This window comes from Rhinopithecus roxellana, chromosome 15, assembly GCF_007565055.1.
Source record: "Rhinopithecus roxellana isolate Shanxi Qingling chromosome 15, ASM756505v1, whole genome shotgun sequence".
NCBI classification, from domain to species: Eukaryota; Metazoa; Chordata; class Mammalia; order Primates; family Cercopithecidae; genus Rhinopithecus; species Rhinopithecus roxellana.
Window position 1 is genome coordinate 89,065,746 of NC_044563.1, and position 71,723 is coordinate 89,137,468.

General features: G+C 45.0%; 1 protein-coding gene and 1 pseudogene across 6 annotated transcripts; both read right to left on the bottom strand.

The window, feature by feature from the left end:
* Window positions 1-21,698: 21,698 nt before the first annotated feature.
* TMEM41B (transmembrane protein 41B) lies at window positions 21,699-54,430 on the bottom strand. 6 transcript variants are annotated; one of them, XM_030918612.1, is made up of 8 exons: window positions 53,797-54,240; window positions 41,550-41,667; window positions 35,301-35,429; window positions 30,486-30,579; window positions 29,761-29,865; window positions 28,540-28,678; window positions 24,372-24,594; window positions 21,699-22,101 (listed from the first exon to the last, which is right to left on the bottom strand). In XM_030918612.1, exons 1-7 carry the CDS (start codon window positions 53,915-53,917, stop codon window positions 24,425-24,427), a joined length of 876 nt encoding a protein of 291 aa, XP_030774472.1. In that variant the 5' UTR covers window positions 53,918-54,240; the 3' UTR covers window positions 21,699-22,101; window positions 24,372-24,424. The 6 variants fall into 6 exon arrangements, with proteins under 6 accessions (XP_030774472.1, XP_010383135.1, XP_030774476.1 ...); XM_010384833.2 differs by having other exon boundaries at window positions 21,699-23,234; XM_030918616.1 differs by having other exon boundaries at window positions 30,486-30,586.
* Window positions 51,020-51,562, bottom strand: LOC104679307 (annotated as a pseudogene).
* Window positions 54,431-71,723: the final 17,293 nt, after the last annotated feature.

The following is a 71,723-nucleotide window of genomic DNA, read 5'->3' on the forward strand; positions in this document are numbered from 1 at the left end:
GGGATAACAGGCGTGAGTCACCACACCTGGCCATTTAATTATAATCTTTTTTTTAATTAAGATGGGGTTTCACCATGTTGCCCAGGCTGGTCTGGAACCCCTAGGCTCGAGGGATCCTCCCACCTCAGCATCCTAAAGTGCTGGGATTACAGGTGTGGGCCACCGCGCCCTGCCTCAATGAGTGTTTTGAAAACGTCAGTTTATGGCCGGGTGCGGTGGCTCAAGCCTGTAATCCCAGCACTTTGGGAGGCTGAGACGGGCGGATCATGAGGTCGGGAGATCGAGACCATCGTGGCTAACACGATGAAACCCCGTCTCTACTAAAAAATATACAAAAAACTAGCCGGGCGAGGTGGCAGGCGCCTGTAGTCCCAGCTACTCGGGAGGCTGAGGCAGGAGAATGGTGTAAACCCGGGAGGCGGAGCTGGCAGTGAGCTGAGATCAGGCCACTGCACTCCAGCCTGGGCGACAGAGCGAGACTCCGTCTCAAAAAAAAAAAAAAAAAAAAAAATCATTAAAAAAAAAAAAAGAAAACGTCAGTTTGAAGAGACAGGAGATTACTTGCCTTTTTATTACTCCCTCCAGCCTTGCTTCTGCCTTGGAGGAAGGCACGAATAGCAGAGCTATATCTTGCAAGTCTATACCTTGCAAAAGCAACATCAAACTAGAGAGAAGGGAGGATATGATCACGACAGATCAGTCTAAGAGTGGAGGGAATGAATCCTTAGGAAAGGTCCACACAGATCCACTCACAGACCCAAACCCTGTTTTGAAAACCAGAATGAGGTATTGACATATATCTTGGATCAAATATATATAATTACAAATATACATAATTTGCTGTCTGTAACAGCAAAAACTGTTAGAATTGCTGTTTGTAACAGCAAAAACTGAAAACAGAGCTGGGCGCAGTGGCTCACACCTGTAATTCCAGCACTTGGGAGGTTGAGGCCCGCAGATCATCAGGTCAGGAGTTTGAGACCAGCCTGGCCAACAGGGTGAAACCCTGCCTCTACTAAAAATACAAAAATTAGCTGGGCATTGTAGCTTGCACCTGTAATACCAGCTACTCAGGAGGCTGAGGCAGGAAAATCGCTCACCCCCCGGGTGGCAGAGGTTGCAGTGGGCCGAGATCATGCTACTGCACTCCAGCCTGGGAGATAGAGCAAGACTCCGTCTTAGGGGAAAAACAAAACAAAACAAAACAAAAAAACTGAAAACAATATAAATACCTAGCTATAGGAGACAGATTAAAGAAACTATAGTTTCTGCCAACACTGGAATACTATGCAGCTATAAAACAAAACAAGAGAAAGAAAAAAAAATAAGGAAAAACTGTGTAATATGTTATCAAATGTATAAAAAAGAGAAAATAAAAGAATTATGTATTTTTATGTATATGCATAGCCTATTTAATACAAAAATTAGCCAGGCGTGGTGGCCGGCACCTGTAATTCCAGCTACTTAGGAGGCTGAGGCAGGAGAATCACTTGAACCCGGGAGGCAGAGGTTGCACAGAGCTGAGATTACGCCATTGCACTCCAACCTGGGTGAGAGCAAAACTCTGTCTCAAAATAAAAAAATCTGAAAAAAAAAAATTGATTGCTTCTAGGGAAGGAAACTGAATGGCTGGGATCAGGAATAGAATGGAAATGTTTCACTGTACATTGTTTCATACTTTTTGAGTTTTGAACCATAAGAATGTATTACCTATTTGTATTAATCAGGGCTCTCCGGAGAAACAGAACCAACAGGATATATACAGATATAGAGAAAGAGATTTCTTTTGAGAGATTGGCTCATATGATGACGAAGACTGAGAAAGAAGTTCCACAATCTGCCATCTATAAACTGGAGGCTCAGGAAAGCCAGTGGTGTAATTCAATCTGAGTCTGGAGGCCCAAGAATCAGATGTCCAAGGGCAGGAGACGAAGAATGTCCCAGCTCAAGAAGAGAGAGCAGGCCAGGCATGGTGGCTCATGCCTGTAATCCCAGCACTTTGGGAGGCCAAAGGGGGTGTATCACTTGAAGTCAGGAGTTCTAGACCAGCATGGCCAACATGGTGAAACCCCATCTCTACTAAAAATACAATAATAGCCAGGAGTGACAGCATGCACTTGTAATTCCAGCTACTCAGGAGGCTGAGGCATGAGAATTGCTTGAACCTGGGAAGTGGAGGTTGCAGCGAGCCTAGATTATACCACTGCACTCCAGCCTGGATGACTGAGTGAGACTCTGTCTCAAAAAAAAAAGAGAGAGAGAGAGAGAAAGAACAAATTCTCCCTTCCTCTGCCTTTTTGATGAATTCAGGACCTCAGTGGACTAGATGATGCCCACCCACATTGGTGAGGGCGATCTCAGTCTACCGATTCAGATGCTAACCTCTTCTGGAAATGCTTTATAGACACACCCAGAAATAATGTTTTACTAGCTACCTAGGCATCCGTTAGCCCAGTCACGTTGACACATAAAATTAACCATCACACTATTAAAAAATATGTAATAGACCGGGTGCGGTGGCTCATGCCTATAATTCTGGCACTTTGGGTGGCCGAGGTGGGCGGATCTACTGAGGTCAGGAGTTTGAGACCAACCTGACCACCAAGGTGAAACGCTGTCTCTACTAAAAATACAAAAATTAGCAGGGTATGATGGTGCGTGCCTGTAGTCCCAGTTACTCGAGAGGCTGAGGCACGAGAATTGCTTGAACCCAGGAGGCAGAGGTTGCGGTGAGCTGAGATCAAGCCATTGCACTCCAGCCTAGGCCACAGAGCAAGACTCCACCTGGAAAAAAAACAAAAACATAATATTAAAACAACTAAGAAATACCTTTTACTGTGAAGTGAGCAAAGCCTTGTGAATCCTTCCGGAGACAGCCTATACCTATGCTAGTATGGGTCAGCTCGGCTCTACCCAGGCATAACCTGTCTACTCTCCAGCTCAGTATAGCATTCAAGAACACATCAGCTGATGAATTCACAGGTGCTCAAACACTTTCTCTCCAACACTCAATGAGGAGTTCACCATGTACAATCGAAACAAATTCCACGTATCGTATAGAAAAATGTAAGCTTCACAAATATGGGCTTTCTTAAGACTAGAAACACCAATACATCTAAGGAAGTAGTGACGCACTCAGCTACCTCTGACGCATCTTTACAAAATAAGTCACATATGCCTCACTTCCCCATACCCTGTGTCCCACTAGCCTCCAACACCTTGCCTGTAACCAGCATCAGGATCCTTGTGTCTCTCAAACACAAGCTTCCTAAATCAGTTGAAAATTAGACATTACCCTTCATCTATCCTAACCCACAGCAACAAAGAAGCCACAAAGAATAGTCAGCCTCAGGCTTACTCTGATACCCCATGGTGAGGAAGTATGAAGTTGAAGCAACAGGAGGAGCAAATTACTGATAACATCCCCAAGTGATGCAAGATGCAACTTTCCCAGATGTGTGAGTTTGTGTATTTCTGTTTGAGCTTTTTTTTTTTCTTTTTCTTTTTCTTGAAATGTAGTCTCTCTTTGTCGTCCAGGCTGAATTGCAGTGGTGCTATCTCGGCTCACTGCAACCTCTGCCTCCTGGGTTCAAGCGGTTCTCCTGCCTCAGCCTCCAGAGTAGCTGGGATTATACAGGTGTGCGCCACCACACCCGGGTAATTTTTGTATTTAATTAGGGACAAGGGTCTCAGTATGTTGTCCAAGCTGGTCTGGAACTCCTTAGCTCAGGCATTCCACCTACTCGTCCTCCCAAACTGCTGGGATTACAGGCATGAGCCACCATGCCCAGCCTGTTTGAGCTTATTCTATGTGAGTAAGCATTTGTGCATAGTGGTGATCATGTATGTATATTATGTGCTTATATATATTAGATGTATGTGTGTTTTCATGTGTAAATAATTGTATGTGTGTACTTTATATGAGTGTGTGGGCCATGTGCGGTGGCTCATGCCTGTAATTCCAGCACTTGGGGAGGCCGAGGCAGGTGGATCACCAGAGATTAGGAGTTCGAGACCAGCCTAGGCAACATGGTGAAACCCCGTCTCTACCAAAAATACCAAAATTAGCCGGGTGTTGTGGCATGTGCCTGTAGTCCCTGCTACTTGGGAGACTGAGGCAGGAGAATCCCTCGAACCCAGGAGGCGGAGGTTGCAGTATGCCAAGATCATGCCACTGCACTGCAGCCTGGGAGACAAGAGCAAAACTCCATCAAAAAAAAAAAGAAGAAGAAGAAGGAAGGAAGGAAGGAAGGAAGGAAGGAAGGAAGGAAGGAAGGAAGGAAGGAAGGGAGGGAGGGAGGGAGGGAGGGAGGGAGGGAGGGAGGGAGGGAGGGAGGGAGGGAGGGAGGGAGAGTGGGAGGGAGGGAGGGAGGGAAGAAAGGAAGGAAATGAAGGAAAGAAGGAAGGAAGGAAGGAAGGGAGGGAGGGAGGGAGGGAGGGAGGGAAAGAAAGAAAGAAGAGTGTGTGTGGAGGCTGAGACAGGGTAGGGTGGCTGGACCAAGGAAGCAGAAGAGTCGCTTTGGCTCTCCTACAAGCCCAGGAGTGACTCCAGTGCTCCCCTCAGCCTTTTCCCCCTTCTCCCTGGGTCCCCCTAGGTTGAGAGTATTTTTAGAGTATGGGTGGATGACTTTATCTGCTGCACCCACCCTTCTCCCTTACACTGTGAACACAGTGGCCTCCTTATTCCCATCAGTTTGAGTGCCAAGAGCTTCCTAGGAAAGGCTGGATGATATAATGAAGGGAAGTGAATGGCACTTGGACCAGATCCCAAAAGGAAGATATATTTAGCTATGGCTGAGCTCTTAAAAGCTTTGGGGAATAAAATAATTATTCTATTTTTTGATTGCATGGTGATTACACAATTATGTTTGCCAAAACCTATAGAACTGTATATTATAGGAAGCAAAACATCTTCCAGATGCCTCCTTAACGCAGTAGGCAGCGCATCAGTCTCATAATCTGAAGGCCCTGACTTCGAGCCTCAGAGGAGGCAAGGTCACCTTATTAAGCTGGTGAAAGATGAAGAGTTTGTCTGTATTCTATATATTTTTGAGACTGAATCATTTATTTATTTATTTACTTATTTATTTATTTATTGAGACAGAGTTTCGCTCTTATCACCCAGGCTGGAGTGCAATGGTGCGATCTCGGCTCACTGCAATCTCCACCTCCCAGGTTCAAGTAATTCTCGTGCCTTAGCCTCCTGAGTAGCTGGGATTACAGGCGCCCACCACCACGCCCAGCTAATTTTTTTTTTTTTTTTGAGATGGAGTCTCACTCTGTCGCCCAGGCTGGAGTGCAGTGGCATGATCTCAGTTCACTGCAACCTCCGTCTCCCGGGTTCAAGAGATTCCCCTGCCTCAGCCTCCTGAGTAACTGGGATTACAGGTACTTGTCACTATGCCTGGCTAATTTTTGTATTTTTAGTAGAGACAGGGGTTTCACCATGTTGGTCAGGCTGGTCTCGAACTCCTGACCTTGTGATCCTCCCACCTCAGCCTCCCAAAGTGCTGGGATTACAAGAGTGAGCCGCTGCGCCCGGCCTTTTTTTTTTTTCTTTTTTTTTTTTTTTTTTTGAGAGGGAATCTCGCTCTGTAGCCCAGGCTGGAGTGCAGTGGTGGGATCTTCGCTCACTACAACCTTTGCCTCCTGGGTTTGAGCAATTCTCCTGCCTCAGCCTCCTGAGTAGCTGGGATTACATGTGTGCGCCACCACACCCAGCTAATTTTTGTGTTTTTAGTAGAGACGGGGTTTCACCATGTTGGCCAGGCTGGTCTCGAACTCCTGACCTCAGGTGATCCACCCACCTCGGCCTCCCAAGGTGCTGGGATTACAGGCATGAGGCACCTCACCTGGCCTAATTTTTAAATTTTTAGTGGAGATGGGGTTTTGCTATGTTGATCAGGCTGGTCTCTAACTTTGGGCCTCTAGCAATCTGCTTGCCTTAACCTCCCAAAGCGCTGGAATTACAGGTGTGAGCCACCACCCCTGGTCCTAGATCGTGTCATTAATACAGATATGTGGACCACAAAAGGTAATATAATTCCCATCAAATGTAAAATACATAGATTTTTTTTTTTTGGTAAGCCTATACAAACTTCTCCTAGAAAAAACACCACTCCCATGTAGTAGGTTTTGACAAATGTTGGAACTGACCAAAAGCCCCCACCAAAACAATCTACTTGGGCTGCCAGGGGCAAGACAATAAAGTGAGAAGCAACTCAAGTGACCACCTTTGAGGCTGGGACCCTGGGGTGATATAGCTGGGCCACTCCTTGGCCTGCTGCCTCAACTCCTGCCTGCCACCCTCAAGGTTTGCTAAACTCAAGTTGTGAGTTATCAGCATATGTAACCTGGCTCCAGGGGCCCTGCAGCTGACAGGCAGGGCTGCTGTTCATATTTGTGTACATCGTACCATGAGACACCATCATTGTACTCATTATTAATTTATATAGTTATGATGACAGTTTTCCAAGAGATGGCAGTAAAGTATCTTAAGAAAAAGGCATCTGGCCAGGCACAGTGGTGCATGCCTGTAGTCCTAGCACTTTGGAAGGCCTAGCTGCGAGGATTGCTTCAGCCCAGAAGTTCAAGACCAGCCTTGGCAACATAGTGAGATCCAGCACCCCCACTCCCATCTCTACAAAGAAAAAAGAAAGAGGCATCTTCTTTTTCTTTTTTTGAGATGGAGTCTTGTTCTGTTGCCCAGGCCAGAGTACAGTGGTGCGATCTCATCTCACGGCACCCTCGGCCTCTCAGGCTAAGTGATTCTCCCACCTCAGCCTCCCAAGTAGCTGGGATTACAGGAGCGCTCCACCATGCCCTGGTATTATTATTATTATTTGTATTTGTATTTTTAGTAGAGATGGGGTTTCACCATGGGTGATTTTGCCCAGGGTGGTTTTGAACTCCTGAGCTCAGGCAATTCGCCCGCCTTGGCCTCCCAAAGTGCTGAGATTACAGGCATGAGCCACTTTGCCCAGCAACATCCTTTTCTACTTCATCCAAAATCACCATATGAGCTAACGGTAGGGCTATGTTGCCCAGCGTGGTGCTAGCAAATAGCAGAACACGAGACTCTCAGAACCAGAAAGTCAACATTCATTGTGCTCTGTCACATCACATGGCTTCCTCCCATGCCTCTACTTCATTCTTTTCTTGTCTTCCATCCTCACTTACCAAATCCAACATTTCTCTACTAAATAGAAAAGCAGCTGGGCACCATCGCTTATGCCTGTAATCCCAGCACTTTGGGAGGCCAAGGCGGGTGGATCACCTGAGGTCAGAAGTTCCAGACCAGCCCGACTTACATAGCGAAACCCCGTCTGTACTAAAAACACAAAATTAGCCGGGCGTGGTGGTACATGCCTATAATCCCAGCTACTCAGGAGGCTGAGGCAGGAGAATTGCTTAAACCTGGGAGGCAGAGGTTACAGGGAGCTGAGATTGTGCCATTGCACTTCAGCCTGGGCGACAAGAGAGAAACTTTGTGAAAGAAAGAAAAGGATGGAAGGAAGGAAGGGAGGGAGGGAGGGAAGGAAGGGAGGGAGAAAAGAAAAGCTTCAGGCCCAACCTCTCCCTGAAGTTGCAGGGCACATCTCTGACCATCCCACCTCCCTACCTCACCCTCCCTCCCTCAGAACCCTCCTACCACACCTAGATTTTTCTAGAAGTTTATCTATTTCATGTAGGTTTCCCATATATTTAACACATATAATTTGGTAACATTAAAAAAAATTTCTCTTTTTCAGTGTGGTGGCTCATGACTATAATCCCAGCTCTTTGGGAGGCCGAGGTAAGAGGATCACTTGAGCCGAGAGTTGAAGGAAGTCTTGTTCACCTTGCCTGCTGCCTAGACAAGACAGGGGCATTGCAATGGAGAAAGGGTAATTCACCCAGAGTCAGCTGTGCTGGAGACCACTGTTTTTTGTTTGTTTTGTTTTTGTTTTGAGATGGAGTCTCGCTCTGTTGCCCAGGCTGGAGTGCAGTGGCATGATCTCGGCTGACTGCAACCTCTGCCTCCCAGGTTCAAGCGATTCTCCTGCCTCAACCTCCTGAATAGCTGGGATTACAGATGCACACCACTACGCCCAGTTAATTTTTGTATTTTTATTAGAGACAGGGTTTCACCGTGTTTGTCAGGCTGATCTCAAACTCCTGACCTCATGATCCGCCTGCCTCGGCTTCCCAAAGTGTTGGGATTACAGGCGTGAGCCACCATGCCCAGCCCTGATGTTTCATTATTACTCCAATCAGTCTCCTGAGCATTGAGGGATCACAGTTGCTACAGATAATTTGGGGCCAGGCGCGGTGGCTCACGACTGTAATCCCAGCACTTTGGGAGGCCGAGACGGGCGGATCATGAGGTCAGGAGATCGAGACCATCCTGGCTAACACGGTGAAACCCCTGTCTCTACTAAAAACGCAAAAAATTAGCCGGGCCTGGTGGCGGGTGCCTGTAGTCCCGGCTACTCAGGAGGCTGAGGCAGGAGAATGGTGTGAACCCGGGAAGTGGCGCTTGCAGTGAGCCACAATCGCACCACTGTATTCCAGACTGGGCAATAGAGTGAGACTCGGTCTCAAAAAAACAGAAGAAGAAGAAAAAGATAATTTGAGGCCAGGTGCAGTGGCTCACACCTGTAATCCCAGCATTTTGGGAGGTCGAAGCAGGCAGATTACTTGAGGTCCAGAGTTTAAGACCAGTCTGGCCAACAAGATGAAAGCCCATCTCTACTAAAAATACAAAAATTAGCCGGGCATTTTGGCGGGCACCAGTAATCCCAGCTACTCAGGAGGCTGAGGCAGGAGAAACGCTTGAACCTGGGAGGCGGAGGTTGCAGTGAGTCCAGATCGCGCCACTGCACTCAACCCTGGGTTACAGAGCAAACGTCCATCTCAAAAAAAAAAAAAAAAAAGATAATTTGGCAGGTAGGGGCTTGGGAAATGGGAATTGCTGATTGGTCAGGTTGGAGATGGAATCACAGGAGGTTGAAATGAAGTTTTCTTGCTGTTTTCTGTTCCTGGGTGGGATGGCAGAATTGGTTGAGCCAGATTACCGGTCTGGGTGGTGTTAGCTGATCTATCTGGTGCAGGGTCTGCAAAATATCTCAAGCACTGATCTTAAGTTTTACAGTAATGATGTTATCTCCAGGAGCAATTTGGGGAGGTTCAGACTCTTGGAGCCAGAGGCTGCATGACCCCTAAACTGTAATTTCTTTTTCCTTTTTTTTTTTTTTTGAGATGAAGTCTTGCTTTGTTGCCCAGGCTGGAGTACAGTGGTACCATCTCAGCTCACTGCAACCTCCGCCCCCCAGGTTCAAGCAATTCTCCTGCCTCAGCCTCCCAAGTAGCTAGGATTACAGGTGCCCAGGACTATGCTCGACTAATTTCTGTACTTTTAGTAGAGATGGAGTTTCACCCTGCTGGCCAGGCTGGTCGCGAACTCCTGGCCTCAGGTGATCCACCCACCTCATTCTCCCAAAGTGCTAGGATTACAGGTGTGAGCCACCTTGCCCTGCCCTAAACTGTAATTTCTAATCTTGTAGCTAATTTGTTAGTCCTTCAAAGGCTGTCTGGTCCCCAGTCAAGAAGGGTTTTTTTTTGAGAAAGGGCTATTGTCAATTTTGTTTCAGAGTCAAACCATGAACTGAATTGCTTCCCAAAATTAGTTTGACCTATGCCCAGGAATGAACAAGGACAGCTTAAAGTTTTGAAGCAAGATGGAGTTGGTTAAGTCTGATTTCTTTCACTGTCATAATTTCCTCAGTTATCATTTTGCAAAGGCGGTTTCAGCCTAGGTAACATAGGGAGACTCTGGCTGGCTCTACAAAAAAAGAAAAAATTTAAATTAGCTTGGCATGGTGGCTCACACCTGTAATCTCAGCTACTTGGGAGGCTGAGGTGGGAGGATCACATGAGGCCAGGAGTTGGAGGTTGCATTGAGCTATGATCGCACCATTGCACTCCAGCCTGGGTAACAGAGTGAGACCCTATCTTAAAAAAAAATATCCTCTCATGCATGTAGCCATTTCTTTTCCTCAGTCTTCATTTTATTTATTGGCACTTTTTCTTTTTGCCTTAATCAGTTTTGCCAAATGTGTAAAACTTAATATTTTCAAAGTACTAACTTTTGTTATTTTTCTCTATTGTTTCTGTCAGTGAAAAGAGTCAAATTCTGTAAAATGTTTGAAAATATTTATTTATTTATTGAGATGGAGTCTCACTCTGTCACCCAGGCTGGAGCACAGTGGCGTAATCTCGGCTCACTGCAACCTCCGCCTCCAGGGTTCAAGTGATTCTCCTACCTCAGCCTCCTCCTGAGTAGCTGGGACTACAGGCGTGCGCCACCATGCCCAGATAATTTTAGTATTTTTAGTAGAGACGGGGTTCCACTATGCTGGGCAGGCTGGTCTCGAAATCCTGACCTTTTGATCCGCCTGCCTCAGACTTCCAAAGTGCTAGGAATACAGGCATGAGCCATCAAGCTCGGCCCTTTTTTTTTTTTTTCGGACAGAGTCTTGCTCTGTCACCCAGAATAGAGTGCAATGGCACAATCTCCGCTTACTGCAACCTCTGCCTATCAGGTTCAAGGGATTATCCTGCCTCAGCCTCCCAAGTAGTTGGGATTACAGGAGCCTGCCACCATGCCCAGCTAATTTTTGTATTTTTAGTAGAAGCAGGGTTTCACCAGGTTGCCCAAGCTGGTCTTGAACTCCTGACCTTAGGTGATCCACCCGCCTCAGACTCCCAAAGTGCTGGGATTACAGGCGTGAGCCAACGCGCCTGGCTCATACTTGATATTTTTATTTAGTTATGATTTCCTGTTCTTACATATTAATATCTTTATAATCTTGAATATATTTATGCTTATTAAGAAATCAATCTGACCCAATTGTTCTACTTATAGTGTTATACGTTGTTCAATGTGTTCTTTCTTTAATAGTGTTTGTTCTTGGGTGTCTAGTTATATCTCATGTTCTGATATTAGTTTAGTATGTTACTACGTATTGAGGAAGGGCTGAAGGTCAAGCTCCAGTGTCTTTCTCAGTGGATTAAAGAGAGAGATGACTGGGCACAGTGGCTCATGCCTGTAATCCCAGCACTCTGGGAGGCCAAGGTGGGTGGATCACCTGAGATCAGGAGTGGGAAACCAGCCTGGCCAAAATGGCGAAACCCCATCTCTACTAAAAACACAAAAATTAGCTGGGCGTGGTGGCATACGCCTGTAATCCCAGCTACTTGGGAGGCTGAGGCAGGAGAATCAATTGAACCCAAGAGGCAGAGGTTGCAGTGAGCTGAGATCATGCCACTGCACTCCAGCCTGGGTGACAGAGCAAGACTTCATCTCAAAAAAATAAAAATAGAGAGAGAGAGATTAGGCTGGGCACTGTGGCTCTTGTCAGTAATCCCAGCACTTTGGGAGGCCAAGGCGGGTGGATCACTTGAGGTCCAGGAGTTTGAGACCAGCCTGGCCAACATGGTGAAATCCTGTTAAAAATAGAGCCAGCCAGGTGTGGTGGCTCACACCTGTAATCCCAGCACTTTGGGAAACCAAGGTGGGTGGATCACCTGAGGTCAGGAGTATGAGACCAGCCTGGCCAACGTGGTGAAACCTCATGTCTACTAAAAATACAAAAATTAGCTGGGCGTGGTGGCGTGTGCCTGTAATCCCAGCTACTCGGGAGGCTGATGCATGAGAATCGCTTGAACCCGGGAGGCAGATGTTGCAGTGAGCCGAGATAGCACCATTGCACTCCAGCCTAGGCAACAAGAGGAAAACTCCGTCTAAAAAAAAGCCAGGTGTGGTGGCATGCACCTGTAATCCCAGCTCCTGAGGGGGCTGAGGTAGGAGAATCGCTTGAACCCAGGAGGTGGAGGTTGCAGTGAGCCGAGATCACGCCACTGCGCTCCAGCCTGGGTGATAGCGTGATACTCAGTCTTAAAAAAAACAAAAACAGGCCAGCCCAGCCACAGTGGCTCATGCCTGTAATCCCAGCACTTTGGGAGGCCGAGGCAGGCAGATCACCTGAGGTCAGGAGTTCAAGACCAGCCTGGCCAACATGGAGAACCCGCATCTCTACTAAAAATACAAAATTAGCTGGGCGTGGTGGCTCACGCCTATAATCCTAGCACTTTGGGAGGCTGAGGCAGGCACATCACAAGGTTAGTAGATCGAGACCATCCTGGCTAACATGGTGAAACCCTGTCTCTACTAAAAATAAAAAAAATCAGCCGGGTGTGGAGGCACGCACCTGTAGTCCCTGCTACTCGGGAGAGTGAGACAGGAGAATCTCTTGAACCCAGAAGGCGGAGGTTGCAGTGAGCTGTGATCACGCTACTGCATTCCAGCTTGGGCAACAGAGTGACTCTGTCTCAAAATAAATAAATAAATAAATAAAACAAAATTAGTTGGGCACAGTGGCTCACACCTGTAATTCCAGCACTTAAGGAGGCCGAGGGGAGCAGATCACGAAGTTGAGAGATCGAGACCATCCTGGCCAACATGGTGAAACCCTCTCTCTACTAAAAATACAAAAATTAGCTGGGCATGGTGGCATGCACCTGTAGTCCCAGCTACTCAGGAGGCTGAGGCAGAAGAATCACTTGAACCCGGGAGGTGGAGGTTGCAGTGAGCCGAGATCGTGCCACTGCACTCCAGCCTGGCAAAAGAGTGAGACTTCACCTCAAAAAAAAAAAAAAAAAAAAAAAAGACATAATCATCTTCCATTAGGACCCACCCTATATTTAAGCCGGCGTATTGGCTCATGCCTGTAATCCCAACACTTCGGGAGGCTGAGGCAGGCGGATCACGAGGTCAGGGGTTCAAGACCAGCCTGGCCAACATAGTGAAACCCCGTATCTACTAAACATACAAAAAATTAGCAGGGGGGAATGGCGCATGTCTGTAATTCCAGCTACTTGGGAGGCTGAGGCAGGAGAATCGTTTGAATCTAGGAGGCCGAGATTGAGATCATGCCATTGCACTCCAGCCTGGGTGACAGGGCCAGACTCCATCTCAAAAACAAACAAACAAAGAGATTAGAAGTCGCCTTGGGGTAGAAATCCTCAGGCACCAAAATTCTGATCATTTCTACCTTTGATTCCCACTTTATCAGGCCACTCCTCTTGTCGGGAATTTGCCTATAAACTCTTGGGGGAAAACTCTCAATATTGGAGGTAGTTTCCTTAGTGAATTCCCAGTCCTGGATGGAGGAAGTAGGGAGACAGAAGTGAATATTGAGGTTGCTAACACCTTCAATTCCTCAGCCTAAGAGGGCTTTTTGCATTACTGTTGTTAAACTGGTGGTAAGAAGCCTGGGCTCTTTTTTTTCTTTTTTTTTTTTTGAGCCGGAGTCCCACTTTTACCAGGCTAGAGTGCAATGGCATGATCTTGGCTCACTGCAACCTCCACCTCCTGGGTTCAAGCAATTCTCCTACCTCAACCTCCCAAAGTAGCTGGGACGACAGGCGTGCCCCACCACGCCCAGCTAATGTTTGTATTTTAGTAGAGACGGGGTTTCACCATGTTGGCTAGGATGGTCTTGATCTCTTGACCTTGTAATCCGCCTACCTTGGCATCCAAAAGTGTTGGGATTACAGGTGTGAGCCACCGTGCCCAGCCAAGAAGCCCAGACTCTTATTCAACGATGGAAGAGCAAACAATCAAATGTAACTTTTGTTGTTTCATTACCCTCCAGTCTACTCCTCCAGCTGTAATTACCAATATTAATGCAAATGTGCATGTGCACTCCATTAACTAAAGCTTCTTTTGGTTTCTGGGTTTTGTTAATTTCTCAGATCTATCCTTCTCTTTTGCTTCCATTGTTTCTCCAGGGTTGATTTTACTTTTATGTATTTTTCCTTGAAAAGTATTAATTGCCGGGTGTGCTGGCTCACGCCTGCAATCCCAGCACTTTGGGAGGCCGAGGCAGGCCTGAGGTTGGGAGTTCAAGACCAGCCTGACCAACGGAGAAACCCCATCTCTACTAAAAATACGAAATTAGCTGGGTGTGGTGGTGCATGCCTGTAGTCCCAGCTACTCGGGAGGCTGAGGCAGTAGAATCACTTGAACCCAGGAGACGCAGATTGCGGTGAGCCACTATCACACCATTGCACTCCAGCCTGGGCAACAAGAGGGAGACTCTATCTAAAAAATAAAAATAAATAATTAGCGAGCCCTGGCACAAGTGGCTCACGCCTGTAATCCCAGCACTTTGGAAGGCTGAGGTGAGTGGATCACCTGAGATCAGGAGTTGGAGACCAGGGTGGCCAACATGGCAAAACCCTGTCTCTACTAAAAAATACGAAAATTAGCCGGGCATGGTGGCCGACATCTGTAATACCAGCTATTCAGGAGGCTGAGGCAGGAGAATCACTTGAACTCAGGAGGCAGAGGTTTCGGTAAGCCAAGGTCATGCCGCTGCACTCCAACCTGGGTGACAGGGCAAGTGTCCATCTCAAAACAAACAAAAAGACTATTAGGTATTTGGCATAAAAAATTGAATGTGGCCAGGTGCAGTGGCTCACAACTGTAATCCCAGCACTTTAGGAGGCTGAGGCGGGTGGATCACTTGAGGTCCAGATTTTGAGACCAGCCTGGACAGCATGGTAAAACCCTGTTCTACTAAAAATACAAAAATACAAAAATTTAGCCGGGTGGGGTGGCACATGCCTGTAGTCCCAGCTACTCGGGAGGCTGTGGCAGGAGAATCGCTTGAACCTGGGAAACAGAGGTTGCGGTGAGCCAATATCAGGCCATTGCACTCCAGCCTGGGCAACAAGAGGGAGACTCTTGTCTCAAAAAAAAAAAAAAAGAAAAAAAAAACCTGAATGTATACATGGAGCTATTTTAAAAATGAAGACTGAGGAGCAAAATTGGAGGGCTCTTTTGTAGAGCCCTGTTTCACTTTTTGCATAAAACATAGAATAACTGGAGTCTTCAAGTAATCCCCAAATTGGGTGAATTCCCAGGTAGAGTCTTCTGCCACTCTCCCCACTCCCAGAACCAGGTCTCTCTTTTGTTTCTGTCCCACATCATATCAGGGATATCACTGGCTGCTTTAGTGTTTAATCTCAGGGTCTCTATCACTGTTAAGGGGAAGGGACGTGATATGACCTATAAGCTTTCTGTTCACAGGGATGAATTCAGCTTGTTTCCAATCTTTTTTTTTTTTGGTGGGTGGGGGAGGGGCAGCTAGGGTCTCACTCTGTTGCCCAGGCCAGAGTGCAGTGGCATAGTCTCGGCTCACTGCAACCTCCACCTCCCAGGTTCAAGCAATTCTCATGCTTCAGCCTCCTGAGTAGCTGGGATTACAGGCATGCACCCCCATGCCTAATTTTTGTATTTTTAGTAGAGACGAGGTCTCGCCATGCTGGTCAGACTGTTTTTTTTCCTTTTTTATTTTTGAGACAGAGTCTTGTTCTATCTCCCCGGCTGGAGTGCAATGGCACGATCTTGGCTCACCGCAACCTCAGCCTCCTGGGTTCCAGCGATTCTCCCACCTCAGCCTTCCGAGTAGCTGGGATTACAAGCATGTGCCACTAAATCGGCTATATTTTGTGTTTTTTTTTAGTAGTTGACCAGGCTGGTCTCGAACTCCTGACGTCAGGTGACCTGCCCACCTCGGCCTCCCAAAGTGTTGGGATTACAGGTGTGAGCCACCAGGCTCAGCCTGTTTTTTTCTTTTTTAAAGACAAGGTCTCGTGGCTGGGTGCGGTGGTTCACGCCTGTAATCCCAGCACTTAGGAGGCCGAGGCAGGCAGATCACCTGAGGTTGGGAGTTCGAGACCAGCCAGACCAACATGGAGAAACCCTGCCTCTACTAAAACTACGAAATGAGCCAGGCATGGTGGCACATGTCTGTAATCCCAGCTACTCAAGAGGATGAGGCAGGAGAATCGTTTGAACCCGGGAGTGGGGAGGTTGGGGTGAACCGAGAGCGAGTCATTGCACTCCAGCTTAGGCAACAACAGCGAAACTCTGTCTCAAAAAGAGAAAAAGACAAGGTCTCATAGTGTTGCTCAGGCTGGTCTCAAACTCCTGGGCTCAAGTGATCCTCCTGCCTCAGCCTCCCAAAGTGCTGGGATTACAGGTGTGAGCCACCTCGTCCAGTCTCAATTTCCTATTCTTTTCCCCTTCATATCAGCATTCCATTTCTTTTTACATTCATCTGGTGGGATTGTAATCATGTGTCTGTCCTGCTCTCCCCCAACCAAGTGGTAGGCATGTGATCCCTGGTATGCAAATGCTGAGCAAGTAATGACAAGATGTCTGCACTTTATTTGGCAGTAGCCTGATCTCCATCCCACTGTGAGGCATTTCTGGGTTCTAGCCTCTCCCTTTTGCTTAAGCCAGCCAGCATTTGTTGCTTGCAATCAATAAACCCTCACTGACAGCAGCCACACTGTATGGAGTATCAGGACACGAGTGCGGCCTGCCCCAAATGCCCAACTTCAGCTCAATATATCAAATGAATGTTTCTGCCCTACACACCTGACTCAGGTAGTCCTTTGTTTTCCCAGAATCTTCCCTATGTTAAGGCCTGCTCAGATACCATCTGGTTTGTAACCAACCCTTCCCACATTCACAGCTGAAGCCAACTGATGCCCACGGTTTGCTTTAGGCAGCACTTCCACCAAAAACAGGAAACGTGTTTACTCACATCTCCCAAAAATCTCACTGACTGGGCCTCTGAACTCAACTCCAGCTCCTCAGATCTGAACTGATGCCTCTCCTTCCAATAAGGCTCTTTAGAATTGTTTTTGTTTTCTGAGGCAGAGTCCTCCTCCGTCCCCCAGGTTGGAGTGCAATGATGCCATCTCAGCCCACTGCAATCCCCATCTGCCGGGTTCAGGGGATTCTCCTGCCTCAGCCTCCCACAGTAGCTGGGATTACAGGCAGGCGCCACCACGCTCGGCTAATTTTTTACTGTTAGTAGAGATGGGGTTTTACCATTTTAGGCTGTTCTCGAAGTCCTGACCTCAGGTGATCCACATGCCTCGGCCTCCCAAAGAGCTGGGATTACAGGCGTGAGCCACCACACCCAGTCCCTTGACTGGTGTTCTAACACCAATGAAACAGTCTACCCTAGGCTGGGAAGGTGGCTCACACCTGTAATCCAAGCACTTTGGAAGGCCAAGGTTGGCAGATCACCTGACATCAGGAGTTCATGACCAGCTTGGCCAACATGGCAAAACCCCACCTGTACTAAAAATACAAAAATTTAGCCTTGCGTGGTGGTGGGCACCTGTAATCCCAGCACTTTGTGAGGGCAAGGTGGGTGGATCACCTGAGGTCATGAGTTTGAGACCAGCCTGGCCACCATGGTGAAATCCCATCTCTACTGAAAATACAAAAATTAGCTGGGCACGTGGTGGCAGGCACCTGTAGTTCCAGCTACTCAGGAGGCTGGGGCAGGAGAATCACTTGAACTCGGGAAGCAGAGGTTGCAGTAGGCCAATATAGCGCCATTGTACTCCAGCCTGGCGACAGAGCGAGACTCCGTTAAAAAAAAAAAAGTGGGCTGGGCGCGGTGGCTCAAGCCTGTAATCCCAGCACTTTGGGAGGCCGAGACGGGCGGATCACGAGGTCAGGAGATCGAGACCATCCTGGCTAACACGGTGAAACCCCGTCTCTACTAAAAATACAAAAAACTAGCCGGGCGAGGTGGCGGCGCCTGTAGTCCCAGCTACTCGGGAGGCTGAGGCAGGAGAATGGCGTGAGCTTGCAGTGAGCTGAGATCTGGCCACTGCACTCCAGCCTGGGTGACAGAGCGAGACTCCGTCTCAAAAAAAAAAAAAAAGTGGAGGAGGGGGGCCGGGGCCAGGCACGGTGGCTCACACCTGTAATCCCAGCATTTTCAGAGGCTGAGGCGGGCAGATCACCTGAGGTTGGCAGTTTGAGACCAGCCTGACCAACATGGAGAAACCCCGTCTCTACTAAAAATACAAAAATTAGCCAGGTGTGGTGGCACATGCCTGTAATCCCAGCTACTCAGGAGGCTGAGGCAGGCGTGAGCCTGAACCTGGGAGGTGGAGGTTGCGGTGAGCTGAGATCGCACCATTGCACTCCAGCCTGGACAACAAGAGCAAAACTCCATATCAAAAAGAAAAAAAAAAAATTAAATTACATTCAATTAAAAAAAGAAAAAAAAGTGTAGGTTGGGGGATCAGACTGGGGAGGAACACATATGTAGATAAAAGTACTGGCAAAGTTCTGATTCTTGGGAAGCGGAGGTTGCAGTGAGCCGAGATCCTGCCACTGTACTTCAGCATGGGCAACAGAGCCAGACTGTTGAAAACAAAAAAAAGTCCACCCTAGTGAGCTGAGACTGCCACTGTACTTCAGCATGGGCAACAGAACCAGACTCTTGTCAAAAAAAAAAAAAAAAAAAAAAAAAAAAAGGCCACCCTAGTGATTTAGTTACTAAGTCAATCCTGTCTCAGAGGTGAAAGGTACGGAGTTTTGAATCAACACATTAATATTTGCCTGAGGCCTGTTAGCTTACCACGAAAGAATCCACTTTTAGTAGTGTCAGTTAATAATGGGCAAAAACACCATCTTCCAGTGATTCATGATGGGTTTTTATAGATTTACTCTAGAAAGTTAAGACCATTAAAATATGACTAGTTTTCCATGTAAAATACACAATATTAGGACAATGTATTCCTTCACACTGCTTCCGTAACAGTGTTCTAATGCTAATCTGAGGGTAGTTTTTAAAACTGCCCTGAGACTTTGGTTACTCCAGAACCATAATGGTGAATACTGGGTCAATTTCTACTCCCAGCATTGTACTGAGCAGTCTGGTCATAATGAAGAGTGCTCATTTGGCACAGCTCTAGAAGCTGGATAAGGCACCATACAGCTCAGATGCGACCCGAAAACCTAACAGTTAAGTGAGGTTCCCCCACCTTCTATTCTCAAAGAGCAATCCCTGCTAACACATAGTAGCAACCAGAAGACTTGATATTATGGTTTGTCATACCAAGTGTTATTTCAAGAATTAAAGAACTCTAGAAGAGTCTCTTTATACCTCTATGGAATTCTCATTTTATCTTACTTTGTATTACGAGCAAAGTAATAAAATGGAAATCAATGCAATAAATGGCAATAAAACATCCAACAAGAAGCTCGTTTTGTTTTTTGATGTGGTTGAGTACTTCATTATAAACAGTATGGTGGCACACATCTGTAATCTCAGCTACTCCGGAGGCTAAGGCAAGGACTGCTTGAGCCATGGAGTTCGAGACCAGCCTGGACAACGTAGCAAGTCCCAGTCTCTTACTTTAAAAAAAAAAAAAAAAAAATACTGGGCACAGTGGCTCACGGCTGTAATCCCAGCACTTTGGGAGGTCGAGGTGGGTGGATCACAAGGTCAGGAGTTCAAGACCACCCTGGTCAACATGGGGAAACCCCGTCTCTACTAAAAATACAAAAATTAGCTGGGCACGATGGCGGGCGCCTGTAATCCCAGCTACTCAGGAGGCTGAGGCAGGAGAATTTGCTGAACCCGGGAGGTGGAGGTTGCCGTGAGCCAAGATCACACCACTGCACTCCAGCCTGGGTGACAAAGCAAGACTGTCTCAAAAAAAAAAAAAAGAACGTTTTACTTAAATGTGTGTGAATGTATATTGTAAGCTGTAAAACAAGCTATACAAAGCAAGTTACGCTTAATTTAATATTCCAAATTGGGGCAACTTATTAATCTTTTTCATTAATTTCAGAGAATCCTATCATGTCTGAGCTGTAAGGATCCTGGACCTTAGAGCTCTTTTTTCTAGATGAGAAAAATGAGGACGAGAGCTTAAGCAATATCCTGCCTCAAGTCACCCAGACTAAGTTTGCCCCAGGAAAGAAAAATAATAATCAGAATACTGAAAACTGCAATAAGAGGTATCTTCTAAACATCTTAACTATGACCACCGAATGATGATCAGGAAAGCTTCAGCCCTTTTGATTATACCCATTTTCAAAAAGCCACAGAAGTTTAAAAATATTCCTTTATAAATAACTCATTCTATGTACTAGAAATATTTACTTACTTCAACTATTTACTTAGTGACAGGGTATCACTCTGTCGCCCAGGATGGAGTGCAGTGGTGCTAACTCAGCTCACTGCAACCTCCACCTCCTGGTTTCAAGCGATTCTCCTGCCTCAGCCTCCTGAGTAGTAGGGACTACAGGCATTCACCAACACATCCAGCTAATTTTTGTTATTTTTAGTAGAGACAGGGTTTCACCATGTTGGCTAGGCTGGTCTCAACCTCCTGACCTCAGGTAATCTGCCCACCTTGACCTCCCAAAGTGCTGGGATTACAGGCGTGAACCACTGTGCCCAGCCTTAACTCAACAATTTAAATAATTGCTTTAGAATCCTCAAAAGCCGGCTGGCCATGGTGGCTCACGCCTGTAATCCCAACACTTTGGGAGGCCGAGGAGGGTGGCTCATCTGAGGTCGGAAGTTCAAGACTAGTCTGACTAACATAGAGAAACCCCATCTCTGCTAAAAATACAAAATCAGCTGGGTGTGGTGGCACATGCCTGTAATCCCAGCTACTCGGGAGGCTGAGGCAGGAGAATCGCTCGAACCCGGGAGGCAGAGGTTGTGGTGAGCTGAGATCACGTCATTGCACTCCAGCCTGGGCAAAAGCAAAACTCCGTCTAAAAAAAAAAAAAAAAAAAAAAAACCTCAAAAGCCAAGAATTACAAGTTTTAAATATTTCAGCTGGGCGCCGTGGCTCATGCCCAGCACTTTGGGAGGCCAAGGTGGGCGGATCACGAGGTCAGGAGATAGAGACCATCTTGGCTAACACAGTGAAACCCTGTCTCTACTAAAAATACAAAAAATCAGCTGGGCATGGTGGCAGGCGCCTGTAGTCCCAGCTACTTGGGAGGCTGAGGCAGCAGAATGGCGTGAGCCCGGGAGGCGGAGCTTCCAGTGAGCCGAGACTGCACTCCAGCCTGGGTGACAGAGTGAGGCTCCATCTGGAAAAAAAAAAAAAAGAAAAAGAAAAAAGTTAAATTTTTTTTTCGAGACAGAGTCTTGCACTCTTGCCCAGGCTGGAGTTTAGTGGCACCATCTCGGCTCACTGCAAGCTTCACCTCCCAGGTTCACGCCATTCTCCTGCCTCAGCCTCCCAAGTAGCTGGGACTACAGGTGTGCGCCACCACGCCCAGCTAATTTTTTGTATTTTTAGTAGAGATGGGATTTCACCATGTTAGCCAGGATGGTCTTGATCTCCTGACCTCGTTATCCATCTGCCTCTGCCTCGCAAAGTGCTGGGATTACAGGCGTTTGAGCCACCACGTCCGGCCCAGAATTTAAGAATATACTTTTATTCAACGACGAATTTGTTTTTAGTTTTTTGAGAAGAGTCTGGCTCTGTCACCCAGGCTGGAATGCAGTGGCGCAATTTCATCTCACCACAACCTCCACCTTCTGGGTTCGAGCGATTCTCGTGCCTCAACCTCCCAAGTAGCTAGGACTATAGGCACATGCCATCACACCTGACTAATTTTTCATATGTTTAGTAGAGATGGGTTTCACTATCATGGCCAGGCTGGTCTCGAACTCCTGACTGCAGGTGATCCACCCGCTTCCGCCTTCCAAAGTGCTGGGATCATAGGCATGAGCCACCTTGCTCGGCCAGAGTTTTTTAATCTAAGTACTTCCATGAAATAAATCCCAAATGTGACATTTAGGTTTCTCCAGTACAATTTATTATTATTATTATTACATTTTAGCTTGCATTTACTAAGTGTCATGGAAATATTATACTCAGAGTAACAGAGCTCCAGAGAAAGACCATTAACTAAGAAAGAACAGTTTCACTTTCTTAGCATGTCAACTTCGAGTTAGCCTGCTTGCCTCCGCACCACAGATGCTTGTCTTCTTGTGGTTGTTACCGTATAATTGTCAAGCCAAAGCTTGAATTTACATGTGGCATCAGGCCAAGTCTGTGAATCCATGAAGACAGGCCATCAACTGCACTGAGGGTACAGCCTGCTGAAGGGTCCTTTCTTGACAGTCAATGATGATGAATCTGGAAAAACTGTCTATTCTCTTAGGAGAAGAAAATATACCCCACCTAAAGTCGCAGCTACCATTAACAAAAAAAAAAAAATTAGCAAAGGGAAAGAATCAATGATAAGGACAGTAAATATACTCTGAGAATAGAGTAAGTACAATTTACACACGCTGGAGTAAATAGTGAAGCTTCTGAGTCTAAGCTCATTTTTAAAATTCTGATAAAAATTTACTCAATTACATTTTATACAGTAATATTTAATGAATTTGTCCAAAAAAGCTATGTTTTAATTTATGTGTAAAAATAAGAAAGGATTTATCAGTCTCTGGGCAATAAGAAAGGAAGAAAGCCTTGCTAGAAATAATAATCTCACATAAAAGGCCAGCTGACATAAGAATACTATAATAATCAATATATTTTCTTTGTATTTACAATAAAATCTATCTGTTAATACTGTGATAGAAAAAATAATCAGTCCACATCATGTAGTAAAAACAGGCTTTTGAGGATGATTATACCTCTCATAATAAAAACATACAAGGATTTCTCACAGCTAAAGAACTTTTCAACATGACAGTCATGGGTGAAGGCAAAACTGACAGAGCACTTTAGATCAGCTATGTCCTACAACCAAGGAATCAAGGGCATTACCTATTAACCAAGCAGCAAAAAGCACTTTCATTTTTCCAGAACTATTTAAATATAGTAGTTGCCATGTAATCAGTTAATTTTACTTTGTGAGTTAGAAAAAGATTAAATTGGGAAACTGCATTAAGTAATCAAAAGCAGCTCCAAACAAAAAAGCCATCAATAGAAACAAAAGGCATTTTTCTAGGTGTATCATGCATAAAAAGAATTACATATTATTATTAAATGTATTCCTTAATAACCAGATTAATAAATGAGGTAAAATTTAGTCATTGGAACAAATAAACTATATTTAATCACTTGTGTTTTGCTGTCATTGTTTAAAATAATTAACTTAATGTCTAAAAACTACAAACTCTTGAGTGTTTGCTTTTTAGAGTCCCTTTTGAGATATTAAAGAGCCATAACAAATTATCTGAATATAAATTATCAATACCATGGCCGGGCGCAGTGACTCAAGCCTGTAATCCCAGCACTTTGGGAGATGGAAGTGGGCAGACAGCCTGAGGTCAGGAGTTCAAGATCAGCCCGGCCAACATGGTGAAACACCATCTCTACTAAAAATACAAAAATTAGCTGGGCGTGGTGGCACACACCTGTAATCGCAGTTACTCAGGAAGCTGGGCCAGGAGAATCGCTTGAACCCAGGAGGTGGAATCTACAGTGAGCTGAGATCATGCCACTGCACTCCAGCCTGGGCAACAGCAAGACTCCATCTCAAAAAAAAAAAAAAAAAAAAAATTAACAATACCAAATATGACACAGTTCTATAATACCAACTTTGTATATGCACAGTGGAAATACTGTAAAAACTACAAGATAAAAGAAAACAGACTGGCCAGAACTTTAAATTTCAGACTAATCCATGATAAAAATCTAGAAGATAAAAAACAAAAATGAAATTAACCAAATAGACAACTTGATATCCTTTCCATATTCAGTCGTCTACTAACATGCAATTTCCAAACAAATCCATTACCTCAAAAGAGGAAGAAAATGTAAATCTCTTTTTTTTTTTTTTTGAGACGGAGTCTCGCTCTGTCGCCCAGGCTGGAGTGCAGTGGCCGGATCTCAGCTCACTGCAAGCTCCACCTCCGGGGTTTACGCCATTCTCCTGCCTCAGCCTCCCGAGTAGCTGGGACTACAGGCGCCCGCCACCTCGCCCGGCTAGTTTTTTGTGTTTTTTTTAGTAAAGACGGGGTTTCACCGTGTTAGCCAGGATGGTCTCGACCTCCTGACCTCGTGATCCGCCCGTCTCGGCCTCCCAAAGTGCTGGGATTACAGGCTTGAGCCACCGTGCCCGGCCGTAAATCTCTTTTTAAGTTTTCCAGTTTATGCTCTGAAAAAAGCCTAACATTAACAAAACTTGCAACACTACTTTTAAAAATCTAGAATTTAAGAATATCTATTTTAGTTATTAAAGAGAAAAAATATTCAATTAAATCAAATGAATTAGCTGGATCAACAATTTCCTACCACACTACTATTATCTATAGCTACCCTTGGTATAATACTTTATGTCTAAGATGTCTACCTTAACTATTGATAGCACTTTTCACAGTATACCAATTTCCATTTTTACTTTCTTCTCCCCTTATCGTTTAAATGTATTACTTTATCTGACAGGAAATTTTATTTTACAAATTCCTTGTTTAATTACTGAAGAGGTGATTTTAAAACATAAATGGATGCACCTGTTAATCCTGAGATGGTGATGACAGCAAAACTAAAAACCAGATGATTATTTTTACTCAAATTTCTGCTTTAGTTTTTTTTGGAAGATGACTGGCATAATAGAAAGCACAGCCAAGATCATCAGAATAAATATTGAGTTCCAGGAAACAGCTTCTCCTGCTGTTGTAAGTTGATACAGTGTTGTTCCTGCCTTAATGGCTACAAAAGAAGGAGGTGCAACACCTGAAACAAAAAATAAAAAGATACAGTAAAAACCACCACTGTTTTTAAAAAATTAAAATTTTCTGTGTGCATAAACTTTCTTAAAAGAATACAGCTATTTTCATTTTGGGAAAAAAAATTAAGAATTTAAAGCTCAAGTTTATTTCCACATAAAGAATTCAATCTTTCCTAATCACCTCTTAAAGATAATGATCTTTTTTTTATTTTTTATTATTTTGAGACGGAGTTTCCCTCTTGTTGCCCAGGCTGGAGCGCAATGGTGCGATCTTGGCTCACTGCAACCTCTGCCTCCTGGGTTCAAATGATTCTCCTACATCAGCCTCCTGAGTAGCTGGGATTACAGGCATGCGCCACCACACCCAGCTAATTTTGTATTTTTAGTAGAGATGGGGTTTCTCCATGTTGGTCAGACTGGTCTTGAACTCCCGACCTCAGATGATCTGCCTACCTAGGCCTCCCAAAGTGCTGGGATTACAGACGTGAGTCCCCGTGCCCAGCCAGGATAATGAATTTTAAAAACCCAAGACAAGTGCCCAGAGAATAATTTTACATTTATCAAAAATGCTTCCCCCCCAAACCCCCCCCCCTTTAACTCTATTGCACAGGCTTGAGTGCAGTGGCGCAATCACCACTCATTGCAGCCTCAGTCTCCCCAGGCTCAGGTGATCTTCCCACCTCAGCTTTCTGAGCAACTGGGACTACAGGCATGTACCACCATACCCAGCCAATTTTTGTAATTTTTGTCAAGAGAGGGGGTTTTGCCATATTGCCCAGGCTGGTCTCTAAAACTCCCAGGCTCAGGCAGTTCGCACACCTCAGCCTCTCCAAGTGCTGGGATTACAGGCATAAGCCACCACACCCAGACTATCAAAAACCTTAAAAGAAAAAAAAAGGCCTGGCACAGCGGCTCGTGCGTGTAATTCCAGCACTCTGGGAGGCCAAGGCAGGCAGATCACTTGAGGTCAGGAGTTTGAGACCAGCCTGGCCAACATGGTGAAACTCCATCTCTACTAAAAATACAAAAATTAGCTGGGTATGGTGGCGCACACCTGTAATCCCAGCTACCTGGGAGGCTGAGGCAGAAGAATCACTTGAACCCAGGAGGCGGAGGTTGCAGTGAGCTGAGATCACGCCACTGAACTCCAGCCTGGGTGAGAGAGAGAGAAAATGTGTCAAAGGACAGGGGAGGGGAGGGGAGGGGAGGGGAGGGGAGGGGGAACGGGGAAGGGGGAGGGAAGGAAAGGAAAGGATAGGAGAACAGAGAGAGGAAAGCAAAGGAAAGCAAAGGAAAACGGAAAGGAAAGGAAAAAAGGAGGGAGGGAGGGAAAGAGGGAGGGAGGGAGGTCTGTTCTAGCAATTTCAAGTTTAAGATACTCAAAGTGTGAGTAAAGAGAGCAAAAGTACATACAGAATGATGGCATTTCACTAAAAATCAAAACAAAGGGAAAGATATTACTTTAGCCAAAGCTGAAATTAAATCTCTGCCTTTCACCTGTAAAATAGAGAAACAAAAATTCTCTCTTTAGATTCCACGGATATTACATTTAACAAAATTAAAAATTCCCCATGCTGATGTCAGTCTGTCAATTTTTTTTTCTTTTCATTCTTTCTTTTTTTTTTGAGATAGTGTCTTGCTCTGTCACCCAGGCTGGAGCGCAGTGGCACAGTCTCGGTTCACTGCAACCTCTGCCTCCCGGGTTCAAGTGATTCTCCTGCCTCAGCCTCCTGAGTAGCTGGGACTGCAGGCACCTGCCACCACGTTCAGCTAATTTTTGTATTTTCAGTCGAGACAGGGTTTTACCATCTTGGTCAGACTGGTCTTGAACTCCTGTCCTTGTGATCCGCCCACCCTGGCCTCCCAAAGTGCTGGGACTACAGGTGTGAACCACCGCGCCCAGCTAATTTTTTTTAAAGTAGCAATAAATAATTGATTTTGGTTATTCTTTTCAAAAAGAAATATTCTCACAAGAATTAAGCTTTCATAGGTATTCAATATGTAAGAAATCTGCTCATTTTTTTTTTGACATCTGAACAATTCAACTTGAACTGGAAAGAAAAGCAAAACACTCCTACAAAGAATCATGAGAATTCACAAAATACATAAATAATCTTCATGTCCACTGATTAACTTCAAAATTAAGGCTGAGCACGGTGGCTCATGCCTATAATCTCAGCATTTTGGGAGGCTGAGGCGGGCGCATCATCTGAGGTTGGGAGTTAAAGACCAGCCTGACCAACATGGAGAAACCCCATCTCCACTAAAAATACAAAATTAGCTGGTCGTGGTGGTGCATGCCTGTAATCCCAGCTACTTGGGAGGCTGAGGCAGGAGAATCACTTGAACCTGGGAGGTAGAGGTTGCAGAGAGCCGAGACAGCACCATTGCACTCCAGCCTGGGCAATAAGAGTGAAACTGTCGGCCGGGCGCAGTGGCTCAAGCCTGTAATCCCAGCACTTTGGGAGGCCGAGGCGGGCGGATCACGAGGTCAGGAGATCGAGACCATCTTGGCTAACATGGTGAAACCCCGTCTCTACTAAAAATACAAAAAATTAGCCGGGCGTGGTGGCGGGCGCCTGTAGTCCCAGCTACTCGGAGGCTGAGGCGGGAGAATGGCATGAACACGGGAGGCGGAGCTTGCAGTGAGCCGAGATCGCACCACTGCACTCCAGCCTGGGCGACACAGCCAGACTCCGTCTCAAAAAAAAAAAAAAAAAAAAGAGCGAAACTGTCTCAACAACAACAAAAAAACAAAAAACACACACACACAAAAGCAAAATCAAGTATTATTTCTTTAAAAGCAAGAATGTTTGTTGATCATTGCTTTCTCCATACTTTTGATAACATCCACAATAAATGCTGGTCTCAATAAAAGGAAAAATAGGATCAATTCTCTCCCAAAAATTCAAGTTCAACATTTTAACACTTCATCAGGAAACAAATTTGCTGCCGGGCACGGTACCACACGCCTGTAATCCCAGCACTTTGGGAGGCCAAGGCGGGTGGATAACGAGGTCAGATCAAGACCATCCTGGCTAACAAGGTGAAACCCCATCTCTACTAAAAATACAAAAAATTAACTGGACGTGGTGGCAGATGCCTGTAGTCCCAGCTATTCAGGAGGCTGAGGCAGGAGAATGGCATGAACCCAGGAGGCCGAGCTTGCAGTGAGCTGAGATCGTGCCACACTGCACTCCAGCCTAGGTGACAAAGCAAGACTCTTGTCTCAAAAAAAAAACCAAACAATCAAATAAACAAAAAAAACTCCAAAAAACACAAAGGAACCATTTTGCCAAAGCAACATTCAAAAAAAAAAGAAAGGGCTGGGCGTGGTGGCTCACGCCTGTAATCTCAGCACTTTGAGAGGCTGAGGTAGGAGGATCACAAGGTCACGAGTTTGAGACCAGCCTGGCCAACATGGTGAAACCCCATCTCTACTAATAATACAAACATTAGCCAGGCATGGTGGCGTGTGCCTGTAGTCCCAGCTACTCGGGAGGCTGAGGCAGGAGAATGGCGTGAACCCAGGAGGCGGAGTTTGCAGTGAGCCGAGATTGTGCCACTGCATTCCAGACTGGGCGACAGGGTGAGACTCAGGGAAGGGGAAGGGGAAGGGACATAGGAGAAAATTGCTCAAAAAAGGCAATTTGATTTTTTTTCCTCTCCACTTAGAGGGACTGGAGGTTATAGGTCCTGCTTAACTCTCTATTATTAAAACGATATACAGTAGAAAGTGCTCTTCTTTAAAGAGGCAACACAAAAATAACCTAAATCAACACAGTGCAACAAATACTTCTGAGTATCTATTTATACAGCCAGACTTTGTGCCCAAGAGTTCTAGATGGTGCTGGCATATCTGCAGAGAGCATGCATGCAATCTAGATCAGCTGGACACTGTTAGATATGTACACAGTGAGCTCACACACGGCAAAAACCAGAGGCCTTACCTAGAAAAGTACCAATAAAAAAAACTTTCAATGGCACGTTTATCACAGGAGACGTGATATTAATAAACCAATTAGGCAGAAATGGTGTTATTCTCAAAAATATAATGTAGTTAATGAGATGTTCTCTATGACGCTCAACCTGTCATAAGAAAGAAAATAATTAGCATCAGATTGAGGAAAACTTCAAAATAAGTCGCTTAATATAAACACCTTATTTCAAATTCTCATTCCTGATACTTTAGAGCATACCCAAGACAAATGATCAGGCTGGCATGGTGCTTCATGCCTGTAATCCCAATACTGTGGGAGGCCAAGGCAGGTAGATCACCTCAGGTCAGGAGTTCGAGAACAGCCTGGCTAACATGGTGAAACCCATTTCTACCAAGAATAGTGGTGGCATGCGCCTGAAATTCTAGCTACTTGGGAGGCTGAGACGGGAGAATCTCTGGGAGGCAGAGGTTGCAGTGAGCCAAGATGCACTTCAGCTTGGGCAACAAGAGTGAAACTCTGACTCGAAAAGAAATGAAAAGAGAAAAGATCAAAAAAGGCCAGTGGTGACTCATGCCTGTAATCCTAGCACTTTGGGAGGCTGAGGCAGGAGGGTCACCTGAGGTCTGGAGTTTGAGACCAGCTTCGCCAACATGGTGAAACCCTGTCTCTACTAAAAATACAAAAAATTAGCTAGGCGTGGTGGCATGTGCCTATAATCCCGGCTACTCGGGAGGCTGAGGCAGGCAGGAGCATTGCTTGAACCCGGGAGGCAGAGGTTGCAGTGAGCTGAGGTCATGCCACTGCACTCCAGCCTGGGTGACAGAGCGAGACTGTGTCTCAAAAAAAAAGAAAAGAAAAAAATGCGCTGAGAGTTGGCTGATACAAGTGTTTCAATAACACATACACAGAATACTGTATTAACATAAAACGGATAGGTATCTAATTATGTGGATGCCTTTATACTGACACTTTGACTTCTCTGCTGATTGAATTTACTAGGATAAATAAAATTACCATCACAGGTCTAAAACATTTGTATGTGAAATTATTAACATTCATATTTGCCTACCACCTATTTTTATTTGGTCAGAAGATAGTTGTTATTACTTGAGTTAACTTAGGAAATAATTTGTGTTGGGTTAATACATGTAGCTAATTCATGCAGGAACTAAACACAGACCTTCCAATTAACGAAGAGTTACATCAAATAATTTAAGAATACATGTTTACCTGCTGTGACCATTTTACTGCTTTCTCTGTTAGGTATTTGTATACAACTGGTCTCCCAACTAAATAGGAAAGCATATAACAAAAAGAGGCACCAAGTCCAGAACACTGGAAAACAAAAAGAAGCCATAAGCATTTTGTATTTTTCTGTCTTACTCACATTGATTTATTCACCTGAGTAAAAGCTCAATTAATTTACTTCTTTCGGAGGTGGGGAGGGTACTCTGCAAGACATCTCTTGTGCAGAGATGATCTAGTACTTTCTCAGACCAAATTGTACCTCAAATGAGATCAGCTAAAACAAACTGGCACTTGTGATTACACCTTGTGACTATATCCAAATAATTAATGCTAGCCTTTAGCGTAAGAATAAAATTTCAGGAGCCAATTTCCAACCTCCTCCCGACTCCCACAATTTCTAAGCTTGAAAACACCACCTCTGGCCCTAGGACTTAACTCATTGTGCTCACCAATACTCCTTTGGACTGTCGCAGTTACAAAATCCAATAGGAAAGAAAAGCTAACACATAGCTTATAAATGCAACTAAGTTTATAATTGGTCTGTTCTGGGGGAAAAACAAATTGTAACACCTCCTTGTGAAGGGACTTTAACTCCTCTTAAACTAATGAGTTTATGCTTACATAGACTAGTGGGATTAAAATATCATCATCCTCATCATTCTATTGTTTTTTTTTTCAGTCTCCCAATTTTATTTTTTCATACTTACCAAACAAACAAGAAATAAGGCTAGTGGAAAGGGATAAAGAAACCCTGAAAGTATACTGAGAAATATAGAGCCTGGAATAGCAAATGTTTGCAAGCTGGTAACTTTTAAGTTAAGGATTAGAACACAATTAAGTGGAATTTTAAAAGACAAATGTAACATTTCGGGAAAAAAGTATAAATACAGAAATTATCATATAATGAGATTATATCCAAAGATTTAGCCTCTAAGTTGACCAATTACTAAACAGTATCATAAATACTAGCAAGTGTGCACTACTAAAAGGTTTCCAAGACAAAAATCCAGTATGTACTAGATAGAGAGGAATCGGGCACTTTGGGGGAGGAAAAAAGAAAAGGTCTTCCGTAATCTTTCAGTGCTTCTCTAATACATTTTACTCCCAAATGTTTTCAGGGAAATCATGTACATATAATTATTTCTAATTTAATTATGAAGATTTACCTAAATTCACTACTCATTTTAAAGGAATAGGAGCTACAAGAGAATTAAAAAAATAAGAAAAATAAAATAAGAATAGAAATTATGAAATACAGTAAAAGTCACAAATCTTATTTATTTTTGAGAAGGGGTCTTGCTTTGTCACCGAGGCTGGAATGCAGTGGAGCACTCATGGCTCACTGCAGCCTCAACTGCCCAAGCTCAAGCAATTCTCCCACTTCAACCTCGCAAGTAGCTAGGATCACAGACATGTGTGTCACCATGCCAATTTTTATTACTTGTAGAGATGAGGTCTGGCTATGTTGCCCAGGCTAGTCTTGAACTCCTGAGCTCAAGTGATCAGCTACTGCTCATCTTCACTTCCTCGGAGGAGATTCTCTCCTTGTTCCCCGTGACCTGCTTTACTATTCCACTATGCTATTGAAACTTCCTCATAGCCAATAGTAATAACTTTTTCTTAACAGTCACCTTTCAGTGATCCCTGCATAGGATTAGACTTCATCCTGCATGAAACATGGCTTCAGTGAACTATACTTTTTCTTCTACATTACAGGTAATTTCTTCTCTAGATTTTTCTCTTTGCCCTCTAGTCTGAAATTTCTCTAATGTTCTGTTAGTCACACTCTCCTTTTCGTTTGATAAATTTGGCAATTTCCATGGCTTCAAGTATCAACCACATATAGTACTAAAACTCGACACTCTCTAATCAATCAGCCTCAAATTTTCCACCTGTCTCCTACATGTCTCTGTTAAAAACAAAATACACACACACACACATTTTGGGTTAAGATTGTATTATATGGGCCGGGTAGGGTGCCTCATGCCTGTAATCCCAGCACTTAGGGAGGCTGAGGCGGGCGGATCATGAGGTCAGGAGATCGAGACCATCCTGGCCAACATGGTGAAACCCTGTCTCTACTAAAATACAAAAAATTAGCCGGGCGTGGTGGTGGGCGCCTGTAGTCCCAGCTACTCGGGAGGCTGAGGCAGGGGAATGGCTTGAACATGGGAGACGGGAGATTGCAGTGAGTCGAGATCTCACCACTGCACGCCAGCCTGGCAACAGAGCGAGACTCCATCTCAAAAAAACAAAATGAAACAAAAGATCATATTACAGATAGTTTCACACATATATAAATGTAGAAATACTCAATGTAAATGATGAGTTGATGGGTGCAGCAAACCAACATGGCACATGTATACCTATGTAACAAACCTGCAATGTTGCACACATGTATCCCAGAACTTAAAAGTATAATAATTAAAAAAAAAAAAGAAAAGAAAAGAAAGCAAGACTCCAAAGGATGAAAGGAGATAAATGGAAATTTTCCCTTGAGGAAATTGAGAGAGGCAGGAATAAATGAGGACAAGTTCCCAGGAAGTGTTTTGTTGTTTTTGTTGTTATTGTTTAATGCAACTTTTTTTTTCTTTTTTTTCCCCTAAAATTTGGTGAAATTCCTACTTGTCTGAAAAGGAAACCTAAAATCAGAGCTGAAATTGGGGGAAAAAAACAAAGTTGAGAAACGAGTGTCACGATGCCCTATATCAACATATGTCAGGCTGGGTGCAGTGGCTCACGCCTGGAATCCTAATACTTTGGGAAGCTGAGGGTGGATCACTTGAGACTAAGAGTTGAAGAACAGCCTGGCCAACATGATGAAACCCCATCTCTAATAAAAATACAAAAATTGGCTGGGCACAGTGGCTCATGCCTGTAATGCCAGGTACTCAGGAGGTTGGGACACAAGAATCACTTGAACCCAGGAGGCAGAAGTTGTAGTGAGCCAAGATCATGCCACTGACCTCTGGTCTGGGCAAAAGAGTGAGACTCTGTCTCAAAAAATAAAAATAAAAATAAGGCCGGGTGCGGTTGCTCACGCATATAATCCCAGCACTTTGGGAGGCCCAGGTGGGAGAATCATGAGGTCAGGAGTTCGAGACCAGCCTGCCCAACATAGTGAAATCCTGTTTCTTACTAAAAATACAAAAACTGGTCGGGTGCACTGGCTCACGCCTGTAATCCCAGCACTTTGGGAGGCCGAGGTGGGCGGATCATGAGGTCAGGAGATCAAGACCATCTTGGCTAACACGCTGAAACCCCGTCTCTACTAAAAAAGTACAAAAAATTAGCCAGACGTGGTGGCAGGCGCCTGTAGTCCCAGCTACTTGGGAGGCTGAGGCAGGAGAATGGCGTGATCCCAGGAGGCGGAGCTTGCAGTGAGCCGAGATCGTGCCACTGCACTCCAGCCTGGGCGACAGAGCGAGACTCTGTCTCAAAAAACAAAAACAAAAACAAAAACAAAAACAAAAACTAGCCGGGAGTGGTGGTGCGTGCCTGTAGTCCCAGCTACTTGGGAGGCTGAGGCAGGATAATGCTTGAACCTGGGAGGCGGAGGCTGTGGTAAGCCGAGATTGCGCCATTGCACTCCAGCCTGGGTAACAGAGTGAGACTCCATCTCAGAAATGAATAAGTAAATATAGGCCAGGTGCAGTGGCTTACGCCGGTTATTGCAGCACTTTGGGAGGCCGAGGCAGGTGGATCACCTGAGGTTAGGAGTTCGAGACCAGCCTGATCAATATGGTGAAACGCTGTCTCTACCAAAAACACAAAAATTAGCCGGGCATGGTGGCACGCTCCTGTAGTCCCAGCTACTCAGAAGGCTGAGACAGGAGAATGGCGTGATCCCGGGAGGTGGAGCTTGCAGTGGGCCGAGACCGTGCCACTGCACTCCAGCCTGGGCGACAGAGCGAGACTCTGTCTCAAAAAAAAAAAAACAAAAAAAAAAAAAACAAAAACTAGCCGGGAGTGGTGGTGCACGCCTATAGTCCCATCTACTTGGGAGGCTGAGGCAGGAGAATGCTTGAACCTGGGAGGCGGAGGTTGTGGTAAGCCGATATCGTGCCATTGCACTCCAGCCTGGGTAACAGAGTGAGACTCCATCTCAAAAATGAATAAATAAATATAGGCCAGGTGCAGTGGCTTACGCCTATTATCACAGCACTTTGGGAGGCCGAGGCAGGTGGATCACCTGAGGTTAGGAGTTCGAGACCAGCCTGATCAATATGGTGAAACGCTGTCTCTACTAAAAACACAAAAATTAGCCGGGCATGGTGGCACGCTCCTGTAGTCCCAGCTACTCAGGAGGCTTAGACAGGAGAATTGCTTCAGCATAGGAGGCAGAGGTTGCAGTGAGCCCAAATCGCTCCACTGCACTCTAGCTTGAGTAACAAGAGCGACACTGTGTCTCAAACAATAAATAAATAAATAAAATAAATAAAAAACCCCACATTTTTCAACGTCCAAATTGTTTAATGTCATTAAAATAATTCCTTTTCTGCCAGACGTGGTGGTTCACGCCTGTAATCCCAGCATTTTGGGAGGCTGAGGTGGGTGGATCACCTGATGTCAGGGGTTTGAGACGATCCTGGTCAACATGGTGAAACCCTGACTCTACTGAAAATACAAAAATTAGCCGAGCATGGCGGCAGGCGCATGTAATCCCAGCTACTTGGGAGGCTGAGACTGGAGAATCGCTTGAACCCAGGAGGTAGAGGTTGCAGTGACTAGAGACTGCACCATTGCACTCTAGCCTGTGTGACAAGAGCGAAACTCCATCTCAAAAAAAAAAAAATTGTTAAAAATGATGATTATTTTTACATCAAGAGGTAATGTCTTTCATTAACTGAGAAGATCTGGAAAATAGTTTGGATAAGAATAAAAGATATTAACAAATCAGAAATGAAAAATTAAACTCCACAATTGGCAAAATTAAGCACCCACAGCATAAGCAGTTTGAAATAAAGCTATATTCCTGACTAGTTAAAATGTAATATATTTCTATAAAATAAATATCTATCAAATTGTAAAAAAAATTCATTCCTTTGAATAAGTATCTTAAGAATTTTTACAAAGGAAACAAGGCAAGAAAAAAATCATGAACAAAGGAGATTCATAATACATATCTATAAAAATTAACACATACCTCCAAACCTAAGAGAACAATTATAAAAATACTATTTTGACTAGTAATTTAAAATACTTATATAAACTAATATCATCAGTTAATTAATACAATTATAAATCAAACCCATAAAATAATATGCAGTAAAGGAAAATGTTTGATAAGTGAAAAAAGCAGAATACAAAAGAACCAAAAGAACTTGTGATAATATTCAGACATAAAAACAGTTCAGGAAACTGTTAAAGTGATAATTTGTTTCCATTTCAAATTTTCAATTATTTAATATAGTTACACTGCAACAACAAATTTTAAAAGGAAAATATGTATAAATGAAGAGCAGACTTTTATACTTTTTCTTGAACAAAATTAGAAAACATGTTTTCAGTTAAAAGGATACAAAATATATGTAGCAAAATAAGCTACAAGTACTTGAACATAAAAGGTGTCCTTATATTTGGATAAAACTTTTCCTAGAGCCTTGGCATCATCCATATCTCTGGGAACCTTCATATTCACTCTTTCTTCTCTAAAGAAATAAAGTGAAAAATTTTAGAAGAGAATTTTGCCAAGATAATATCAAAGTCAAGTTCACGACATGAAGTTTTATCCAAAATGATTTGATGCCTTGATCTGTTAAGTCTTTTTTTTTTTTTTTTTTGAGACGGAGTCTGGCTCTGTCGCCCAGGCTGGAGTACAGTGGCCGGATCTCAGCTCACTGCAAGCTCCGCCTCCCGGGTTCCCGCCATTCTCCTGCCTCAGCCTCCCGAGTAGCTGGGACTACAGGCGCCCGCCACCGTGCCCGGCTAGTTTTTTGTATTTTTTTAGTAGAGACGGGGTTTCACCGTATTAGCCAGGATGGTCTCGATCTCCTGACCTCGTGATCCGCCCGTCTCGGCCTCCCAAAGTGCTGGGATTACAGGTTTGAGCCACCGCGCCCGGCCTGTTAAGTCTAAATTAGCAATTTTTAAGTTTAAAAGTTTATAACGTTTTCTTCTGTTTTGAGACATAGAGTCTTGCTCTGTTGCCCAGGCTGCAGTGCAGTGGTGGAATCTCAGTTCACTGCAATCTCTGCCTCCTAGGTACAAACAATTCTCCTGCCTCAGCCTTCTGAGTAGCTGGGATCACAGGTGTACATCACCTCGCCCAGTTAACTTTTGTATTTTTAGTAGAGAGGGAGTTTCACCATGTTGCCAGGCTAGTCTCAAATTCCTGTTCTCAAGTGATCCTTCTGCTTTGGCCTCCCAAAGTGCTAGGATTACAGGAGTGAGCCACCGCACCTGGCCTATAAATTATTATTAATTTTATTTTTATTATTTTTTTGACACAGAGTCTCACGCTGTGTGCCCAGGCTGGAGTGCATTAGCGTGATCTCGGCTCACCGCAACCTCCACCTCCCGGGTTCAGGTGAGTTTCCTGCCTCAGCCTCCCAAGTAGCTGGGATGACAGGCGCATCCCACCATGCCTGGCTAATTTTTGTATTTTTAGTAGAGATGGGGTTTTACCATGTTGGCCAGGCTGGTCTCAAACTCCTGACCTCAGGTGATCTGCCCACCTTGGCCTCCCAACGTGCTAGGATTACAGGAGTGAGCAACTGTACCCAGCTATAAATTATTTTTTAATGCTTTAATATAATTTCATGAGACAGGCAATTTTTTCTTTTTAATGTCTCAGCAAAATGAGACAGGTAATTTATACATGAAAGTTCTGGATGACACAAACCAAGGGTTAAAGGCATTTGTTCCAACATCGAAATAAATTTTGACTTGAATATAAGAAATGAGCCACTGACCAGGCACGTGGTGGCTCACGCCTGTAACCCCAGCACTTTGGGAGGCTGAGGCGGGTGGATCGCCTGAGGTCAGGAGTTCAAGACCAGCCTGGCCAACATATTGAAATCCCGTCTCTACTAAAAATACAAAAATTAGCTAGGTGTGGTGGTGCACACCTGTAATCCCAGCTACTCGGGAGGCTGAGGCAGGAGAATCACTTGAACCCAGGAGGCAGAGGTTGCAGTGAGCTGAGATTGTGCCACTGCCCTCCAGCGTGGGCAACAGAGTGAGACTCTGTCTCAAAAAAAAAAAAAAAAAGAAAAAAAGAAATGAACCACAGATGTTAGTATATGAAAAACATGTAACACCATTTTGGGTAATCCTGATGATAAACCAAATAATAATTTACAATGAAAATTAAGTAAAAATGTAACAAATTCATAGCTTATTTTCTTGAATTCACAAAAAACTGCAAGTTTTCCATTACTTTTACTCTATATTTGGCACTTTGTTTGGAACTGAATGATTTCTTGCTTAGGGAAGCCTCGAATAATCACCTTTGTGTTTCATGCATATTACGATCGTTTTTTGTTTGTTCTACAGGCAGGCTCCCATGCTCTGTCACTCAGGCTGGATGGAGTGCAATGGCACGATCACAGCTCACTATTACCTTCATCTCCTAGGTTCAAGCGATCCTCTCACCTCAGCCTACTGAGTAGCTGGGGCTGCAGGCACGTGCCACTATGCTCTGCTAGTTTGTTTTTTTTGGTTTTTTTTTTTGAGACGGAGTCTCGCTCTGTCGCCCAGGCAGGAGTGCAGTGGCCGGATCTCAGCTCACTGCAAGCTCCGCCTCCCGGGTTTACGCCATTCTCCTGCCTCAGCCTCCCAAGTAGCTGGGACTACAGGCGCCCACCACCTCGCCCAGCTAGTTTTTTTGTATTTTTTTTTTTTTAGTAGAGACGGGGTTTCACCACGTGAGCCAGGATGGTCTCGATCTCCTGACCTCGTGATCCGCCCGTCTCGGCCTCCCAAAGCGCTGGGATCACAGGCTTAAGCCACCGCGCCCGGCCTCTTTTTTTTTTTTTTTTAAGACAGTCTCGCTCTGTCACCCAGGTTGGAGTGCAGTGGCGCTATCTCAACTCACTGCAAGCCCCGCTTCCCGGGTTCACACCATTCTCCTGCCTCAGCCTCCCAAGTAGCTGAGACTACAGGCACCTGCCACCACACCTGGCTAATTTTTGTATTTTTAGTAGAGATGGGGTTTCACCATGTTAGACAGGCTGGTCTCGAACTCCTGACCTCAGGTGATCTAACTACCTCAGCCTCCCAAAGTGCTAGGGTTACAGGCATGAGCCACCAAGTCAGGCCACTCTGCTAGTTTTAAAAATTTTATAGGCCGGGCACAGTGGCTCACACCTGTAATCCCAGCACTTTGGGAGGCCAAGACAGGTGAATCACGAGGTCAGGAGTTCAACACCAGCCTGGGCAGCATGGTGAAACCCTATCTGTACTAAAAATACAAAAATTAGCCAGGCATGGTGGCACACACCTACAGTTCCAGCTACTTGGGAGGCTGAGACAGGAGAGTCGCTTGAACTGGGAGGTGGGGGCTGCAGTGAGCCGAGATTGCACCACTGCACTCCAGCCTGGGTAACAGAGCAAGCGAGACTCCATCTCAAAAAAAAGCTTTTTGGCCGGGCGCGGTGGCTCACGCCTGTAATCCCAGCACTCTGGGAAGACAAGGTGGGCGGATTGTCTGAGCTCAGGAGTTCACGACCAGCCTGGGCAACAAGGTGAAACTTTGGTCTCTACTAAAATACAAAAAAATTAGCTAGGTATGGCGGCGTGTGCCTGTAGTCCCAGCTACTTGGGAGACTGAGGCAGGAGAACTGCTTCAGCCTGGGAGGCGGAGGTTGCAGTGAGCTGAGACTGCACCACTGCACTCCAGCTTGGGCAACAGTGAGAATCTGTCTCAAAAAAAAAAAAAAAAAAAAAAAAGTTTTTTAGACAGACGGGGCCTCGCTACGTGACCCAGGCTGTTCTCAAACTCCTGGATTCAAATGATCCTCCCACCTCAGCCTCCCAAAGTGCTAGGACTACAGGCATGAGCCCTCATTTGTTTACATGGTAAAAAAAATTTAACTGAGCTATGACTGGGAACAGTGACTCACACCTGTAATCCCAGCACCCACCATGTCTCTACAAAAAAATTTAAAAACTAGCAGAGCATGGTGGTGCAGGCCTGTACTCCTAGCTATTCGGGAAACTGAGGTAGGGGATCGTTTCAGCCCAGGAGGTTGAGGCTGCAGTGAGCCGTAATTGTGCCACTACACTTCAGCCTGGGTAACAGAGCAAGACCCTGCCCTTAAAACAAAACAAAACAAAACAAAACAAAAAAAGAGGTGTGAGCCCCAGTGCTGTTTTCTCAAGTCAAATGAGACACCCAGTAAACTAAAGGTTCCTACTTATGAAATTTATAAAACTAAAAAGACTCTAGGCTGGGCACAGTGGCTCACGCCTGTAATCCTAGCACTTTGGGAGGTCAAGGTGGACAGATCACATGAGGCCAGGAGCTCAAGACCAGCCTGGCCAACATGGCAAAACCACAACTCTACTAAAAATACAAAACTTAGCCAAGTGTGGTGGCGCAAATCTGTAATTCCAACTACTCGGGAGACTGAGGCAAGAGAACTGCTTGAACCCAGGAGGTGGAGGTTGCAGTGAGCTGAGACGGCACCATTGCACTCCAGCCTGGGCAACAATCTCGAAACTCAGTCTCCAAAGAAAATAAAATAAAATAAAAAATAATAATAATAAAAAAAGAAACTCAGTCTCCAAAAAAAAAATTGTGGGCTGTGCACAGTGGCTCACGCCTGTAATCCTAGTACTCTGGGAGGCCAAGGTGGGTGGATCACTTGAGGCCAGGAGTTTGGGACCAGCCTGGCCAACATGGTAAAACCCCATCTCTACTAAAAATATAAAAATTAGCCAGCCATGGTGGCGTACACCTATAATCCCAACTACTCAGGGGGCTGAAGCACAAAAATCCCTTCAACTCAGGAGAGGAGGCAGAGATTGCAGTAAGCCAAAATTAATACCACTGTGCTCCAGCCTGGGCGATAGAGTGAAGAAAAGAAAAAAAATGAAAATTGAAGAAAAGAAAAAAAAAAAAGAATTGTGATTGAAGGCAATTTGGAGAAAACATGACCTTCCTGATACTTTTTTTTTTCTTTTTTTTTTGAGGCGGAGTCCCGCTCTGTCGCCCGGACTGGAGTGCAGTGGCCGGATCTCAGCTCACTGTAAGCTCCGCCTCCCGGGTTTACGCCATTCTCCTGCCTCAGCCTCCAGAGTAGCTGGGACTACAGGCGCCCGCCACCTCGCCCGGCTAGTTTTTTTGTATTTTTAGTAGAGACGGGGTTTCACCGTGTTAGCCAAGATGGTCTCGATCTCCTGACCTCGTGATCCGCCCGTCTCGGCCTCCCAAAGTGCTGGGATTACAGGCTTGAGCCACCGCGCCCGGCCCTTCCTGATACTTTTAAAACACATTTCATAGTTCTCCATTACCACATCAGGCTGGCCCTGGTTGAAAGTCTAACTACATCTTAGTAGTCCTTTATATAATCTATGATTATACCAGGGTGGTATTACCAGGGTTTAATAGCTGTGGAATATTTTGCCCTTCTAAAATGTATTTCCAGGCTGGGCACGGTGGCTCACACCTGTAATCCCAGCACTTTGGGGGGCCGAAGCAGGTGGATCACCTGAGGTCAGGAGTTTGAGACCAGCCTGGCCAACATGGTGAAACCCGTCTCTACTAAAAATACAAAAATTAGCTGGATGAGGTGGCCCACCCCTATAATCCCAGCTAATCGGGGGTTGAGGCAGAATTGCTTGAATCTGGGAGGCAGGGCTTACAGTGAGCTCAGATCACGCCACTGCACTCCAGCTTGGATGACAGGGCAAGACTCTGTCTCAAAAATATATATATGGCCGGGCGTGGTGGCTCAAGCCTGTAATCCCAGCACTTTGGGAGGCCGAGACGGGCGAATCACGAGGTCAGGAGATCGAGACCATCCTGGCTAACACAGTGAAACCCCGTCTCTACTAAAAATACAAAAACTAGCTGGGCGAGGTGGCGGGCGCCTGTAGTCCCAGCTACTCGGGAGGCTGAGGCAGGAGAATGGCGTAAACCCGGGAGGCGGAGCTTGCAGTGAGCTGAGATCTGGCCACCGCACTCCAGTCCGGGCGACAGAGCGAGACTCCGCCTCAAAAAAAAAAAAAAAAAAAATATATATATATATATATATATATGTGTGTGTGTGTGTGTGTGTGTGTATTTTAACATATATATTTAACATATATATAAAAAATACACAAATATGTATGTATTTCCACATGGGTTTTGCCGTGTTGCCCAGGCTGGTCTGACACTCCTGGACTCAACCAATCCATCCACTTCGGCCTCCCAAAGTGTTGAGATTACAGGCGTCAGCCACTGCACTTGGCCTTAATCCACTTTCATCTTTTTTTTTTTTTTTTTTTGAGACGGAGTCTCACTCTGTTGCCCAGGCTGGAGTGCAGTGGCCGGATCTCAGCTCACTGCAAGCTCCGCCTCCCGGGTTTACGCCATTCTCCTGCCTCAGCCTCCCGAGTAGCTGGGACTACAGGCGCCCGCCACCTCGCCCGGCTAGTTCTTTTTGTATTTTTTAGTAGAGATGGGGTTTCACCGTGTTAGCCAGGATAGTCTTGCTCTCCTGACCTCGTGATCCGCCCGTCTCGGCCTCCCAAAATGCTGGGATTACGGGCTTGAGCCACCGCGCCCGGCCATCATCTTACAAATATCTATACATTTTCAGTTTATTTCTCAGTATACTTACTCACTAAGCTGAGGAAAATTTTTATATACCAAAAACATAACAAAAGCTGCAGATAAGAAAATGGACACCAATATTAGGAGTGACATTCCTGCTGATCCAGCTTCTGCCCAGGATTTTTCTGGAAGAAAAAAGAAGATATAATTAAGATAAATATGAAGAAAGACATGCCAGCAAGTAATTTCTGTAAATGCTTTCCTTCCAGATAATGGTGTGTACTTTTGCCTAAAACGATGTGACATTAAATTTAAGCACTGGGCTGGGCGTGGTGGCTTACGCCTGTAATCCCAGCACTTTGGGAAGCCGAGGCAGGCAAATCACTTGAGATTGGGAGTTCGAGACCAACCTGACCAACATGGAGAAACTCCGTCTCTACTAAAAATACAAAATTAGCTGGGCGTGGTGGTGCATGCCTGTAATCCCAGCTATCTGAGAGGCTGAGGCAGGAGAATCGCTTGAATTCGGGAGGTGGAGGTTGCAGTGAGCGGAGATAGAGCCATTGCACTCCAGACCGGGCAACAAGAGCAAAACTTCATCTCAAAAAAAAAATTAATTAAATTTAAGCACTGTATAGTACTTGAAGTTCATAACTGGACATATTACTTTTGGGGGATATATCCATTTTAGAAGTATGAAAAAGCAGAACACCAGACTCTGTAGCACTGGCTTATTGAGAAGCCAAAGGGGAAAAAAAGAACATTGTTCTAAATGCTCTAAATTTTATCACATACTGTCAATTTCATATTTCTATACTGGGAGCCAACAGCATAGACAAAATGGCCCTTTTGGAAAAATGAGGTAATTTGGCAATTACTTCAACTGTTTTAAGAACACAAATATTCACAAATGCAACTGGAGAAATGTTACTTTCTCTTTATACCAAATGCATCGGAATATAAACTTGAATCTCAAATGTTTTGGGTACCTCTGTAACTCCAACAATGGGAGAATATCTGTAGTCCCACAAAAGGTAATCTCAGTATTAGCTTAAAAAATTATATGAATGATAAAAGTACAGAATGAGATTCAGGAAACAGTAAGTAGAAGAAAGTACAGGGCTGTTCTGCCAGGAACTGGTCAATAGCACGGAGGCCAGGACAACTTTACATTGTGCTCACTGGGGAAGAGGTAGGAGTGGGTGACTCAATTTTTATTTTACCATTATTCCTTGTGTACACTGACAATACTCAAAAGTATTTTAAAATATGTACACTATATGTCCGGGCACGATGGCCCATGCCTGTAATCCCAGCACTCTGGGAGGCCGAGGTGGGCGGATCACAATGTCAGGAGATCGAGACCATCCTGGCTAACACGGTGAAACCTTGTCTCTCCTAAAAATACAAAAAATTAGCTGGGCGTGGTGGCAGGCGCCTATAGTCCCAGCCACTTGGGAGGCTGAGGCAGGAGAATGGCGTGAACCCGGGAGGTGGAGCTTGCAGTGAGCCGAGATCACACCACTGCACTCCAGCCTAGGTGACAAAGTGAGACTCCATTTCAAAAAAAAAAAAAAAAAAATGCATACTATAATTCAGATTTATGATTTTTAGTTCCCTTAGAATGGATTCAACTATTGCACAGGTGGCTTTCAAACATGCTTTTATAAAGTATCCTAAAAGTACTGAACTGCCTATACTCTACTACTTTAGCAAATCCTTCTTCATAAAAGTTTATAAATGTGTATTAGACAGCTGTCATTGCTGCTCTACCTTGTCTCCCTTCCCTTGAATTAACACCCTTCCCTTGTCCCATAAGGGGGCCAATCTCAGGAGCCCCTATTCTTACATTTTACCCTCCCAAACCCAGAAGGCTCTCTGGCCCAGGGTTGGACACTTGACCCAAGTAGAAACAAATCATTACTGGCTGACCAGATTTTCTCTTGATAATTTGAACTAAAAGAGATACTGGTTGTCAAGGGATAGTGGGACTTGGAGCTAAAAGGTTAAATGGTGGAGGACATAGTAAGCCAAAGTGGTAAGCCAAAGACATGTATCAGAAAATAGGAGAGGTTGGAACAGAAACCCAGAGAAGCAGAATTGGGAAATATAGCTAAGTTACTTGCTGATTTCTAATGTTCCACTTCCCCTGATGCCTAGCTCTATTTCTTGCTCATAAATGCCAGTGAGATTATTTCTTATATTCTTTTTCTCTTGTTTAACAATCTTCCTTTTTATTTTTCTTAGTTTAAACTGATGTCTATTCCTTTCAACCAAAAAGTCTTGACTAAATAAAAGATAAGCTTCAAGGCTGGGCGCGGTGGCTCAAGCCTGTAATCTCAGCACTTTGGGAGGCCGAGATGGGTGGATCACGAGGTCAGGAGATCGAGACCATCCTGGCTAACCTGGTGAAACCCTGTCTCTACTAAAAAATACAAAAAAACTAGCCAGGCGAGGTGGTGGGCGCCTGTAGTCCCAGCTACTGGGGAGGCTGAGGCAGGAGAATGGCGTAAACCCGGGAGGCGGAGCTTGCAGTAAGCTGAGATCCAGCCACTGCACTCCAGCCTGGGCCACAGAGCAAGACTCCGTCTCAAAAAAAAAAAAAAAAAAAAAAAAAAAAAAAAAAAAAAAAAGATAAGCTTCATTTTATCCCTTGTCTCACTACAACTGGAATTAGTAAGATTTTGCTTATGTTTTTCCCCCCAAAGAGACAGGGTCTCCCTATGTTGGACAGGCTGGACTTGAACTCCTGGGCCCCAGCAATCCTCCCACCTCAGCCCCTTAAGTAGCTGGGACTACAGGTATGTACCATTGAGCCCTGACTAGGTATTGCTAAATTCTATGTTGAACACATAGAGAAATAGAAACCAACTGGCTCCTTGCTATTGGTAGACTACACGAATCAGCATTATCAGGAAGCTTGATGGAAATTCAGATTCCCACTGAAGCAAAAATCTACATTTTAATGATATTCATGTGATCTTCACACACATTAAAGTTTGAAAAGCTAAAATCTGGCCCACTTTTACAAGTAAGAGGCCCAAAGAAGGAGACTGCACTATCTATTTATTAAAAAAAATTCCTGAGCCATAGTGGTGGTGGTGTACACCTATAGTCCCAACTACTCAAGAAGCTGAGTCAGGAGAATCGTTTCAGTGCAGAACTTTGATTCGGGCCTGGGCAACACAGTGAGACCCTATCTCTAAAAGGAACCAAATAATGTGAAGTGTATTTCCAAAGCATTTTGTTGTTGTTGTTGTTTGAGAAGGAGTCTCGCTCTGTTGCCCAGGCTGGAGTGCAGTGGCGTGATCTTGGCTCACTGCAACCTCCACCTCCCAGGTTCAAGCAATTCTCCTGCCTCAGCCTACCGAGTAGCTGGGATTACAGGCATGTGCCACCATATCCGGCTAATTGTTTTTGTATTTTTGGTAGAGATGGGGTTTCACCATATCAGCCAGGCTGGTCCAAGTGATTCTCTTGCCTCAGTCTCCCAGGTAGCTGGGATTACAGACGTGCACCACCACGCCCAGCTAGTTTCACCATGTTAGCCAGACTGGTCTTGAACTCCTGACCTCAGGTGATCTGCCCACCTTGGCCTACCAAAGTGCTGGGATTACAGGCGTGAGTGAACGTGCCCAGTCTCCAAAGCATTTTAATATCTATTTATAATTAACCTGTAATTTCTGTTGAAATAAGAATTGCTTAGGTTAGTGCTTTGATAATACTAAATATAAATTATTCTTACCTATTCATTAAATTTAGCAAGTTTTCTATAAGGTTTTAGTTATGTGAAAAACTAAATAATCTTTTCCCACTTTCAGTAAACAATCAATCTAACTTCCCAACTAGTCCCTATTCTTCTTCTTCTTCTTCTTTTTTTTGAGACGGAGTCTTGCTCTGTCGCCCAGCCTGGAGTGCAGTGGCCTGATCTCAGCTAACTGCAACCTCTGCCTCCCAGGTTCAAGTGATTCTCCCCTTTCAGCCTCCGGAGTAGCTGGGATTACAGGCACGTGCCACCAGGACCAACTAATTTTTGTATTTTTAGTAGAAACAGAGTTTCACATTGTTGGCCAGGCTGGTCTTGAACTCCTGACCTCAGGTGATCCGCCCACCTTGGCCTACCAAAGTGTTAGGATTACAGGTGTGAGCCATCGCGCCCAGCCTCCAACCAGTCCCTATTATTCTAACTTTGTTATGTTTCATGTTAATCTCAAAAAGATTTGCTCATCTCTTATTTCTGAAATTTATTGCAGGAAGGAAGAGGATCATAATATAGCACAAAAGGTACCTTCGGTGGAACAATAAACCAAGCATGCCTGTCTCTTAGTACTCTAGTTCATTAACCCACAGACGTATTGATACGTATGCTTTTTAGAAGCACAGAGAATTAAAAACATACTTTAAACATCTCAGGTAGGTCAAACCTGAAAAGGTCTCTGCAGAATCTTGTAATAACAAATGGCTAACTGTCCGTTACATTTATGCTCTGGTTACTATCTAATTTAATACATATCTTGAGGCCTCCTAATAAGTTACATTCACTCATAAGTTATATTCTCTGAAAAAAAAAAGCATCATCAGCGAAAACTTCAAAAACATCAGGGTGTACTAAAATCCAATTGAATAAAAAATGTTGTTTTGGTTTATAAATATAAATCCCATTTATTTATTTATTATTTATTTACTTTTATGAGACAGTGTCTCACTCTGTTGCCCAGGCTGGAGTGCAGTGGTGCAATCATAGCTCACTGCAGCCTTCAACTCCTGGGAGTTGAATGCCTTCAACTTCAATCCTCCTGCCTCAGCCTCCTGACTAGGTGGGACCACAGGTGCATGCCACCATGCCCAGATAATTTTTGTATTTTTAGTAGAGATGGGGTTTCACCATGTTGGCCAGGATGGTCTTGATCTCTTGACCTCGTGATCCGCCCACCTCAGCCTCACAAACTGCTGGAATTACAGGCGTGAGCCACTGCACTCGGCAATTTTTTAGTTTTGTATTTAGAGACCAGGTCTCACTATTTTGCCCAGGCTAGTCTTGAACTCCTGGCTTCAAGCAATCCTCCTGCCTCAGCCTCCCAAAGTGCTGGGATTACTGGTATGAGACATCAAACTGGGCTAGAAAACCTATTTAAACACAAACCATTTTCACAAGGCTAAAATAGTTATTTCTCTATTTTATTGAATAAAAAGCTATTCAATAAAGTAGGTAAGGAATGAGGGTAATATAAATGTAAGTATTGAGTTTTCTATAGGTTGACATCAAAGCAAAGACACATTATACACACAAGTAGCGTATTATTTTTTCAGGACGTCCATTATGATAATTTATAATTATACGCCAGGTGTGGTGGCTCACTCCTGTAATGGCAGCACTTTGGAAGGCCAAGGTGGGCAGATCGCTTGAGGTCAAGAGTTCAAGACCAGCCTAGTCAACAGGGTGAAACCCTGTCTCTACTAACAGTATAAAAAATTAGTCAGGCGTGGTGGCACACCCCTGTAGTCCCAGCTACTGGGGAGGCTAAGGCACGAGAATTGCTGGATCCCAGGAGGTGAAGGTTGTGATAAGCCAAAATTGTGCCACTGCACTCCATCCTGGGCGACAGCTATTAATTATAAACCAATCATAGATAATAAACTGTTTTGGAGATACACTTCACATTATACACTTCTTAAAGTTATGCTACTTTTAAATCCATCTAAAGGTATGCTACTTTTAAATCCAATTAACTTACCCCAGCCCAGTTTTAACTTACTTTCCTGCTAGAATCAGGTGCAGAGTATAAGAAAAACTAACACAAATAATTTAATATTTTGAGCATCTTTTAAAACCTTCAAAACCATTAATTTTTTTTTTTTTTTTTGTAGAGGGAGTCTTGCTCTGTCACCCTGGCTAGAGTGCAGTGGCATGATCTTGGCTCACTGCAACCTCCGTCTCCTGGCTTCAAGCGATTCTCCTGTCTCAGCCTCCGGAGTAGCTGGGATTATAGGCACCTGCCACCATGCCCAGCTAACTTTTTTGTATTTTTAGTAGAGATGAGTTTTCGCCATGTTGGTCAGTCTGGTCTCGAACTCCTGACCTCAGGTGATCCACCCGCCGCAGCCTCCCAAAGTGCTGGGGTTACAGGCGTGAGCCACCGCACCAGGGCATTCATAATTTTTTTATCCTGAAGATATCTGCATACATAAGAATGACTTTTAAGAAAGAATGGGCCGGGCGCGGTGGCTCAAGCCTGTAATCCCAGCACTTTGGGAGGCCGAGACGGGCGGATCACGAGGTCAGGAGATCGAGACCATCCTGGCTAACACGGTGAAACCCCGTCTCTACTAAAAAATACAAAAAACTAGCCGGGCGATTTGGCGGGCGCCTGTAGTCCCAGCTACTCGGGAGGCTGAGGCAGGAGAATGGCGTAAACCCAGGAGGCGGAGCTTGCAGTGAGCTGAGTGAGATCCGGCCACTGCACTCCAGCCTGGGCGCGAGACTCCGTCTCAAAAAAAAAAAAGAAAGAATGATGGATCTTTCCCCCCCCTAACCCTAACCCTTAGCAATTCTCTTTAGAACTTCTATCCAAGCTATGTACTTAAATATAGTTGTGATTAGGGCTGTCCACTAAACATCTGTTAAGTACCAAATGCTTTGTTCACTCTGTGCTCCTAAGAAGCTGATGCCACCATTAGCTAGCTAGATATTCCCCTTCCCCCGACAAGGAAGAGTAGAGTTAAAAGGGGCATTTAGTTTATAGGAAAGCAAGATCACTGGGCTAGAGTGAAGGCAAGATTCACAGAGTTTGTGGAAATTTTGTTGAAGATTAAAAGATGGGAAAAGGTGGAGGGTGCAGAGGCTCATGCCTGTAATCCCAGCACTTTGGAAGACTAAGACAGGTGGATCACCTGAGGTTGGGAGATTGAGACCAGACTGGCCGACATGGTGAAACCCTGTCTCTATTAAAAATGTAAAAAATTAGCCAGACACGGTGGTTGGCACCTGTAATCTAGGCTACTCGGGAGGCTGAGACAGGAGAATCGCTTGAACCCGTGAGGCGGAGGTTGCAGTGAGCAGGGATCGTGCCATTGCACTCCAGCCTGGGTAACAAGAGTGAAACTCCCTCTCAAAAAGAAAAAAAGAAAAAAAAAAAAGATGGAAAAAGAGTCAGCTTTTGTTTTGTTTTGTTTTGTTTTGAGATGCAATCTCGCCCTGTCACCCAGGCTGGAGTGCAGTGACGCCATCTTGGCTCACTGCAACCTCCACCTCAGTCTCCCAGGTTCAAGCAATACTCCTGCCTCAGCCTCCCAAATAGCTGGGACTGTAGGCGCCTGCCACCATGCCTGGCTAATTTTTGTATTTTTAGTATACACAGGGTTTCACCATATTGGCCAGGCTGGTCTCGAACTCCTGACCTCAGGCAATCCTTCCGCCTCAGCCTCCCAAAGTGCTGGGATTACAGGCGTGAGCCATGATGCCCGGCCTACAGTCAGCCTTCTATCCTGTACATATGCAGCTAAATATTTTAAAAGACTTAAATAGGTAATAGTCTTTTTTTTTTTTTTTTTTTTTTTTGAAACAGGGTCTCCATCAACCAGGCTAGAGCGCAATGGTGCAATCACGGCCCCCTGCAGCCTGGATCTCCAAGGCTCAAGAGATCCTCTTAACCTCAGCCTCCCAAGTAGCTGAGATTACAGGCGTGAATCATGCCCAGCTAATTTTTGTATTTTTATTTTTATTTTTTTAATAGAGACAGGGTCCCACTATGTTATGTTGCCCAGGCTGATCTCAAATTCCTGGGCTCATGCAATCCTCCTGCCTTGCCCACCCAAAGTGTTGGGATTACATGTGTGGGCCATCAAACCCAGCCTAATAATGTACTCCTCTTAAGTTAAAAATTAAATAAGGCTTTTAGTATGCTAGCTCTAAAACTACAATATTTTCTTTACATTATGAATTCACCAGTCCTAAAGTAAAGAATAAGATGAGTGAAAGGAGTCAGTGTTTAACTGGACTAAAGAACATTACTCTGAGTTTTCCTTGAGTAGACATGTCTCTAATTGCTACCTGTCTTATTATAGTTGAATGATGAAATATATAGACATTTGAACAAAATTAAGATCTAGGTTTAACTTGATAGATATTTTCCTCACTCTCTAAAATTAGGCAAACTTTCTCAAGCATTGTATTCTACAGTAACACAAGAAAACAACTGATGAGGGTGCAATAAAGCCTAGTGACATTCCACTCTGAGATTCTCCTTTCACACAAACTGGTAAACAGAGAATGCTGGCAATTATAATTCAACAATCCTTGGGTATAATTCTAACAAGAGTTCTAAACATAGATTAAAAAGTCATAAATCTTGTTTTTATAGGTCTACATTTAAATTTATAGCAAACACATTTATAATGTGCCTTCTTATGGCCACATTACACACACGTGCCTTTTAGCATTACAGCTACTTACACCAGTACTGCTCTATCACCCAGGCTGCAGTGCAGTGGTGTGATCTCAGCTCACTGCAACCTCCGCCTCCCAGGTTCAAGTGATTCTCCTGCCTCAGCCTCCCAAGTAGCTGAGATTACAGGTGTGCGCCACCATACCCAGCTAATTTTTGTATTTTTAGTAGAGACAAGGTTTCACCATGTTAGTCAGGCTGGTCTCAAACTCCTGACCTCATGATCCGCCTGCCTCGGCCTCTCAAAGTGCTGAGATTACAAGCATGAGCCACCATATCAGCCTAAGTAATGTATATGACCTGGTATATAAATATAACTCAAGAAAAGATTTTAAAAATTTTTTAAAGCCAGCATTTAATCCCAAAGCACTGATATTTTCTCTTCTATTCCATTATTTTAAAATGTATATTTTTGATTATCCATCAAATTGATTTCACACCCCTCACAAGGGTCATGATTTATATACTGAAAAACATAGGCTGGGCGCGGGTGGCTCACACCTGTAATCCCAGCACTTTGGGAGGACAAGGCGGGCGGCTCACAAGGTCAGAAGACCGAGACCATCCTGGCTAACATGGTAAAATCCCGTCTCTACTAAAAATGCAAAAATCTAGCCCCGCATGGTGGCAGGTGTCTGTAGTTTCAGATACTCGGAGGCTGAGGCAGGAGAATGGTGTAAACCCAGGCAGCGGAGCTTGCAGTGAGCCAAGATCATACCACTGCACTCCAGCCTGGGCGACAGAGCGAGACTCCATCTCAAAACAAAACAAAACAAAGATAGAGGTTTTTCATCATAATTAAATTTCCACAAACCTTCCCAATCACAAGTATTATACGCGGAAGTAAAAAATCACATTTTACAGATCTCAAACTTGTCTTCAACATTTAGTTCATTATCTTCACAAAATAGCTCCCCTGCTAAACTCACTAGCTATATGATCTATCCAAGCAGCAACAAGATGGCCAGGCCATGGCAATCCTCTTCCCATTTTCCCTAACCACTCAGGGCTCAACAGCAAGGTGAAGCTCAGGTGGGGGTAGGAGATGGAGAGCACAAAGGCTACTTTCCCCCAGTACAACATGGCACCTGAAGCTTGATAGGAGAGCAGAACTGGTGAGACCTGAGGGAAGGGTCCAGGGCCTGTATTCAGTCAGAATCACTGCTGGAAGAGGAGGAGGAATGCTTGCTATGCTTGTGGTGCTTGTGCATCTTTTTATGAGCTTTCTTCATCTTCTTCTGTATCTTCTTGTCCACTATCACTGCTGGTCTGACCATGCCAGGAGCCAAAGGATTCACAGGAGGCATTCCAGGGGCAGGTGGTAGGTATGGAGGAGGGTAGGGACCCGAGGGTTGGCATCCTGGATACCTTGGCTGTGGCACAGGATGAGGGGCCAACCTGGGGGGAAAGCTGAATTGCCCTGCAGAGCTCCTGGGGGAGGAGGACAGGGACCTGGGGGAAAAGGTGGGTTGATAGGTGGTGGGTGGGCAGGATTGGAACTTACAGGGCACCCGATGTTGGGGGGGATATAGATTTGGCCCTGGCTTCCTGGCATTGGGATTCCACATGTTTAGGTGTGTCCTCCAGCCTTTCCACCACCGCCTGGGCTTGATGCATCCTCAAGAGCTTCTTAACTAGTTCCGCCTCCTGTCTGCTCTCTCATCTTCATCATGCAAAAATTAGACTTTCCGTGTTACTTCTGCCTTACTCAAGTATTCAAAGTGGTCCACAGACTACTAGGCTCAGCTCTGAGACCAGAGGCCAGAGTAATGGTAAGGAATCCACTAAATGTACCAAACATTGCAGATAGCATGTAAAATAGTTCAAACATACATATGATGACAACTACTTATTTGCCAAAGTTATATATGTCACTTAATAAAATACAAATGCATGTCCAAGCATCATGGAATTTACAGGAACATTCTGACACCATCCTGAACAGGCCAACTTCATCGCCTACTAACACCCAACAGAAACCCTCTGCTCCTGACAAAGTAATCTCCTTACCTACACACATAAAAGTTTCACACTAACCTTCAATCCTACTACTCTATTTCTCCTAGCCTGGAATACCCTTCCCTTCTCTCTACTTATCCAAACCTTACTTATCTGGCAAAGCACAATGGCTCATGCTTGTAATTCCAGCATTTGAGGAGGCCAAGGCAGGAAGACACTTGAGCCCAGGACTTCAAGACACCCTGGCCCCTTCTCTATAAAAAATAAATAATTAGCTGGGCATGGTGGCACATACTTGTAGTCCCAGTTACTTGGCAGGGCTGACGTGGGAAGATCGCATGAGCCCAGGTGGCTGAGGCTGCAGCGAGCTATGATCACGCCACTGCACTCCAGCACAGGTGACACAGCGATGTCGTGTCTCAAGCCACTAAAAACAGGCCTTACTTCACCATGAAGGCATGCCTTCACAACCCTTCCCTGTCTTCCTATAGATTTGTGATCTATAGATGTTAGGTGACAGCATCATAAGAATAATTGTGTTGAATGTTTTGTTGTAATAAAATAAGATAAAAAAGTAAGAATACTTTGGAAGTTTCAAGGTTTTATTTTTTGAATAGCTTTAGGTAAAAATTATGAATAGTAGAACTGGCTGCTACCTCAAATGAGATGTCAATTTTTAGGGATGCCCTATCTGGAAAACACTTTTTCAGGAAATGCAGACCTTGGAATATTGTCACCCTCAGTAGTAGAGCCTTCAAAACAATCTTTCTTTTATTCAGAGCTGATTTACACATTAACAATGATTCATCTCTCTGTTTTTAAAGTTATATGAAGTTACCTGGCTTCAGTGTATATAAGCTGGAAAAATACCAAATACATAAAGGTGACAGAGTCAAATTAGACTGTTGGAGACATTTTAAATTATTTGAAAATACATTATCTGCTACACACTCCTAAAGTTCTCCTTAGCCATCACTGGTGGTGGAACATACCTGTATGAGCTACAGACAAACTTCTTAGGATCACTTCAAGTTTATGAGCTTTAAAATCATTTAAAGAACAATTCCAGGCCAACAAGGAATCAAAGTATTTAGTTTCTAGGTACAGTTATTTCCTTAAAACAATATTTAAAGCCGTGAGATTCTGTAATTATAGAGGCAGTAGGAATAAAGAGAAAACAAAAACCAAAACTAAAGCCATGAGAAATGTCAGGATGATGTAGTGGGGGGAAAACACTTTAGAATGAGTGACCTTAGCTGTAACTAAGTAACTGCTAATATTTTAGCCCCCACTTCATATCCAAGGGTTACTCTAAATCTTTTACGTGAATTATTTCGTTTAACCCACGCACCACCTATTAAGTAAATATTATTATTACCCCCATTTCACAGTTCAGACACTGAGGTTTTTTGAAAGTTACCAAGTCCAAGATCACAAGAAAACAGTAGGGCAGGGACTCACACACCACCTGCCACCTGGAAGTATTAAGTCCTTGCTCCTAACTACTACTTCACTGATCTGGCTTTACGACTTTGTAAGTCGTATACCCACCTGGGCCTCAATTTCTTCATCTGTAAAAACAACGCAACGAATGCTACAGTACAGCTCCTTCCAGCTCTGCCTAGCGTGGTTATCATCCACCTTACAATCTACCTGAGCGTCAACAAACCAGTGTCATCCTTTCTTCTAAGTGAATTGTACTCAAACAGCATTTACAATGCACCTACTAGGCGTACGGCCTTGTGCTGCGCGAGCGCCCAAGCCCAACTCCCTCACGGTCTCTGCTCCCGCCCCGGCGCCAGCAGGCTCCCTCTTTCCCCGCAACTCTCCGAGACCTGCGGGGGTCCTTTTTCCCTCCGGACACACAGAAGCCTCCGCCCACCCCCAGCTCTGCTCCCTGGGCCCACTCACCCTTCTGGTGGTCTCTGCTGCAAGGCGCCGCGGGACCCCGCGTCCCCGCTGCCCGGTCCCCCACGGGGGTCCTGTGGTTAGCGCCCGTCTGCGAGCGTTCGGCGACTCTGCCTTTCGCCATGGCAGCTGCAAGGAAGGTGAAAGAAGCGGTGCGGTGCCGCGCCCCCTAAACAACAAAATTCTATCGCAGGCTGCTTACTCCGCCGAAGCGCCACAGCCAGAGCCACTTCCGGTGCGACCTCCTCACCCGAGACGACCGCAGCCCAGCTAGCACAGCGACGCCCTGCAACACCCGCAGCGCCCGCCCCAGGCTAAACCCGCCCCGTGCCGCCCCCGAGCCTCGCGCGCTCGCGCCGGCCCAGTAACCGCGAGACAAGTCAGGGTCCTGGACCGCCCCTTTCAGTGCCCCGCCCCACCCGCGAGAAAGAGGTGGCCACCTGGCGCCGGGGCGAGAGTATGCGCAGTCGCGGCACCCAAGTCACCTGGCTGCGGCTCGCTGTCCCTGGCGTCTAAAGGTCAGCCTTAATTACCCGGAAGTGCGGTCCCAGGGACTTCAAACCTTTTGTCCAGGCCGCCGGAAGTGCCTGTGATTAGTCGGCATTTCGCGGCTGAGGCTGATTCAGCCCATTACATCAGTTCCGCAGCTGCTGTCTTCAATTTGGAGGCGCCAGAGAGTACTTGGTCTAAATATGGTGGAAAATACAAAGGCTGAGCAAAACCTACCTGAGTTTCAGGAAACTAAGGCTTAAAGAGGGCTACGTAAAACCTGTGAAGGTCACAGGATGGCAGAAATGGGCTTAGAATCCAGGTTGTCTTGTTCCCAAAGCTAACCGCTTTGCATTACCTGCTGCCGCCCCCTTACTACTAAACCCAAGTCAGCTTTACATTTAGCTTATTCGTAAACTAAGCGGAAACATGCCTTTTCCACAGGTACTTTTTCTGCTTCTACTCCTCAGAGCACATTCAGCTTACTCACCGTGGTTGCTTCTTTAAAGTAACTTGGAGGCCAGGCGCGGTGGTTCACGCCTGTAATTCCAGCACTTTGGGAGGCCAACGCGGGTGGGTCTTCTGAGGTGAGGAGTTGGAGACCGGCCTGGCCAACATGGTGAAACCCTGTCTCTACTAATAATACAAAAATTAGGCCAGGTGCAGTGGCTCATGCTTGTAATCCCAGCACTTTGGGAGGCCGAGGCGGGCAGATCACCTGAAGTCTGGAGTTCGAGACCAGCTTGGCCACGTCTCTACTAAAAATGCAAAAAATTGGCCGGGCGGCGCGATGGTTCAAGCCTGTAATCCCAGCACTTTGGGAGGCCAAGGCGGGCGGATCACCTGAGGTAAGGAGATCAGGACCAGCCTGGCCAACATGGTGAAACCATGTCTCTACTGAAAATACAAAAAAATTAGCCGGGCGTGGTGGTGGACACCTGTAATCCCAGCTACTCGGGAGGCTGAGGTAGGAGAATCGCTTGAACCTGGGAGGCGGAAATTGCAGTGAGCCCACATTGCGCCACTGCACTCCAGCCTGGGCAACAGAGCGGGACTCCGTCTCAAAAAAAAAAAAAAAATTACAGAAATTAGTCGGACATGGTGGTGCACACTACTCTAGAGGCTGAGGCAGAAGAATTGCTTAAACCCGGGAGGCGGAGATTGCAGTGAGCCGAGATCGTGACTCTGCACTCCAGCCTGGCGACAGAGCGAGACTCCATCTCAAAAAAAAAAAACAAAAAAAAAGAAGAAGAAGAATAAAATACCTAGGAATACAGCTAACCAGGGCGGGAGGTGAAAGATCTCTACAATGAGAATTACAAGACACTGATGAAGGAAATTAGAAACAATACAAACAAATGGAAAAATATTCCATGCTCATGATCATGGACAGGAAGAATCGATATTGTTAAAATGGCCAAACTGTCCAAAGCAATTTACAGATTCAATACAGATTCAATGCTATATCTATCAAACTACTAATGACATTTTTCTTTTTCTCGCTCTTTTTTTTTTTTTTTTTTTTTTTTGGTGGCGGGGGGATAGAGTCTCACTCTGTTGTCCAGGCTGGAGTGCAGTGGCACAATCTTGGCTCACTGCAACCTCTGCCTCTCAGGCTCAAGAGATTCTCCTGCCTCAGCCTCCCGAGTAGCTAGGATTACAGGCACCCGCCACTGTTCCCGCTGATTTTTGTATTTGTAGTAGAGACAGGGTTTCACCAGGTTGGCCAGCCTCCCAAAGGAGGCTGAAACCGGCAGATCACTTAAGGTCGAGAGTTCAAAATTCAAATTTTCACAGAATTAGAAAAATACGGCCAGGCACGGTGGCTCACACCTGTAATCCCAGCAATTTGGGAGGCCAAGGTGGGCAGATCACTTGAGGTCAACAGTTTGAAACCAGCCTGGCTAACATGGTGAAACCCTATCTCTACTAAAAATACAAAACAATTAACCAGGTGTGGTGGTGGGTGGCTGTAATCCCAGCTACTGGAGAGGCTGAGGCAGGAGAACTGATTGAACCCAGGAGGTGGAGGTTGCAGTGAGCTGAGATTGCACCACTGCACTCCAGCCTGGGGCGACACAGTGAGACTCCATCTCAAAAAAAAAAAAGAAAAAAGAAAAAGAAAAAGACATTCTACAGTTCATTTGTAACAAAAAAAGAGCCCAAATAGCCAAAACAATCCAAAGCCAAAACAACTTCAAACCAAACTACAAGGTTACGGTAACCAAGACAGCATGGTTCTGGTACCATAGACCAATGGAATAGATTAGACACACAGACCAATGGAATAGATTAGAAAACCCAAAAATAAAGCCACACCCCTACGACCATCTGATCTTCAACAAAGCCAATAGTAACAAGGAATGGGGAAAGGACACCCTATTCCATAAGTGGCGCTGGTATAACTAGCTAGACATAGACAGAAGATTGAAACTATACCCCTTACACCATATACAAAAATAAACTCAAGATAGATTAAAGACTGAAACATAAAACCCCGAAACTATAAAAACTCAGAAGAAAACCTAGGAAATACTGTTCTGGATGTGGACCCAGCAAAGACTTCATGATGTCGACTCCAAAAGCAATTGCAACAAAAACAAAAATTGACAAGTAGGACCTAATTAAACTAAAGAGCTGCACAGAAAAATCAATGATCAACAGAGTAAACAGAAGCTACAAACTGGGAGAAAATATTTGCAAACTATGCTTCTGACAGAAGTGTAATATTCAGAATCTATAAGAAACTTAAATCAACAAGCAAAACCCAAGGAAACCCATTAAATAATGGACAAGGGTTAATTTGTGCAGTGGTAATAGAAAAAAAAAAGGAAAAAGATAGGCAAAGGACCTGAATAGACACTTCTCAGAAGAAGACATACATGTGTGGCTAGGCACTGTGGCTCATGCCTACAATCCCAGCACTTTGGGAGACTGAGACAGGCAGATCACCTGAGGTCAGGAGTTCCAGACCAGCCTGGTCAACATGGCTAATCCCTGACTCTACTAAAAGTACAAATATTAGTCAGATGTGGTGGCGCACACCTGTAATCCCAGCTACTCAGGAGGCTGAGGCAAGAGAATCACTTGAACCTGGCAGGCAGAGGTTGCAGTGAGCCAAGATCATGCCACTGCATTCCAGACTGGGTGACAGAGGAATACTCATCTCAAAACAAAAACAAAAACAAAGCAAATCCCAGGTCAGGCGCAGTGACTCACACCTGTAATCTCAGCACTTTGGGAGGCTGAGGTGAGCAGATCATCTGAGGTCGGGAGTTTAACACCAGGCTGGCCAATATGGTGAAACCCCATCTCTACTAAAAATACAAAACACAGGCCAGGCGCGGTGGCTCACACCTGTAATCCCAGCACTTTGAGAGGCCAAGGCAGGCGGACCACGAGGTCAGAAGATCAAGACCATCCTGGCTAACATGGTGAAGTCTCGTCTCTACTAAAAATACAAAAAAAAAAAAAAAAAAAAAAAAATTAGCTGGGCATGGTGGCAGGTGCCTGTAGTCCCAGCTACCCGGGAGGCTGAGGTAGGAGAATGGCTTGAACCCAGGAAGCAGAGCTTGCAGTGAGCCGAGATCGCGCCACTGCACTCCAGCCTGGGTGACAGAGCAAGACTCCATCTCAAAAAAAAAAAACAAAAAAAAATTAGCTGGGCATCATGGCGCATGCCTATAATCCCAGCTACTTGGTAGGCTGAGGCAGGAGAATCACTTGAACCCAAGAAGCGGAGGTTGTGGTGAGAGATTGGTCCACTGCACTCCAGCCTGGGCGACAGGGTGAGACTCCGTCAAAAAAAAAAAAAAAAAAAAAAAAATCCCAGCTAGATTATTTCTGGAATTTGACAGACTGATCCTAAAATTCATATGAAATCCAGGGGAACCCGAATAGCCAAACCAATCTTTTTTTTTTTTTTTTTCTTTTGAGATGGAGTTTCGCTCTTGTCTCCCAGGCTGGAGTACAATGGCACGATCTCTGTCCACTGTAATCTCCGCCTCCTGGGTTCATACAATTCTCCTACCTCAGCCTCCGGGGTAGCTGGGATTACAGACGCCTGCCATCATGCCCAGCTAATTTTTGCATTTTTAGTAGAGACGGATTTCACCAGGTTGGCCAGGCTGGTCTCGAACCCCTGATCTCAGGTGATCCTCCCACCTCAGCCTCCCAAAGTGCTGGGATTACAGGAGTGAGCGGCCACGCCCAGCCTGTATTGTATTTTCTAAAGTTTTTGCAATTGGTTTGTGTTACCTTAATAATTAGAATAAAGCAATTAAAGCAAAAAAGATTTTAAATGCTTGTTAGTGGGCATACAATTTTTGCTATGCTTCTTTAATTTAATATCATGTGGGGCTGGGCGCAGTGGCTCATGCCTGTAATCCCAGCACTTTGGGAGGCCAAGGCGGGTGGATCATGAGGTCAGGAGTTTGAGACCAGCCTGACAGATATGGTGAAACCCCATCTCTACTAAAAATACAAAAAAATTAGTTGGATGTGGTGACGTGCGCCTGTAATCCCAGCAACTCAGGAGACTGAGACAGGAGAATTGCTTGAGGCTGGGAGGTGGAGGTTGCAGTGAGCCAAGATCGTACCACTGCACTCCAGCCTGGGCAACAGAGCAGACTCTATCTCAAAAAAAATATATATATAATAATAATTTAGTATAATGTGAAGTCTTCTTACCTCTTCCTTGACTAGAGGAATTCAGTGAAAACAGCATCTTCTCCCTGGGCTGTGGGCAGGAAATGGAACCCCTAAGCTTTGCTTTGCAAGATGAGGAGACCTCAGGCTAAGGTGGGAATGGAAATAGTTTAGAAACAGAAAAAGAAGAGCAGTTTCTCAGATTGCCAAAGAACGAGAATGTTGTCCTAAAAATAGATTAGAATGTGGTGGCTGGAGTCAGGCATTCTGAACTAAATTTTCAAGTCTTAGTATTCAGGAAGCTGTCAGACAGGGCAGACCAGAAGCCAATGGGATCAGGTTCCTGGAAACCAGCTGGTGAAGCTGGAAAGAAAAAGCCGACTATGGTTGCAGGGTAGCCAGGGTCTGCACCTTCCAATACTGGGGCAGCAGTGAGTTCTGTCCCCGGACGGTTTGGGGAAAGGCCTGGGCTCCTGTCAAGGGCAATCATCCAGGCCAACCTTCCTGGACTGACATCACTCAAGTGCCAAAAGAATGTAGGACGCTCAGCTGGACTCTATTTTGAGACAAGGTCTCACTCAGGCTGGAGAACGATCTCGGCTCACTGCAATCTCCGCCTCCTGGGCTCAAATGATCCTCCCACCTCATCCTCCCGAGTAGCTGGGACTACAGGTGTGAAACACCATGCCCAGCCAAATTTTTTTTTTTTTTTTTTGGGGGGTAGAGACAGGGTTTTGCCATGTTGCCTAGGCTGGTCTCAAACTCTTAAGCTCAAGTGATCCTCCCACCTCGGCCTCCCAAAGTGCTGGGATTATGGGCGTGAGCCACCGCACCTGGCCTCAGCTGCCTTTCATTTGTACTGGGTGGAGAGAGTGCCGGACAGGAGTGCAGGTGGTTCAGGCTTTGAGGCTTGGCCCTCTGGCCCATATCACTCGATGCGATCCGCCCAGGCCAATAAACAATTCTAGTATCTAAAGAGTCTAAATTACCTGAACAAAATCAGAATATTATTACCTTTTAAAAAGAACAGCTTTAGGCCGGGCACGGTGGCTCACGCCTGTAATCCCAGCACTTTGGGAGGCCACGGCAGGCATGATCCCAGCACGAGGCAGGCGGATCATGAGGTCAGGAGATTGAGACCATCCTGGCTAACATGGTGAAACCCCATCTCTACTAAAAATACAAAAAAATTAGCTGGGCGTGGTAGCGGGCACCTGTAGTCCCAGCTACTTGGGAGGCTGAGGCAGGAGAATGGTGTGAACCCGGGAGGCAGAGCTTGCAGTGAGCTAAGATCGCACCACTGCACTCCAGCCTGGGCGACAGAGCAAGCGACTCCATCTCAAAAAAAAAAAAAAAAAAGAAAAGAAAAAGAAAAAAAAAAGGCTTTATTTTCTATTTTTTTTTTCATAGAACATATCATCAATCATCATTATATTATACGGCATATTTGCATGGATTTATTTGTTTTATGGTCCCTCCCTAATTGGAATCTAAGTTCCATGAGGGCAGGGGACTTTTTCTGCTTCCTTCACTGCTGTCTTTTCAAAGCTTAGGAGAATCCCTGGCACATTATTGCTCAGAAAATCTTTGATGAGTTTGTTGACCAAAAAAAAAAAAAAAAAAAATTGTTACCAAAAGGTCAAATAGTAAAGTTCAAAAAGTAAAAGTTGGCCGGGCACAGTGCCTCACACCTGTAATCCCAGTACTTTGGGAGGCCAAGGTGGGAGGATCACGAGGTTAGGAGTTCGAGACCAGCCTGGCCAACACTGTGAAATCCTGTCTCTCCTAAAAATACAAAAATTAGCCAGGCATGGTGGCAGGCACCTGTAATCCCAGCTATTCGGGAGGCTGAGGCAGGAGAATCACTTGAATCTGGGAGGCGGAGGTTGCAGTGAGCCAAGATTGTGCCACTGTACTCCAGCCTGGATGACAGAGCAAGACTCTGTCCCCCCCAAAAAATAAGTAAAACTTAAGAGTCCCTATCCATATGTTTATCTAATTCCACTTCCCTAAAAGAGCGACTATAACATTTCTGTGTGCAATATTAATCCTAGAACAATCTGTCTTGTTTACTTCTGTATATCCTAAGCAGAGCACAGTGCCTGGCATACATCAAAGTACTTAATAAAAACTACTTGAAAATTAACTGAATGAGTTGTAAGCAGTTTTGAGGTTGGGGTGGCATGGTTAGCAGGAAGGGTTGGCAGCTGTAGGCTATTTCCCCAAACAAGTTACGGTGAGCTCCTTGAGTTAGCCATTCATTTATGCACCCCAAGTACCCAGAAGCATGCCTGAACACGCTACCATTTATTTATTGAGCACTTACACAATTACCCAATCATATATTGTCAAGAGGAATTTGATACTGCAGACCGCTACACTACTTCTGACTTCCTTGAATAAGGCTCCCTGCCCTATTAAACTGGCACAGTGCCTTCCTACCAAAGCATGTGGCCTCAGGGCAGAACTCCTACCCCAAGGGGCTCTCTCTGCCTCTTGGCTACTGTCCAGGCCAGTAGACACAGACACTCATACTCATGTCCAGCATGTCTGGATGGGACACTGCCCAGTTAGAACCTCTAAGAGACAGTGATCTGTCAGCGTCTCTTTGTGAGGGTGTTGATCGCCTCCTCTTTGGGGGCTTCGTCTGAGAGCTAGCTTCTCTGTGGAAAAGGCAGTCAAAGCCAGAAGAAGTGAGCCACTCAGTCACACTGAAAATACAGTGTCGAAGCACTAACCTGGAATGTGGCAATTTACAGCTGTCACACCACAATCACTAAGTGAAATCACATTTTGCACCAGACTTCCAAAAGACTTAATCATATGAAAACTATTTTTATTGCTTTGAAAGATTGGTAAAAGCTGTTTGCCTCAAATGTAAAAAAGTCTACTATAGGATTTCTGTTGAGAAGCACAAATATACAAGGCAAAGTGGTTCTTTTCTTTTCTTTTTTTTTTTTTTTTTGAGATGGAGTTTCGCTCTTGTTGCCCAGGATGGAGTGCAATGGCACGATCTTGGCTCACCACAACCTCCGCCTCCCAGGTTCAAGGGATTCTCCTGCTTCAGCCTCCTGAATAGCTGGGATTACAGGCATGCACCACCACACCCAGCTAATTTTGTGTTTTTAGTAGAGACGGGGTTTCTCCATGTTGGTCAGGCTGGTCTCAAACTCCTGACCTCAGGTGATCTGCCCGCCTCGACCTCCAAAAGTGCAGGGATTACAGGCTTGAGCCACTGTGCCCAGCCCAAAGTGGTTATTTTCTATTTTACATCAGAATATATTTAATTATCAATAAAGTGACATACTAAGCATAGAAGAGTGACTTAGGTGGATTCCTTGATAGTTAAAAACTTTATTAAATCAACAAAACAAAATCAAATTTCCTAGAATTTACCTTCATGAGAGTAAAACTTCTTAGCAAGACTGGTACACTTTTTTTTTTTTTTTTTTTTGAGAGGGAGTCTCGCTGTTGTCCCCCCAGGCTGGAGGGCAGTAGTGCAATCTCAGCTCACTGCAACCTCCACCTCCCGGGTTCAAGTGATTCTCCTGCCTCAGCTTCCCAAGTAGCTGGGACTACAGGCGCATGCCACCATGCCTGCCTAATTTTTTGTATTTTTAGTAGAGACGGGATTTCACCATGTTAGCCAGGTTGGTCTCGATCTCCTGATCTCCTGATCCGCCTGCCCTCCCAAAGTGCTGGGATTACAGGCGTGAGCCACCGCGCCCGGCCAGGACTGGTACACTTTTAGGTTCCGATTCAGCTTTGTTTTCTCCTTCAAGAAGACAAGAGAAATGTCACAACTATTTGCCATATAGTATTCAATCCTGTATTAGAAATAAACAAAGACCGGCTGCGTGCGGTAGCTCAAGCCTGTAATCCCGTCACTTTGGGAGGCCGAGACAGGCGGATCACGAGGTCAGGAGATCAAGACCATCCTGGCTAACACTATGAAACTCCGTCTCTACTAAAAATACAAAAAACTAGCCGGGCGAGGTGGCAGGTGCCTGTAGTCCCAGCTACTCAGGAGGCTGAGGCAGAAGAATTGCGTAAACCCAGGAGGCGGAGCTTGCAGTGAGCTGAGATCCGGCCACTGCACTCCAGCCTGGGCGACAGAGCGAGACTCTGTCTCCAAAAAAAAAAAAAAAAAGTTAAAGTAAAGAAAAAAAAAATGAAATAAACAAAGACTGAATGTGGTGGCTCACACTGGTAATCCCAGCATTTTGGGAGGCTGAGGCTGGTGGATCACCTGAGGTCGGGAGCTTGAGACCAGCCTGACCAACATGGAGAAACACCCTCTCTACTAAAAATACAAAATTAGCCGGGCGTGGTGGCACATGCCTGTAATCCCAGCTACTCAGGAGGCTGAGGCAGGAGAATCGCTTGAACCCAGGAGGCAGAGGTTACAGTGAGCCAAGATCATGCCATTGCACTCTAGCCTGTGCTATAAGGGTGAAACTCCATCTCAAAAAAAGAAAGAAAAATAACAACAATAAAACTAATCAGCTATAAGATGCTATTGGAACAAGTGGGGAAATTTTAGTATGGATTTAACATTAGATAATAGCATTAAGTTGCCAGGCATAGTGCCTCACACCTATAATCCCAGCACTTTGGAAAGCCAAGGAAGGAGGATCACTTGACCTCAGAAGTTCAAGACCAGTCTGGTCAACATAGGGAGATGTCATCTCTATAAAATATAAAAATAAAATTAGACGACTAGGCACAGTGGCTCACGCCTGTAATCCCAGCGCTTTGGGAGGCCAAGCCGGTGGATTATGAGGTCAGGAGTTCACAACCAGCCTGACCAACATGGAGAAACCCTGTCTCTACTAAAAATACAAAATTAACCGGGTGTGGTGGCACATGCCTATAATCCCAACTACTCGGGAGGCTGAGGCAAGGAGAATCGCTTGAACCCGGGAGGCAGAGGTTGTGGGGGGCCGAGATCACGCCATTACACTCCAGCCTGGGCAACAAGAGAGAAACTCCATCTCAATAATAATAATAATAAAATAAATAAATAAATAAATAAAAATAAAATTAGCCGGGTGCGGTGGTGTGTGCCTGTGGTCACAGCTACTTGGGAGGCTGAGGTGAGAGGATTGCTTGAGCCAGGGAGATCGAGGCTGCAATGAGTCGTGATCATGCCCCTGGACAACAGAGCAAGGCTGTCTTAAAAAAAAAAAAAAAAAGCATTGATTCAATATTAAGTTTCTCTAGTATGGTAATTATTCTGTAGTTACATATGAGAACATCTTTGTTCTGAAGAGCTACATCTTAAAGAGTTTGGGGGTAAAATGTTAATGATGACTACAACTTACTCTCAACTGGTTCAGCCAAAAAAGCGAGAGTGTGAGTGTGTGTGTGTGTGTGTGTGTGTGTGTGTGCAGGGAGAGAGAGAGAGAGAGAAAGCAAATATGGGAAAAATGTTAGCAGTTAGGCAATCTAGACAAAGAGCATATGGGTGGTCATACTATTCTTGCAACTTTTCTTCAGGTTTGAAAATTTTTAAAATAAAAAGTTGGGAAATTATATATATACATATACATATATATCTATTTGCATACTATACTTAAGGCCTACAGTTTTTACATACTTAGTATCCTTTTCTTTCTCCCTATGATTACAGACCTATCACATTGCCCCCTCCCAATCATGGGACCTCTTTACCTGGCCACAGTGAGTGGCCCAAGGCAATGGTGATAACTCAAAGTATTTAATAGTTGGCAGGTCAGAGGTTGTTACCAATCAGAGTAGACACTAGATAGATGCTGGTACCTGGGCACACTGGCTGAATATAAGTGCTGGTCCAAAAGTGGGCATGTGACACACGATGAGCCAATCCAAGTCCTTCCCATGGATTTTTGAAATTAGTCCTTAAAAATAGAGATTCCATAAGCTGTGAAGTCCTAGGGTAAGCTTCACTTCTCCCTTTCTCAGGGTTTGTTTATATGAACCAACAAATTACCCCTCTGGAGCTTACACTAGTTTGATCTGGACTTCTGTCACTTGTAACCAAAAAGTTTTTGAATTTGTTTTCCCAGAATTTATTTATTTATTTATTTGTTTGTTTGTTTGTTTGCGTGTTTGCTTATTTTATATATATTTTTTCTAGATGGAGTTTCCCTCTTGTCCCCCAGGCTGGAGTTCAATGGTGCCACCTTGGCTCACTGCAACCTCTCCCTCTGGGATTCAAGGAATTCTCTTGCCTCAGGCTCTTGAGTAGCTGGGATTACCGGCACGTGCCACCATGCCAAGCTAATTTTTGTATTTTTAATAGAGACAGGGTTTCACCATGTTGACCAACCTGGTCTCAGACTCCTGATCTCAAGTGATCTGCCCACCTTGGCCTCCCAAAGTGCTAAGATTACAGACGTGAGCCACCATGTCTGGCTATTTTTCCAGAATTTAATTAAGGATATAAAACATTATTATTATTACTATAGAACTAGATTTGTGGCCAGGCATGGTGACTCACGCCTGTAATCCCAGCACATTGAGGGGTTGAGGCAGGCAGATCATGAGGTCAGGAGTTCGAGACAAGCCTGGCCAATATGGTGAAACCCCCGTCTCTACTAAAAATTCAAAAATTAGCCAGGTGTGGTGGCGCACGCCTGTAATCCCAGCTACTTGGGAGGCTGAGGCAGAAGACTCACTTGAACTGGGGAGGTGGAGGTTGCAGTGAGCTAACATCATACCACTGCACTCCAGCCTGGGCAACAGAGTGAGGCTCCCTATCAAAAACAAAACAAAACAGGCCAGGCATGGTGACTCACGCCTGTAATCCCAGCGCTTTGGGAGGCCGAGATGGGTGGATCACGAGGTCAGCAGATCAAGACCATCCTGGCTAACACAGTGAAACCCCGTCTCTTTTGTATTTCTAAAAATACAAAAAATTAGCTCAGTGTGGTGGCTGGCGCCTGTAGTCCCAGCTACTCGGGAGGCTGAGGCAGGAGAATGGCGTTAACCCAGGAGGCGGAGCTTGCAGTGAGCTGAGATCGAGCCACTCCAGTCTGGGCGACAGAGTGAGACTCCATCTCAAAAAAAAAAAAAAAAAAAAAAAAACTAGACTGTGGTTTTGTTAATTTAGTCTTCTCTCCAAAACAAACAATTAAAAATTAATAATGGGCTGGGCGCAGTGGCTCATGCCTGTAATCTCAGCGCTTGGGAGGCTGATGGGGGCAGATCACGAGGTCAGCAGTTTGAGAACAGCCTGGCCAAGATGGTGAAACTCCATCTCTACTAAAAATACAAAAATTGGCCAGGCATGGTGGCGGGTGCTTGTAATCCCAGCTACTCAGGAGGCTGAGGTGGAAGAATCGCTTGAACCTGGGAGGCAGAGGTTGCAGTGGGCTGAGATTTCAACATTGCACTCCAGCCTAGGGGACAACAGCAAAACTCTGTCTCCAAATAAATAAATAAAATTGAAATAAAAATAATTTTTTTTTTTTTTTTTTTTTTTGAGACAGAGTCTCGCTCTGTCATCCAGGCTGGAGTGCAGTGGCACGATCTCAGCTCACTGTAAGCTCCACCTCCCGGGTTCATGCCATTCTCCTGCCTCAACCTCCCGAGTATCTGGGACTACAGGCACCCACCACCAGGCCCGGCTAATATTTTTTTTTGTATTTTTAGTAGAGACGGGGTTTCACCATGTTAGCCAGGATGGTCTCGATCTCCTGACCTTGTGATCCACCCATCTCAGCCTCCCAGAGTGCTGGGATTACAGGCTTGAGCCACCACGCCCGGCTAAAAATAAAAATTAATAGAAAAGTTGGTCGGATGTGATGGCTCATGCCTGTAATCCCCGCACTTTGGGAGGCTGAGATGGATGGATCACTTGAGGCCAGCAGTTCGAGACTAGCCTTGCCAACAGAGTGAAATCCTATCTCTACTAAAAATAGAAAAAATTAGCCAGGTGTGGTGGTGCACATCTGTAATCCCAGCTAGTCAGGAGGCTGAGGCATGAGAATCCCTTGAACCCAGGAGGTGGAGGTTGCAATGAGATGAGATAACAGCACTGCACTCCAGCCTGGGTGACAGAGTGAGACTGTCTCAAAAATCAAAAAAAAATTAATAGAAAACTTGATTTCCCAGCTCATGCCTGTAACCCTAAGACTTTGGGAGGCCAAGGGGGACAGATCATGAGGTCAGGAGATTGAGACCATCCTGGCCAACATGGTGAAGCCCTGTCTCTACTAAAAATACAAAAAAATTAACTGGGCATGGTGGCATGCGCCTGTAATCACAGCTACTCCGGAGGCTGAGGTAGGAGAATCACGTGAACCCAGGAGGTGGAGGTTGCGGTGAGCTGAGATCGCACCACTGCACTCCACCCTGGTGACAGAGGGCTACCAACAGTAGGAGAACAAAACTGAACCAGAGTGGTAGACACCAGGGATGCCTCCTAAACAACAGGTGACCCTGCCTCAACCTGGGGGAAGAACCCTGACCGCCTCATCTCTCTCCCTGACCTCTTGCCCAGAACAGGGAAGGAGACAAGGTGTGCTGGGCATGGCCTGGCCTCCACCTGCCTTCTAGGGCACCAGAGTGGGAGGAAGATGGAAAATGTCAACCACTCTCCTCTTGCCATAAGTGTAGCTTGGGTTAGAGAGGCAGAGAGCTTTAAACCAATAATGAGATTGACGTTTTAAACAGACAGAGCTGATATTTAGTAATCAAGTCATAGGATGTGCCCCAGGTTTCATAAGGTACAAGAGAGGCGGATTTACTGCAACATAGTTGAAAGGGTTAATTAAAAATGATAACATTTAATAATTACTGACCAGTCGCAGTGGCTCACACCTGTAATCCCAGCACTTTGGGAGGCCGAGGCAGGCGGATCACTTGAGGCCAGGAGTTTGAGACCAACCTGATTATACCTGTCCTGAGATTTCTTAGTAAGCCAGTTACCCATATGTTTGGGGCCTACCACATATCAAGACCATGTAATGTGTCAGTTGAGAGCTCTCTCTTCTGTTTAAGAATAAAATCCCGGCCAGGTATGGTGGCTCACACCTGTAATCCCAGTACTTTGGGAGGCCCAGGTGGGCAGATCACTTGAGGCCGGGAGTTTGAGACTAGTATGGCCAAAATGGTGAAACCTCGTCTCTACTAAAAATGCAAAAATTAGACAGGTGTTGTGGCTCATGTCTGTAATCCTAGCTACTCAGGAGGTTGAGGCAGGAGAATCACTTGAATCTGGGAGGTAGAGGTTGCAGTGAGGAGAGATTGTGCCACTCCCAAATACTTTGGGAGACTGCTTTCTGATGTAAATTGTTTGCTGTTAAAACATGGGGTTAGAGAGACAGGAATAGCAAGCAGACAGAGCTGATGCCCTCTTAACTCTTCTTGGTAGGTAAGTGAATTTGGCCTTTATTCTACAACAAAAGCTGGACTTACCTTTAAAATGTCTGCTTTGAACAAGCTAAGATTTATCGGAATTCATGTCCTGAGAGATTTTATTTTATTTTATTTTATTTTTTCTGAGACAGGCTCTGGTGGCTCTCTTGCCTAGGCTGGAGTGCAGTGGTAACATCTCGGCTCACTGCAACCTCTGCCTCCCTGGTTCAACTGATTTTCTGTGTCAGCCTCCTGGCTAACGGGGATTACAGGTGAGTACCACCAGGCCCAGCTAATTTTTTGTGTTTTTAGTACACACAGGATTTCACCATGTTGGACAGGCTGGTCTTGAACTCCTAACCTCAAGTGATCTGCCCACGTCAGCCTCCCAAAGTGCCTGGCCCTAACGGTGTTATTCTTTTTTTTTTTTTTTTTTTTTTTTGAGACAGAGTCTCGTTCTGTCGCCCAGGCTGGAGTGCAGTGGCCGGATCTCAGCTCACTGCAAGCTCCGCCTCCCAGGTTTGCACCATTCTCCTGCCTCAGCCTCCTGAGTAGCTGGGACTACAGGCACCCGCCACCTCGCCCAGCTAGTTTTTTGTACTTCTTTAGTAGAGACGGGGTTTCACTGTGTTAGCCAGAATGGTCTCGATCTCCTGACCTCGTGATCCGCCCGTCTCGGCCTCCCAAAGTGCTGGGATTACAGGCTTGAGCCACTGCGCCCGGCCAAAGGTGTTATTCTTAAACTACATTGTCTCTTGCCAGAGATTTCTGCAGTTTTTTCAGTTCCTTTTGTAATTCAGTTTGACAAATATTATTGACTACCAGAACTGTTGCAATGAACTGTGTTCAATGGTCCTTCCCTCAAGAAAAATCACACTCTACTAGGACAGAAAGAAAAATACATAACTAGCAGTAACTCAAGTCAGATTGTAATATTTGTTCTAGTGGTGCTATGGCAGTCCAAAGAAGTGAATATGCAGTCTTTTTTTTTTTTTTTTTTTGAGACAGGGTCTGGCTCTGTCACCCAGGCTGGAGTGCAGTGGCACAATCTCAGCTCACTGCAACCTCTGCCTCCTGGGTTCAAGTGATTCTCCTGCCTCAGCCTCCTGAGTAGCTGGGATTATAGGTACTCGCCACCACACCTGGCTAGTTTTTGTGTGTGTTTTTTTTTTTGGTACAGGCAGGGTTTTGCCTTGTTGGCCAAGCTGGTGTTGAACTCCTGACCTCAGGTGATCCTCCCACCTCGGCCTCCCAAGTGATGGGATTATAGGAGTGAGCCCCCGCAGCCGGCCTGAATGTTCATTCTTCACAGGGTTTGTCAGGACCTTCATGAAGGCCTTATGGAGGAATTAGCATGTTGCTTGGATTTTGAAAAGATGAATAGGATTTAGATAGGACAAAATGGGAAAACAGCGTTCTGGAGAGAAGGACACCAAATCAAGGGTCCAGCATGGTGGCTCATGCCAATGATCCCAGCACTTTGGGAGGCCAAGGCAGGCTGATCACTTGAGGTCAGGAGCTGGAGACCAGCCTGGCCAACATGGTGAAACTCCATCTCCACTAAAAATACAAAAATTAGCCAGACCTGGTGGCACACGCCTGTAGTCCCAGCTACTCTGGAGGCTGAGGCAAGAGAATCACTTGAACCCAGTAGGCAGAGGCTGCAGTGAGCCAAGATGGCACCACTGCACTCCAGCCTGGGAAACAGAGCAAGACCCTGTCCCACAGGCACACAAAAAAAGAAAACATATTGAAGACAAACAGGGACATTTTAATGTAGTCTAAATAGTAGATACTATTGAGGAATTATTGTTTATTATCTTAGTTATACTAATGGTCAATTGGTCACTTTTTTAAAAATGCCCATATCAGTTCAAAAAAAGAAAAAGAGAGGAAAAAAATGGGAGGGAGCAGGGGATGAAATATGAGAGATACAAATAATAAATATTGAAAAATTATCACCAGATGCCATGGCTCAAGCCTGTAATCCCAGCACTTTGGAAGGCTGAAGTGGGAAGGTCACCTGAGGGCAGGATTTTAAGACTAGCCTGGGCAACATATCTAGACCCCGTCTTTGCAAAACATTTAAAAAATTAGCCAGGTGTGGTGTCTTACACCTGTAGTTCCGGCTACTGAGGAGGCTGAGGCAGGAGGATCTCTTGAGCCAAAGAGTTCCAGGCTGCAGGGTGCTAAGATTGCACCACTGCATTCCAGCCTGAGCAGCAGAGCAAGACTCTGTCTCTTAAAATACTGCTACTAATAATACTGAATTTCCTCAGTAAAGAAAGTATCTATAATGTTGAATTTTAGAGTTCTATGTCAAAATGCATGTTCATGTGTCAGTTTCATGTATGTTCTGTTTAATCATGAGATTTATTAATCTGAGACTTCGTGGGCCACTTGTGTTTCTTTCTTTCTTTCCTTCTTTCTTTCTTTCTCTTTCTCATTGCCTTTTGAGAATGAGGCATTTCAAGTCCTTTGTTTGGTAAGAGCAGAATTTCTCACTGTGAGAAAGGTATTCTACTTCTTGTAGGTAGGACTGTGCAGGACTTTTACTTCCTAAGTAAGAGAATTCTGAATTGTTTGAAGTTTTTATGAGTATAAATGCTTTTGTAATCAGAAAGATATATATAAACATTTATATCTTTAAAATCATCAACGCCAAAAAAAAAGTCAATACCACAGAAAAATTTATTTTACCCATGGAGCTCTCCAAGGGGATAAGATTTCCTCTTCTAGTGCATTTTGTCCTTTTTCCTCTTCTAATGGTGAAATTCCATGCTTTCCTAGATATTTTGATGTCTTAAACTGAACTACAGCTGGGTATGGTGGCTCATGCCTGTAATGCCAGCAGTTTGGGAGGCCGAGGAGGAATGACTACTTGAGGCCACAAGTTCAAGGCCAGCCAATATAACAAGACCCTATCTCTACAAAACATACAAAATAGGGCTGGGTTCAGTGGCTCATTCCTGTAATCCCAGTATTTTGGGAGGCTGCAGCAGGCAGATCACCTGAGGTCAGTAGCCTGGCCAACATGGTGAAACCCTGTCTCCACCAAAAATACAAAAATTAGCTGGGTGTGGTGGTGCATGCCCATAGTCCCAGCTACTTGGGAGGCTGAGGAGAAAGATTGCTTGAACCTGGGGGGCAGAGGTTGCAGTGAGCTGAGATTGCACCACTTCACTCCAGCCTGGATGTCAGAGTTGGACTCCATATCAATAAAATAAATAAATAAATAAGTAAAAATTAGCCAGGTGTGGTGGTGCATGCCTGTGGTCTCAGCTACTTGGGAGACTGAGGCAGCAGGATGACTTGAGCCTATGAGTTCAAGGCTGCAGTAAGCTATGATCATTCCACTGATTTCACTGCACCCCAGCTTGGGCAACAGAGCAAGTCTCAAAACAAACAAACAAACAAACAAAAACAAGCTGGTCATGGTGGCTCACGCCTGT

Excerpts from the sequence above, each read along its gene's own strand:
- TMEM41B (XM_030918612.1), bottom strand. The coding sequence starts at position 53,917 with ATGGCGAAAGGCAGAGTCGCCGAACGCTCGCAGACGGGCGCTAACCAC. Across the intron at positions 41,668-53,796 it reads CAGCAGAGACCACCAGAAGG|AAAAATCCTGGGCAGAAGCT; the intron begins GTGAGTGGGCCC and ends TTTTTCTTCCAG. Across the intron at positions 29,866-30,485 it reads CCTTATTTCTTGTTTGTTTG|TGTTCTGGACTTGGTGCCTC; the intron begins GTAAGTATGAAA and ends TTTGTTTTCCAG.